The 72,089-nt window shown below is 42.8% G+C and overlaps 1 protein-coding gene across 1 annotated transcript; it reads right to left on the minus strand.

The window, feature by feature from the left end:
* Window positions 1-1,834: 1,834 nt before the first annotated feature.
* On the minus strand, window positions 1,835-31,876 carry LOC114642939 (complement factor B-like). The gene is made up of 6 exons (XM_051926037.1): window positions 31,728-31,876; window positions 31,253-31,329; window positions 7,715-7,815; window positions 4,891-5,026; window positions 2,653-2,702; window positions 1,835-2,137 (listed from the first exon to the last, which is right to left on the minus strand). The coding sequence occupies exons 3-6, from the start codon at window positions 7,751-7,753 to the stop codon at window positions 1,988-1,990; spliced, it is 375 nt and encodes a 124-aa protein (XP_051781997.1). The 5' UTR covers window positions 7,754-7,815; window positions 31,253-31,329; window positions 31,728-31,876; the 3' UTR covers window positions 1,835-1,987.
* Window positions 31,877-72,089: the final 40,213 nt, after the last annotated feature.

Consider the following 72,089-nt stretch of genomic DNA (forward strand, 5'->3'; position numbering starts at 1 on the left):
TCCACTCTTTGTGAATCTCCCCCCCATTTTTGAATGGGTTTTGTTTCACAATCCTCTCCAGGGTGCGGTTATCCCTATTGCTTGTCCACTTTTTTCTCCCACATCTTGTCCTTCCCTTCGCCTCTCTATTAATGTGCTTGGACACAGAGCTCTGTGAACAGCCAGCCTCCTTAGCAATGACCTTTTGTGTCTTGCCCTCCTTGTTCAAGGTGTCAATGGTCGTCTTTTGGATAACTGTCAAGTCAGCAGTCTTCCCCATGATTGTGTAGCCTACAGAACTCGACTGAGAGACCATTTAAAGGCTTTTGCAGGTGTTTGGAGTTAATTAGCTGATTAGAGTGTGGCACCAGGTGTCTTCAATGTTGAACCTTTTCACAATATTCTAATTTTCCGAGATACTGAATTTGGGACTTTCATTAGTTGTCAGTTATAATCATCAACATTAAAAGAAATAAACATTTGAAAAACATCAGTCTGTGTGTAATGAATGAATCTAATATAAAAGTTTCACTTTTTGAATGGAATTACTGAAATAAATCAGCTTTGTCATGATATTCTAATTTTATGACCAGCACCTGTATACCGATCCCTCTCCCACTTGGACAGAGGCAGTGGGGCTGTAAGAATTATGTTTCTAGACTTCTCTAGCGCCTTCAACACCATCCAACCTCTGCTCCTCAGGGACGAGCTGACAGAGATGGGATTAGATTCATACCTGGTGTCATGGATCGTGGACTATCTTAAAGACAGACCTCAGTATGTGCATCTTGGGAACTGCAGGTCTGACATTGAGGTCAGCAACACAGGAGAGCCACAAGGGACTGTACTTTCTCCGGTCCCGTTCAGCCTATATGCATCGGACTTACAATACAACTCAGAGTCCTGCCACGTGCAAAAGTTCACTGACGACACTGCTATCGTGGGCAGCATCAGGAGTGGGCAGGAAGGAGGAGTATAGGCACCTAATCAAGGACTTTGTTAAATGGTGCAAATCAAACCACCTACACCTGAACACCAGCAAAACCAAGGAGCTGGTGGTGGATTTTAGGAGGCCCAGACCCCTCATGGACCCTGTGATCATCAGAGGTGACTGTGTGCAGAGGGTGCAGACCTATAAATACCTGGGAGTGCAACTGGATGATAAATTAGACTGGACTGCCAATACTGATGCTCTGTGTAAGAAAGGACAGAGCCGACTATACTTCCTTAGAAGGCTGGCGTCCTTCAACATCTGCAATAAGATGCTGCAGATGTTCTATCAGACGGTTGTGGCGAGCGCCCTCTTCTACGCAGTAGTGTGCTGGGGAGGCAGCATAAAGAAGAAAGACGCCTCACGCCTGGACAAACTGATGAGGAAGGCAGGCTCTATTGTAGGCATAGAGCTGGACAGTTTGACATCTGTGGCAGAGCAAAGGGCGCTGAGCAGACTCCTGTCAATTATGGAGAATCCACTGCATCCACTGAACAGGATCATCTTCAGACAGAAGAGCAGCTTCAGAGACAGACTGCTGTCACCGTCCTGCTCACTGACACACTGAGGAGAACGTTCCTCCATCACACTATGCGACCTTTCAATTCCACCCCCTTGGGGGGGATGTAAACGTTAACATTATACAAAGTTATTGTCTGCTATACCTGCATTATTATCAATCTTTAATTTAATATTGTTATTATCAGTATGCTGCTGCTGGAGTATGGGAATCTATCTATCTATCTATCTATCTATCTATCTATCTATCTATCTATCTATCTATCTATCTATCTATCTATCTATCTATCTATCTATCTATCTATCTATCTATCTATCTATCTATCTATCTATCTATCTATCTATCTAATTCTAACATAAAACACACACTAAAATAAAGCACTCAACTTATATATTACAAGTCATATTTAGCAGAATACAAAAGCATAGTTCATTACATGCACTTATTTAGTTAACCATACAAAAATAGTATTACATTTACTAAGTTAAATGTTTAAATTATTTCTTTATGAATTTGAGGTGTGGAAGCTTCTTTTCTAAAAAGTCTTGAACTTTAAGAAGGTTGGTATGGTAGTCGCGTGAGTCTGGATCAGAATGTCTTCTCTTTGGTTGGCACAGATTCTTGTTACCCCAGCTTATCACTCCGACCTGGAAAAACAGAGAGCATGTACAATGAATTTAGCATCAATCATAAAAAGACAGCTGCTTTGCTATGATAATATATTTAAATTGCCTGTCAATATGATTTTTTCTATTCTTAAAAAATGAACCATTTAGAAAAGAGTGCATCCTAATAACTGGAATCTTGTTATCTTGTGTTCAATTTCAAGTCAGCAGCTCTCCTAAGCACCCATGAAATAGAAAGTCTGCTCTACTAAACAATCACGTTCTTTATAGTTCATTTTTGAAATCACTTCTTCTAATAGAGCAGTGACGCCTGTGCCAACAAAATCTCACACAAGGCAGGAACCAAACCTTGAAGGTGACCAACTCAGTGCAGAATAACAGTCACTGTCAACTTTTTCAATTTTTAGGGCTTTAAAAAAAACTAAGAAACATTTAAATAATAAGTCTCGCCAACTTTTTAATAAATCTTGCTTTTTTGCAAAACAGTCCATAAAATTTACATGAAAAGGATGTATTAATATTTGTTTGCCACTAACCTGAAAAGCTCTTCTTTCCCTTTTAATTACAAGGGAGCCCCCAGAATCTCCTGTTAAATAGAAATGAAGAGCAGAATTGGTAAATTGTCTCAAACTGAAATTTCTTCTCCACTTGATATCAAATGACTGGAGTGCATTCTTCAATGCCGCGGCCTCATGACTAAGACAAAGCTCTTTAAGCCTCAGTGTGGCCAGTTCAATATCCACCTCAGGCGTTTCACTTGACTTACTGGTGCTTTTACGTTAATATGGCATGAATGGCATTGTGTTTCAATGGGTGTTCACTATGGACAGTCGAGGTGATTTTAGGGGGAATTCTACGATGCAATACCTTTGGGGTATGAACAGGTCATTTCTGGGCTCTGCACTACGTGTGAGTTTCAAGATTCAAATCAAAATGCATTTATGTTTTGCTTTCCCTGCCAGGCTGGTATGAGAATCCCAAGGTGAAGAAGAGCAGTGGAGTGCACAGAGCAGCTGAAGAGCCCACCATGAAGAGACCATCTTTGGAGAATGCTTTAACAAACTTGTGTCGGCCATATGCAGTATTTATATCAGTTATACCCAGCAGCTAATTCTTTAAAGACAGAAAACCATACCAGGACAATTTTCAATTGTTAATCAGCTTATCAACATAACCGAACCTGCAAATGTTTAAATACGGAAGGAAAACTCAAGGGCTCTTATGACTTGAACTTTATTACCATGCAGACATAGTTGATAAGAATTTCTCTTGGTGTTACATCCATACAGTAACAAGGTACTTAGAGTTAAACAACACAATATTTAATATTTAACAACATTACAAGGTTATACACAGTAGGAGTGAAAAATATATTGCACAAGACTCAAATACATAAATGAATATGACAATACAGAATGGTACTGTCGCCCAATAATATATCAAGTAAGTCTTTATAAGGAAGGAGTTTAGACATCAGGAAGAGACAGAGAGGAATCAGAAACTGTCTAACCAGAGGGGCCGGTGACATTTCCTTGATGGTGACTGACAGAGATGGTGGCCAGGATGAGTGTCGTCTTTGCTTTTATTTCAGCACGTTTTCTGACCGGTGACATACACAGCACCTCAGTGAGTCCAGTCACAGGCCTACCATATTTCCTGCTGACCAAACGACACGCTGCAGTTTACGTTTCGAGTGAGCAGATGTGCTGCCATACCAGACTGTTAGGTTGAAAGTGACGATTGTATCAATGACAGCTCTATAAACTGTGCCACTCCCAATTGGGACAGGTTCAACTTTTTAAGTTGACGGAGAGGACTCTGCTGCGGCTGCTGAGCTTTTTGATAACAGAAGGTTTGTTTTTATCTCAGTTCAGACTGGGAGTAATTGAGGTGGCAATGTAGATGATTCCACCATTTCTACCTGAGGGTGTAGGAGGTGAGGAGTGTTGCCGTTTTTTTTCAAGGGGTTCAGGTTAAGATTGGCGAAGGTGCATCAAGTGGCCAGCAGATGCATATGAAGGAAGGCAGACACACAAATTCACACAGACAAATGGAGAATATGCAAACCGCACACCAATGGTGACCAAGGCAGGCCTTCTAACCAGTCTTAGAAGTGACAATTTTGACAATATATTGAGACGACAAAAGCAGAATTATCGTTTAATTACTTGAAATGTTTTATCAAGGCCACACAGTCTAAACGTTCTAATTACACAATTTATTTCAACGTATTTCATTTTCTGTTGTGTCTGATAAAGCACAGACACCAAGTAAGAGGGATGTGGTGCCAATTTATTTAGTTCATAACAGTAGTGCAAGTTTCATGGGGGTCCTGCTGCCCCTTCCACTTATCTAAAGAGATCATTTATGTGATTGTCAAGCACAGAGACAGTAAAAGATGTTCATAGCATAGCCTGAGGCCGACTTTATAAAGATATTCTGCACGGTATTATCCATTAGACAATCACATTTTACAGGCTGACATGGCCTTGTCTGGTGCCCACCGATAATCAAGTCATTTCAACTACCAATATTCATTTCAGTGTAGTTAGCGTACACACCTGGTAGGCAGGAGAAGAAAAGTCACGGCTGTGACAATAGAGTGACACACACACGCACCTCACCGTAAGGGTGGCATACGCATTTAATTGTCATCTGCTGGTGTAAAAATACATGAATGGCTGATCAGACATAAAGAGCAACTGTGACCCCTCAAAACTATGAGGGTCCATGATCCCTGTTGGCAAAGTGCAGAGTTAGTGGACCACCCTTACCTTTGCATGTGACCTCGTCGATTTGTGGGTCTGTGCCTCCTGTGCAGAGGAATCTGTCGGTCACCACCTCCTTCCAGTCGTTGACTTTTGTGTACAGAGGAGCCTTTAATGCGTCTTCATTACATTTCAGTAAAGGCTACAAAGATAAGTTAAAAGATCTGAAGAATTTAGAATGTCGATATCAGACATATGAGCTACATTAGTGATGGATGCTTTTGCAGCTGGCATTCTGGAAATTTTCCAGTTCAAGTGCATGTGTGCCGGGTATTCTCTCTCAGTGAAGCACATGTGTGCCTATCACTCCAGCTGTAACAGGCAGTACACCTTAGCAAAATAATGAAATAAAACTTCTGTATGGTGAAAGAATAAAACTGATTGTGTGTTCTTTTTTCATTTATTATATTGAGAAAAGGATGCTAAGGATAGAGCTGTCAAGCCTAAGGCCTAAGAGAAGGTTTATGGATATGGTGATTGAGAACATGCAGGTGATAGGTGTGACAGAGCAAGATGGAGAGGACAGGAAGATATGGAAGAAGATGATCCACTGTGGTGACCTCTAATGGCAGCAGCCGAAAGAAGATGAAGAAGAAGTAGCTAGAAAGTTTTTCTGTGGCTTACATGTTTCTTTAGCTAGTGTTTTTATCCAGACTGGTGTAATCTTAATACTCAGTTGAAATAATAGATGTGTTCCAGTAAAGTACAGAGATAACCTCCAAGATTGTCTAGTTGTCTACAGAACAGAGACAACAATTCACATCAGGCCGTCAACATTAATTGTCAATAAAGACGTCTGGCGATGACTTTCTGAGGTAAATCCAAGCTCCTGGCCTAGAGAGTTGTTGCGGAGAAAGACGAGCAAAGAAATGAAGTGCACAGCTTTTAAAATGGCTCAGTCTCATAACAATGTTTTGTTTCTTTTTACCTTCCTAAAAAAACATGGATACCTGTGTACAGGTGCTGGTCATAAAATTAGAATATCATGACAAAGTTGATTTATTTCAGTAATTCCATTCAAAAAGTGAAACTTGTATATTCGATTCATTCATTACACACAGACTGATGTATTTCAAATGTTTATTTCTTTTAATGTTGATGATTATAACTGACAACTAATGAAAGTCCCAAATTCAGTATCTCGGAAAATTAGAATATTGTGAAAAGGTTCAATATTGAAGACACCTGATGCCACACTCTAATCAGCTAATTAACTCAAAACACCTGCAAAAGCCTTTAAATGGTCTCTCAGTCGAGTTCTGTAGGCTACACAATCATGGGGAAGACTGCTGACTTGACAGTTGTCCAAAAGATGACCATTGACACCTTGCACAAGGAGGGCAAGACACAAAAGGTCATTGCTAAGGAGGCTGGCTGTTCACAGAGCTCTGTGTCCAAGCACATTAATAGAGAGGCGAAGGGAAGGACAAGATGTGGAAGAAAAAAGTGGACAAGCAATAGGGATAACCGCACCCTGGAGAGGATTGGGAAACAAAACCGATTGAAAAATGTGGGGGAGATTCACAAAGAGTGGACTGCAGCTGGAGTCAGTGCTTCAAGAACCACCAGGCACAGACGTATGCAAGACATGGGTTTCAGCTGTCAAGCCACTCTTGAACAAGAGACAGCGTCAGAAGTGTCTCGCCTGGGCTAAAGACAAAAAGGACTGGACTGCTGCTTTCTGATGAAAGTAAATTTTGCATTTCCTTTGGAAATCAAGGTCCCAGAGTCTGGAGGAAGAGAGGAGAGGCATAGAATCCACGTTGCGTGAGGTCCAGTGTAAAGTTTCCACAGTCAGTGATGGTTTGGGGTGCCATGTCATCTGCTGGTGTTGGTTCATTGTGTTTTCTGAGGTCCAAGGTCAACGCAGCCGTCTACTAGGAAGTTTTAGAGCACTTCATGCTTCCTGCTGCTGACGAACTTTATGGAGATGCAGATTTCATTTTCCAACAGGACCCGGCACCTGCACACAGTGCCAAAGCTACTAGTACCTGGTTTAAGGACCATGGTATCCCTGTTCTTGATTGGCCAGGAAACTCGCCTGACCTTATTTTCTATGGGGTATTGTGAAGAGGAAGATGCAATACGCCAGACCCAACAATTCAGAAGAGCTGAAGGCCACTATCAGAGCAACATAGGCTCTCATAACACCTGAGTAGTGCCACAGACTGATCGACTCCATGCCACGCCGCATTGCTGCAGTAATCCAGGCCAAAGGAGCCCCAACTAAATATTGAGTGCTGTACATGCTCATACTTTTCATGTTCATACCTTTCAGCTGGCCAACATTTCTAAAAATCCTTTTTTTGCATTGGTCTTAATTGATATTCTAATTTTCTGAGATCCTGAATTTGGGACTTTCATTAGTTGTCAGTTATAATCATCAACATTAAAAGAAATAAACATCTGAAATACATCAGTCTGTGTGTAATAAATGAATCTGATATACAAGTTTCACTTTTTGAATGGAATTACTGAAATCAATCAGCTTTGTCATGATATTCTAATTTTATGACCAGCACCTGTATGTGATCTCAAGACACAGATCAATACTCAGCAAACTCTCTGGCTTGAAAAGTGGACATATTTGGTCATTGTATTAAGCTTTTTTCAGAATGGGACCCTCCATGATACAATGCAAGATCAGGCTCTCTTTAAAAAAATATGAAAATTATAAAATGTGCTTCAAATTAGAATGCAATTTCATGTAGCAGGTTAACAGATGATTGTGAAGAAATAACTTTGGACATAAGAAACAGCAAAATTATCCTTTAAGCTGATGCTGTATGTTGTTAACGTGGTTCTATTTAAGAAATGAACGAGCGCATACCTGGTTCTTTAGTTTTATTTTAACATTCATGTTTTTCATTTGTGATTCTGTTCCTGTCACAAAAAATGCATTGACTACGTCGTTGGAGAAGAGATAATCTACTGTTAAGAGAAAAAAACAAAATAAAACAAATATATGTGTTATTAGTCACACAGAACATGCATTGGTAGAAAGTCTTCTTTACAAAATCATTCACATAATAAAGGAAAAATCTATCTTTTTTATTATTTTTAATTTAATCACTTTGTATTCTCAAAGCAACATTAGCCCACCGTTGGGTGACATTGTGACAGTGCTTCATATTTCTGGTTCACACGGGTCACTTTTAGTGTGGCGTCAGCGTCTTTTTCCATTGCATGTGTGAGAGTTTTATAACTTTCAACACACTAAAAACACAAATTCTGTTGTTATAGGATCTAAAGTGTCCCCGCATGAGTCAGTGTGGGGGTCCATCACTGTGCCAGGTGACAGATGAACTAGCTGATTACCCAGTGGCTTCGCTCACTGAGTGTAAGGGAAAAAAACTAAAATGTAGTATTTAGAAAATAAGTTTGTTAATTACCAAAGTTATTATTGAACAAATAAAGAGCATTCATAATAACATAAAATTATATAAATATTAATTATTAAGTAGTAAAACATTTTGATAAAAGAATTTGAAGAAGATATAAGAAGCGTATAAGTTATTAAAGAGTCAAACATTAACATTTAAGTAGTAAAGATACATTGAGTACTACTGCAGTGGTTTCGGGCAAACTACCTGCTTGACAACCTTGCACTATGTGCCTGTGATTTAAGAGAAAAATAATTCTGAGAAATGTGGATGCTGCCTTTCGGGTAGAAGGTCCAAACAATTCCCAAGTCCAATACTTAACATGAAGAGGTTGGTATATCTTTTTAGCTGTAAACCCTCCATCTTATTAAAAGGATTCATCACAAAAAGCAACCTTTTGGGTTTTAGTGACCCAACTTCATCTTAAGGGACAATTTACCAAGAGAGTCCCACTTCGATGGCGCCGATTACACTTATTTGCAATGATTTCCACTATCCCAGGAGCCGATGGGGCACTTGAAGTGTGACAAACAGTGCGAGAAGAGAGGACGCTGCCCAAAACTGCAAAGCTGTTGACCCGGAGGAAAAGCCCGACATTCCGCACCTCCCAGCGTCCACTTAGTTCTTACGACCCCTCGCCGCTGAAGGTGGTCTCGTCTTCACATTGTTTACAGCTCGGCGCAGTTAAAAAGTAGAAAGACGCAAAGCTGTTTTGTTCATCTCTTCTACTATCAAGTACTGCAAATTAAAAAAAAAGATACAATGTGGCCGTTTTCTCTGTCAGAATGCGCCTGGTGGCGGACGGCTCAGCGCTGGAGTCCAGAGAGGAGGGCTGGGAGAGGGCGACGCGGGGCGCACTTGTATGGGATAGATCGGCGTGTTTGTGTTTACCACTTTAACGTAATTTCCATATCGCGTGGTCATACGTCATTTCCGTTTCAAACGTGAAAAGAATTTTATATACACAGTGGAACCTCGGTTTGCAAGCATAATTTGTTCTGGAAATGTGCTCGTAGTCCAAAGCACTCGTATATCAAAGTGAATTTCCCCATAAGAAATAATGGAAACTCAGATGATTTGTTCCACAGCCCAAAACTATTCATATAAAAATGATTAATACAAAATATAAAGTAAAAATACATAAAACAAATTAACCTGCACTTTACCTTTGAAAAGAATCATGGCTGGTGTGAGTGAGTTTCTAAACTCTTGTGGGATTGCACCCAACAGGACGACACGCGGAAGAGCGTCCCAAAGCAATCGCAGTCTCCCAGCGCTGTAGCAGTTCTCCGTAAAAGCGAATCCGAAAAGATGCGTTAAGCACCTGCCGTCGATGGGTGATACAAGGAACAAGGAATATTATAAATGTGCAGGGCCCTGCCTGACTGCTGTGTCTGTATATAAATAACCGCACTGTTGCTGTTTCAAGCTGAATAAAGCTGATGTTGCTAAAGTCCTGAGACTCAGCTTCATGTTTTAGGGTGCAAGACGAGGACGCACACGTCACAGCACACACGCACGCACGCGCACACAGTCACAATGCTAATACTGTAGTAAACACTATACGCTTGTACGGATGTTGACTATATGAGTGAGGCACGCCGACTCAGACGGAGAATAGGAGACAATTACCCACAATCCCGCAGTGAGAGAGAGAAGAACCATCAGCTCAGTTGTGATCACATGACGATCAGCAGACAAAGCGTATACAGTACATACTACTCGTACTGGAAGACCTCGCTCGTTTATCAAGTGAAAATTTATTAAAAATTTTTGCTCATCTTGCAAAACACTCGTAAACCAAGTTACTCGCAAACCGAGGTTCCACTGTATAGATTGTTTGCACTTTTACGTCTGAATTATTTTTGTTGCATGACTGTTAGGCCTATGCCTTAACCTTAACTTAATAGGTCACTGAATCTGTTAAAAAGCTGAATCTGAAACAACGCTACAGTACAGCATTTATTTTTCCAAAGAAATCTTTTTTTTATTACCATATATGCTCATGTATAAGTCTGGTCTTGAAACCCAAAAAATCAATTATAAAATCAGACCCCGACTTATATGCCCGTTCAAAAATGCAACACTTATTTATTTTATATTTGTTTACATTTTCTTGCCTCCTTTCTCAGACGCATTGAATTTTGTTACAGCAGTGCAGTTACCAATTTCTTTTGCAACTTTCGCCAATGACATTTAATTTAAAACCAGCTTCATATTTTCTTCTGACCGAACGCTCCATCATAGATAAGGGATGCTCTTATGATAAAGGTGTATGAAGGTGTGAGATGCAAAAAACACAAATCAGTGCAAACGTTACTTCAGAATAGTTTGGGTATCACCATGTGGTCACGTAGGCACAATAGAGAGACAGAGAGAGGTTAGGAGCACACGCTGGTACAGCGCACTGCCACACCCACATAGAAAAGAAAGGCCGTGTGCTCCGTGGTTACTCTCTCAGGTGGGCGGGCATTAGCATATCATAATCTCTTGGACCAATAGCGTGAGTTTTCATTTGACTTATACGACCAACATTACAAAATACCAGAAATTATACTGTAAAAGCAAGTCCTGACTTATTCACAAGAGAACTTAAACGCGAGTAGGTACAGTATTATTCAGGGGGGCATCATTTTCCTTTAAAAGTTTCATTTAAAGTGCTTTGCCTCAAAAAACACTTTGTAATAGTTTTTATGAGTTCTTAGATTTTTGGAGTAAATGCCACGTTTTTTTGACAAATGCTTTTATGTTGCAATGACAGACTGGACATTTTTCTCTTCTTCTATGCACATGGTGAGACGGTTCTAGGTCAAATACAGATAATCAGAATATTAAAACTGAAAAAGGAAAAATTAAAGCAGAGACAGAATTTCAATCAGAACATTAAGAACTTGAAAATCAACCAAAATTGTAATTTGCATGAGGCTCAGACTGACAGTTACGTTTTACACATATCAGCTTTCAATTTAATTACTGTTGTCACTTATAATTTTCCTTTAAACAAATTGCTACAAGAATTTTTCCTGGAAATTGGGTGTTAATGAATAATCAGGTTAATAGCAAACAGCTATTTGTTAATCTTGTATTTCACTTGTAGTATTTGCCCTTCAGATATGTGTATATACTTTATTTATTTATTTATCTGTTTGTCCATTAATAGAACATCCAAAAGCAACCTCCTGGTTCAGTAGAGTATAATATACATGTCGATGGTATTTGATGTATTAATTATAGAGTGTAAGTAACCTGACATTTGTATTTAGATTGTAAGTGATTCTTTACTTTTTCTCTTGTCTTCTCAGAGTATGTCCTTTATCTAATAATGGAGCAGCTCTTTGATTTTACTGCTCTAAGTCTTTTATATAGTTCTTTATCTTAGGCCGACATAACAGTCATTAGAAAGTGGTGGTGCTTCTTCTGGAGAACTGCTCTAGTGGATGGTAACATTAGTTTATTTTTTAATATACGCTATTTTTCCTGTAATTGTGTGTGCTTAGCTCTTTCGGCATTCCATTAGGCCAGCCTTATAACATGTGCGTTTTCAGAATGATTTAGAACTGTTGGAACTTTGGAATGTGTACTATTGCTCACTGCTGATGGAACTGCTCCTTTTGGGACACTTGGACAATCTAAACAGCAACTTTAAACAAACTTGGAGTTGAATGAGGTCAAATATCCATCCATCCATCCATCCTCTTCCGCTTATCCGAGGTCGGGTCGCGGGGGTAGCAGCTTGAGCAGAGATGCCCAGACTTCCCTCTCCCCGGCCACTTCTTCTAGCTCTTCCGGGAGAATCCCGAGGCGTTCCCAGGCCAGCTGGGAGACATAGTCCCTCCAGCATGTCCTGGGTCTTCCCCGGGGCCTCCTCCCGGTTAGACGTGCCCAGAACACCTCACCAGGGAGGCGTCCAGGAGGCATCCTGATCAGATGCCCGAGCCACCTCATCTGACTCCTCTCGATGCGGAGGAGCAGCGGCTCTACTCTGAGCCCATCCCGGATGACTGAGCTTCTCACCGTATCTTTAAGGGAAAGCTCAGACACCCTACGGAGGAAACTCATTTCAGCCGCTTGTATTCGCGATCTCGTTCTTTCGGTCACTACCCATAGCTCATGACCATAGGTGAGGGTAGGAACATAGATCGATTGGTAAATTGAGAGCTTCGCCTTGCGGTTCAGCTCCTTTTTCACCACAACAGACCGATGCAGAGCCCACATTACTGCAGACACCGCACCGATCCGCCTGTCAATCTCACGCTCCATTCTTCCCTCACTCGTGAACAAGACCCCAAGATACTTGAATTCCTCCACTTGAGGCAGGATCTCGCTCCCAACCCTGAGAGGGCACTCCACCCTTTTCCGGCTGAGGACCATGGTCTCGGATTTGGAGGTGCTGATTCCCATCCCAGCCGCTTCACACTCAGCTGCGAACCGATCCAGAGAGAGCTGAAGATCACAGCCTGATGAAGCAAACAGGACAACATCATCTGCAAAAAGCAGTGACCCAATCCTGAGTCCACCAAACCGGACCCCCTCAACACCCTGGCTGAGCCTAGAAATTCTGTCCATAAAAGTTATGAACAGAATCTGTGAGAATGGGCAGCCCTGGCGGAGTCCAACTCTCACTGGAAACGGGTTCGACTTACTGCCGGCAATGCAGACCAAGCTCTGACACCGGTTGTACAGGGACCGAACAGCCCTTATCAGGGGGTCTGGTACCCCATACTCCCGGAGCACCCCCCACAGGATTCCCCGAGATGTCCCTGATGTCCATGCGATGTTGTAGAGACGTGTCAACCAAGACAGCCCTACAACATCCAGAGCCTTTAGGAACTCCGGGCGTATCTCATCCACCCCCGGGGCCCTGCCACCAAGGAGTTTTTTGACCACCTCGGTAACCTCAGTCCCAGAGATGGGGGAGCCCACCTCCGAGTCCCCAGGCTCTGCTTCCTCATTGGAAGGCATGTTATTGGGATTGAGGAGGTCTTCGAAGTACTCCCCCCACCGACCCACAACGTCCCGAGTCGAGGTCAGCAGCGCACCATCCCCACTATATACAGTGTTGACACTGCACTGCTTCCCCCTCCTGAGACGCCGGACGGTGGACCAGAATCTCCTCGAAGCCGGAGGTCAAATAATGTAACTTTAAATACAACGGTATGTATTTTGATGTGTACAGGCACAATTTCACTGTGTGCTCTAATTTGTCTTTTGTTTTGGTTAAATGAATGACATAACTAATATCTTAAGGTCTAAAAGTCAAAATCAGAAGAAATATGGCAGCATTGCACTCCACAACCGATACTGATACAGCAACACCAAGGTATTATTGTAAACCTATTTAAGCAATAAAATTTTATACTTTTGACTTTCAAAAAATCAACATGGTAGGAATGACTGGATTGTCATAACTTAAGCGTTTTCAAGGAACAATTGTCACCTGAGAAATGTCAGAATGGTTATTGTGTTTATTAGAATAAAAGGTACTTAACCCAGCCACAGGGGATGCACAAGCCAGTGTGTTTCTTTGTGCCGGTCCCAAGCCCGAATAAATGGGGAGTGTTACATCAGGAAGGGCATCCGGTGTAAAATTTTGCAAATCAATATTCGGACAACAATACAGATTTCCATACCAGATCAGTCGAGCCCCAGGTTAACAATGACCGCCACCAGTACTGTTAGCCAACAGGGTGCTGGTGGAAACTGGGCTACTGTTGGCTGAAAAAAGGATATGAAGAGTGGAGAGACGTGTCCGGAGGCAGGAGGAGAGGAGGAAAGTAAAGAGAGTGGAACTGAGGGTAGGAACTTTGAATGTTGGCAGTATGACTGGTAAGGGGAGAGAGTTAGCAGATATGATGGGGAGAAGGAAGGTTGATATATTGTGCGTGTAAGAGACTAAATGAAGGGGAGTAAGGCCAGGTGGATCGGTGGAGGATTCAAATGGTTCTGTCATGGTGTGGATGTGAGGAGAAACACAGTAGGGGTTATTCTAAAGGAACAGCATGTCAAGAGTGTTTTAGAGGTGAAAAGAGTGTCAGACAGAGTAATGATTATGAAGCTGGAAATTGGAGGTGTGATGATGAATGTTGTTAATGCGTATGCCCCACAATTTGGGTGTGCTATGGATGAGAAAGAAGATTTAATGGATTGAATTGGATGAAGTGATGAACAGTGTACCCAAGGGACAGAGAGTGATGATTGGAGTGGATCTCAATGGACATGTTGGTGAAGGGAACAGTGGAGACAAGGAGGTGATGGTTAGGTATGGTGTCAAGCAGAGGAATGAAGATGGTCAGAGGATATTGGATTTTGCCAAAAGGATAGACATGGCGGTGGTGTTTTTAACCAAATTGTTTAATGGATTCTTGGAAAGTGAGAGGATGCCTGAGGAGTGAAGAAGAAGTGTACTGGTGTCGATATTTAAGAATAAGGGGGATGTGCAGGACTGCAGTAACTACATGGGGATAAAATTGATGAGCCACAGCATGAAGTTATGGGAAAGAGTAGTGGAAGCTCAGTTAAGAAGTGATGTGATGATTAGTGAGCAGCAGGACGGTTTCATGCCAAGAAAGAGCACCACAGATGTGATGTTTGCTCTGAGGGTGTTGTTGCAGAAGTTTAGAGAAGGACAGAAGGAGTTGCATTGCATCTTTGTGGACCTGGAGAAAGTATATGACAGGGTGCCTCGAGAGGAGTTGTGGCTTTGTATGATGAAGTCGGGAGTGGCAGAGAAGTACGTAAGAGTGGTACAGGAAATGTACGAGGGAAGTGTGACAGTGGTGAGGTCTGTGGTAGGAGTGACGGAGGTGAGATTATATCAGGGATCGGCTCTGAACCCTTTCTTATTTGCAATGGTGATGGACAGTGTGGGGAAAAGCCCAGACACAGACAGGCGGACATGATGGTATTACCACACACATGTTTATCATCCACAATATTTACAATAATAGTGAGCACGTACCCAGTGTCTCAGCACCAACCACCCCTTAAGTCCTGGCCACACGCACAATGCCTTTTAGTCTCTGGTCCGCCTCCACTCCTCTCCTCTCCTCTCCTCCAAGCTTCGTCCTCTTCCACCCGACTCTCGCCCCTGACTGGAGGGAGGCGGCCCCCTTTATAGTCACCCGGATGTGCTCCAGGTGGTTCCCGGCAATCTTCCCATGACACGCCCCTGTGTGGCGGAAGTGCCGGCTGCCTTTCCGGAAGTACTCCGTGTGCCTCTTTTCTTCTTCCCCCCAGCACTTCCCAGTGTGGCGGAAGAACTGAGGTCCAACACTCCCAAGGCATTGGGGCGCTCCCTGGCGGTGACCACGGGCCCCTACAGGGTAGAGCTTCCAAGCTCTGTACCTGTGGCCCCCAATACAACCAGGGAGGACGCCCCCTTGTGTCCTGGAGGAGGCACAAGCCCTCCTCCACTCCTCCTGGGCGTCCCGGCCGGGCATTGACGCCCGCCGGGCGCCACAACAGGTTGACAGACGAGATTAGACAGGAGTCCCCGTGAACTATGATGTTTGCTGATGACATTGTGATCTGTAGCGATAGTAGGGAGCAGGTTGAGGAGACCCTGGAGAGGTGGAGATATGCTCTAGAGAGGAGAGGAATGAAGGTCAGTAGGAACAAGACAGAATACATGTGTGTGAATGAGAGGGAGGTCAGTGGAATGGTGAGGATGCAGGGAGTAGAGTTGGCAAAGGTGGAGGATTTTAAATACTTGGGATTAACAGTACAGAGTAATGGGGATTGTGGAAGAGAAGTGAAGAAGAGAGTGCCAGCAGGGTGGAGTGGGTGGTGAAGAGTGTCAGGATTGTGACAGACGGGTATCAGCAAGAGTGAAAGGGAAGGTCTACAGGACGGTAGTGAGACCAGCTATGTTATATGGGTTGGAGACGGTGGCACTGACCAGAAAGCAGGAGACAGAGCTGGAGGTGGCAGAGTTAAAGATGCTAAGATGTGCATTGAGTTTGACGAGGATGGATAGTATTAGAAATGAGGACATTAGAGGGTCAGCTCAAGTTGGACGGTTAGGAGACAAAGTCAGAGAGGTGAGATTGCGTTGGTTTGCAGAGGAGAGATGCTGGGTATATTGGGAGAAGGATGCTAAGGATAGAGCTGTCAGGCAAGAGAAGAAAAGAGAGGCCTAAGAGAAGGTTCATGGGTGTGGTGAGAGAGGACATTCAGGTGATGGGTGTAACAGAACAAGATGGAGAGGACAGGAAGATATGGAAGAAGATGATCCACTGTGGCAACCTGTACCGGGAGCAGCCAAAAGAAGAAGAAGAAGAAAAAGTAGCTAGAAAGCTTTTCTGTGCCTTACATGTTTCTTTAGCTAGTGTTTTTATCCACACTGGTGTAATCTTAATACTTAGTCGAAATAATAGATGTGTTCCAGTGAAGTACAGAGTGGTCATTTCTCCCAATGTGTCTACTTTTGTAAACAAAACAGAATAGTTTGCTTCAGATTTTGTGGCTTGCACAAGACAAACACTACATGCTGTGTGATAACTTCACGTATTATTTTTTTGTGCGTCTTCACAGTATAGCAGAGAGTGCCAGCTGTGTGGCTGCAGTAGGCCGCTGACTCAACTCCAGAGCAAGGGGCTCAGGATTTTGCAGTTGCAGAGACAAACAGGGCTTCTAGGTGGGCCTGATAATGAAGGAGAGTGGGGCAGATGATCACTTGCCGGTAACAACTAATAAACTTTCTTATTTTAATCCGTCTAGTAGCAGAGAGCTATGAGGACTTTAAAGTACCAAACTGTTGCATTTTAATTTCCAGCAGGCTGTCATACAGTTTGTAAAAATCTTTCATCAAAATGGCACGACAGTTATGAATTTTCTAAAGGTCAGCGGGTAATGTCCTATATAGAGGATGAAGGACTCATAGATGTCCTCTACAACTACCTGGATGGAGTGCTTTCAAGAGCTGTAGGCACGTTTGAAAGGATGGCCAGAGTCCGCATCATTCTGGATGTGCAAATAGCAGAGGTTCATTTTTCAACAGTAAATCTTTCATGAGTATATGACTTGACTGTATGGACAATGGCCTGTCTTGTCCTGAGTTTGTGATTGGCTCTTATTAAAGCTCTGGATCTAGTTGAGAGGATTCCCCTCATAGAAGCTGAGGACATGTTCATGGATGGCCCGCTAAATACACAGAGTGGCATGTCATAGTGAAACTAACAAGTTCTATCTTTTTCTTTTCCATACTATTATTCTGTTAAATAGAATACCTCTTAAAAGTAGACAATTCAGATAAGAATATAAACTAAATATATGTCAATGCTAGTACAGTATATACTAACATGTTTAAAGTGAAATTTTAAGTAAGCATTAGCACAACTCTTAAAGTATTGATAAAAGTTAAAGTCACAACGTCATCCAGAGGATGTATTTAATCTAAATGCTCCAAGGCCAGGAGTTGTGCTTTCTAATGACTCACACAGGGGTCTTTACGTCTGATATGATTAGAGATTTTACTTTTAGGCCTCAGTCTTGATTTGTGCGTGTGTGTGTGTGTGTGTGTCAAGAATTTGATCTTCTTGTGTCACAACAGATGGAAGCACAAGGACAGCACCTGTGAAACATTTGAACTTGGGACTCCACTTCTTCAATCCCCACTCCATCAACAGACCGATTTTCTTTTTTGTCTTATTTCTGAGTGTTAAAAAAAGTTTACAACCACGCATAATGCTGTTGTGTTTTTTCTTTAATTATTGGTGTAAACAATAGAGGACACTTTTTCTGTTATTGCCTAAGATCTTCTATTGAGTACAGACAGCCCCCGGGTTAGGTACGAGATGGGGACTGTAGGTTTGTTCTTAAGTTGAATTTGTATGTAAGTCGGAACAGGTCCGTTATTTTAATAAATGCTGTTGTTGACCGACTGTAACCAAGTGCTCTGGTAATGAATGATGGAGTTTCACCTCTCTCTGACCTTTTTATTATTTCTACTTTATTTTCCATGGTGATGGTTTTTCTCTTCTTTACTGTATCACCAGCACTTGCATCAGATTTGTGTTTCAGAGACATTGTCGAAGGGTGAAGACAAAAGATTAAGATGAGGTCTTCTGTAGAGCACTGTCCACGCTATCACAGCAGGAAGGTACATCTGGTGTACTGACGAGAGACAACTTCCTGCTACGTGCGTAACGGTACAAGCAGGCTTGCTATTGAGAATGAATGGGAGTAGTGATGGGCGGTTCACCACCCGCCCACCACACAGTCACCTCCACTACAGTATGCTGCCTGCAGCGTCCGCCCACCAAGAATGAACAGGGTGCGGCCAAAGGCGGGTAGTGAATCGCCCCCATTCAATAGGCAGCCACCCGAGGCACACTACAATGCTACCCCCCCGCCCTCAATGGCCTCCGTTCAGCCACAACTGGGTCACCGCTTGCAGCATCACCAGCCGCCCACCAAGGATGAATGGGGCAGCCATGTGTGGTGGGCGGGTAGTGAAATGCCACCCTCTGCTCCATCCAGCCTGCATCCAGTCAGGAGCAGTAGCTGCGACGGCGTGGTGGGCGGGCAGCGAACCACCCCATCAAGCCTCTGTCCTGCACACGAGCGATAGCTGTGGCCCCGGTGACTATGGACCACGGGTCACCACTTGCCACCGGGAGCCGCCCGAGGGACACTACACTGCGCGAGCAGCGAAATCGCCCCCCTCCAGCCTCCGTCCAGCCACCGCTTGCAGCATCTGCAGGCCAAAGATGATGGAGTGGCAGTTACTGAGGCACATGCATTGCAACTGCGGCCCCATTTGTAAGTCGTAGGTCGGATGCCGTAACTTGGGGACTACCTGTACTGTACATTTGAAATTGTTAGTGTATGTGTGTTTAGCCAGTTGATGTCATTTGCATATTTGCTTTATAAACTTTATAACTGCACTAGCCATGTGCGCCCAACTACATTGTGTTTGTTAAAGTTGTCTGTGAAGGGCTCCCTGTTTAAACGCCAGTCGTGAACTGGGCCCTTCGTCACACAGCATTATGATTTTTTTATAAGGGAAACAAAATTACAAAACAAAACCCTTGGACACTGATTCGATAGGAACGGCCTACTCGGAATCACTGTCCGAATAGTAATTATGTGGTGGTGGAGGAGCATTTCTGCATCTCTCCTTTCACAGTCCGTCTCGTTTTCACGACGCTGTCGTTTCCTCTCACGATCTCTTCTCAACCTTTCTCCAATCTTACAGGTTGCTTTGTGGCAATCCAAAGAGTAAGGAAGAACCAATGCTTCTTTCTTGAACTCCAAACGACGACTGATGGAAAATCACAGAAGTGTGTCCGACTTATATACTCTGACTGCCGACTCCAAGAAGTGGGTGAACATTCGATTTGGACAAAGTGCTGCCAACAACGGTCGACAGAAACACAAAAAACCACAGTCTCGACAACGAAGCATGTGTCAACGCCAGATCTAAACACAAAGAGTGCTATCGACAGTGTTTGTAAAGAAAAGTAACAACCAAGGCAGTGTCAGGAGAACATGAATTCGCGGACAAACAAAGATCAAGATCCAAATGAAGATTATATATAAAGATTGGACAATTGTATTGTTTTCTGTGTATTATAAACACACATGTTCATAACATTCCACTTTTCTTTAATTTATAAATATATACTGTATAACAGTGGATCCCAAACTTGGTCCTGAGGACCCCCTGTGGCTGCAGGTTTTTATCCCAGCCAAATTCACAATTACTGATAATAATTGATCTCATTTATTTAGGTGGTCTTTTTTCCCTTCTCTTATTCTGCCTTTAGAAGAGCCCAGCAGTTTGATTTTTACATTTATAAGATATGTAGAAATATTACCTCTCTTTTGTTGTTGTCCTGTTGTTTTGTTATTTTTTTGTGCAGTTTGCACCTTTCATCATAATTATAATTAAATCAAACGGAACTGACAGCCAGGTAAACAATACTCAATGATGAAAGGCTACAATTACTTAAGCGGCAGACCCACTAAGTAGTAGATAATAAATTAAACAATCAGAACACCAGGAAAAGCAGAATGAAAATTGTTAAAAATTAAAAAAAAAAACTATCCCCTTGTAAGTGCTTATTACATTTAAATAAAATTAACAAACTTAGTTTTGTTATTACTCCATTGACTCCAAAACACAGAAACTGGGAAATAACTTAACTGGGCTGGGAGTTCCGATTAAAAACAGAAGTGAACCACAGGGGGTCCCAGGACTGCGTTTGGGAAGCACTGCTGTATAACAAAGGGGTGGACGTGCCACTGTTTTAATGCTTCCAGTTGTGTAGTTTATTTATGGATCGTTGTGTTTATTAAGTTGATTTTCTTTGTGCATTTCTTGAATTCGGCTGACCCATTATTATATTAATTGCAAATATTGTGAATATTGGACATGGTTGCCCAATTTTTCCTCAATAATGATCAATAATGTCAGCGTTTGGTAGTCCCAATACTGAGTTTTTCTTGTCCTTTAAAATAGTGCTGACCCAATACGCTGACATATAGACAAACACAACTAGAAAGAAGAGATTTGAGCGGAGCCATCACTTGTAACGACTCAGTCTACAAACGGCAAGGACCACGCTGGATACCACAAGATTTAAAACGGTGTGTAAACTGACCATCCTCATCAAAGTTGTACTGTTCCCTTACAAAAATGTTATTGTTCTGGGGCAACATTTTCAACAAAAATTACTTGGGTAAAATGTTTTGTGTTGAAAATACAGTTTAAAAGTATGGATACAAGATTAAAGAAAAAGAATTGTGAAAGTCTAATTAATTGAGGGTCAGAACCTTTAAAACTCAACATTCTAAAACCATGATGAACAGATAGAACCTTCTAATTCTAAAGTTATTACAAGTACATTAAATGTACATGATATACTGTACATTTCATATAGTACACTGCAATGATGTTAACCACTTTTACAGCATAAACAAATGACAAATGAGAATAAAAAAATGTCTCACTAGAAATATTACCAGAATAAAAGTTCAAATTGAATTACATAAAAGTTAAGGAGTAGATAGGCCTCTATGTTGTATATAGCAAAATGTCCAATGCAGCAGGTTTAGATGGTTATGGAGAACAGCATCGGCCTTAGGGTCAGTTAGAGCGGACAAACACACTACAGGTGCTCTTAGTATTCTGTTTGTCTGAGCAGTCATATGTCCTCATGTCATGTTGATGTTTTAAGGTGCCATGATATATCCGGCATCTCTAACTTGATAACAGCGATGATGGTGATGCACATCAGTGCCTGGTATCTGATCAGACTCCTGGCAATAAGGATTCGCACAATCGTGGAGACCCGCTAGATAGGTGGACTCAGCTACAAAGAAACATCTCTCAAGTTTTGATCCCTAAATGTAATTTTTGCATAAGTAATATAATGTTTTGTAACAGACATTTATTTCATCGGTTTAAAGGGGCATTAAAAATTACTGAACTGATAAAGGTCCAATTAAGTCAAATAGTTGAATAGCTTGACTAACATGGGAAAAAACACAAAAACGTCAAAGTTAATTAATGCTGTTTTCAAGGCTGAATAGTAAATGTTCATTGAGCACTTACCATAGTAAATTATATCAAAAAGTAATTCATAACTGAAAGGTCTCTATTAGCATTATAAATACTATATATTGATAAGAGATAGATTACACTTTACTGCCCCTAAGTGGAAATTAAGATTTTTACAGACACTCCCAAAAATGAAAATATAGATAGATAGATAGATAGATAGATAGATAGATAGATAGATAGATAGATAGATAGATAGATAGATAGATAGATAGATAGATGAAAGGCACTATATAATAGATAGATAGATAGATAGATAGATAGATAGATAGATAGATAGATAGATAGATAGATAGATAGATAGATAGATAGATAGATAGATAGATAGATAGAGAGATAGATAGGTGAAAGGCACTGTATAGATAGATAGATCAATAGATAGTGTGATAGACGGCCAGGAACCCTGCCCTGCCGGGATGTCTGGAGGAAGGAGGAACCAGGAGAGCGGCACTTCTTTTCCCGGGGTGCCCGGCCGGTCCTTGATCCCTGGGGGACAACACTTCCAGGACAACAGGAAGTGCTGACAGATCAGGGATGGTTTATGCCCGGAGTACTTCCTGGTGCAAGGGCAGGACTAACGCCACACTGGGGAGTGCTGCCAGGAGTTCATCGCCAGGCACCTGGAGCACATCCAGGACAGGATAAAAGGGGCCACCTCACTCCAATCAGGGAGCCGGAGTCGGGTGAAAGAAGGCCGGAGCTTGCAAGACAGGAGTGGAGGCAGGCCAGAAGAAACAAGGACTATGACCTGTAAATATAATATTGCTGTAAATAAACGTGTGTATGGTGGACACTGTGTTGTCATGTCTGTCTATGGCCAGGCTAGCTTTTACGATAGATAGATAGATAGATAGATAGATAGATAGATAGATAGATAGATAGATAGATAGATAGATAGATAGATAGATAGATAGATAGATAGATAGATAGATAGATAGATAGATAGATCCCACTCACCCCAACACACTACAGTACAATCTTTGATATCAGAGACTATGCCGACAGGACACCCCCATTTTACTCCGGCCTTCAGCAATACACTTCTCCAAAAATTTAACACCATCACATAGACCATTCAAGGTGGCACGGTGGCAGTGGTAGTGCTGCTGTCTCGCAGTAAGGGGGCCTGGGTTTGCTTCCCGGGTCCTCCCTGCATGGAGTTTGCATGTTCTCCCCGTGTCTGGTGTGGATTTCCTCCCACAGCCCAAAGACATACCGGTTAGGTACATTGGTGATTCTAAATTGTGCTTGGTGTGTGGTTGTGTGTGTCCTGCGGTGGACTGGCGCCCTGCCCGGGATTTGTTCCTGCCTTGTGTGCTGGGATTGGCTCCAGCAGACCCCCGTGACCCTGTGTTAGGATATAGCAGGTTGGATAATGACTGATGACACAGACCATTCATTGGGTTGCCATTAGTTTTACATTTTTTTGCATTTTGCGTAGTCAGTGTGGATTCTATATGGAATTTGCAATGGTGACATTTGTTTTCACTTTCAAAATATAATAAAAAAGTTGAAAATCTTGTGCGTCTTCCTTTGATGACATTATTAGTTATTACCGTTACCACAATTTTATGTCTTTGTGTATCTGTTTCTATGGTATTTCTACCCAAGAATGACTAAGAATGCATGTCGCCTGACATTATCAATGCAACTAAAATAAAAGTCAGTAGTGTACACTCCTTGGTTATCGGAGGTTACAAAGTGACCCAGTGTTTAATTTAGTGGTATATACTGTGTTGACATTTTTGGTTTCTGATTTTGGGTTTACCAACAGATCAGTCTGACGTTTTGGTTACAAATGTAGCTTATTTACTTGATTCATGTCTCGTGTTCTGGTGCCTTATTTTTCTGTAATACCTCTGCTGTTCACATCAATGCAATAAAGTGACCAAATACATGATGCCTGCCGTTGGCTGGCGCCCTGCCCGGGGTTTGTCTCCTGCCTTGCATCCCGTGTTGGCTGGGATTGGCTCCAGCAGACCCCCGTGACCCTGTAGTTAGGATATAGTGGGTTGGATACTGGATGGATGGAATACATGATACAGTATGTCCAGGGGAAGTACCATAAATGAATTCTAACATAGGTGTCCCGACTTATAACAAACGGTTTGACAATCAAGACATCCATCCATCCATTTCCCAACCTGCTGAATCCGAACACAGGATCACAGGGGTCTGCTGGAGCCAATCCCAGCCAACACAGGGCACAAGGCAGGAACCAATCCCGGGCAGGGTGCCAACCCACCGCGGGACACACACAAACACACCCACACACCAAGCACACACTAGGGCCAATTTAGAATCACCAATCCACCTAATCTGCATGACTTTGGACTGTGGGAGGAAACCAGAGCACCCAGAGGAAACCCACGCAGACACGGGGAGAACATGCAAACTCCACGCAGGGAGGACCCGGGAAGCGAACCCAGGTCCCCAGGTCTCCGAACTGCGAGGCAGCAGTGCTACCCACTGCGCCACCGTGCCGCCCACAATCATGACACCATAAGCCATATTTGTTCTGTATTTTGGACATGACTAATTTTTCGTTGTCCTTGCGATGAACTGGTGCCCTGTCTGGGGGTTGTTACTGACTTGCATCCTATGCTAGCTGGGATAGACCCTGGCACCCCCAGTGACCCTGTTCAGCACTAAGCGGGATAGACTCACTTCTCTTACATATATTACATTATGTGGCAATTCTTGTTTGCGTTATTTAATTTATTTAACACAGATGTGTTGATGGATGTTGTTTGTACTCATCAGAGGATGGCAACATAAAATTCATAGCCCAAAAGTGGGGTCAGAGCCAGGAAGACCACCAAGAAGACAACCGAAGTCAATGAGTAAAACAAAGAGCAAAGTAAAAGAAGATGAAGAGTTCAAAAACCAAAAGCAATGCCTGATGTTAGGCTTATTTTGAAGAAGATATTAATATTAAGAAGTTGATTCTTTACCCAACCAGTGAATAATTCATAAAAGAAATGCAGCCGTATTTATACCCTAATTCTGCCAATGTCACAAAAATGACAATCATAGTGGCTTAATGCAAAACTAGCATTTTGTAAACAAAGAACAGAATTAAACAAAATATTAAAAAATAAACTTTATCAAAACAAATCAACAGAGAGTATAAACTCTCAAAATACAAACAAAACTTTTTAATGTTCCACGTTTCTCATTTCCTTGATAAATTCTTTGACCGCCCCCCTCCTTTAACCGCCACCTTATCGTGGTGGAGGGGTTTGCGTGTCCCAATGATCCTAGGAGCTCTGTTGTCCGGGGCTTTATGCCCCTGGTAGGGCCACCCAAGGCAAACTGGTCCTAGGTGAGGGATGAGACAAAGAGCGGTTCAACAAAACCTCCTATGATGGAAAACAATTTTGGACTGCGTTTTCCTTTGCCCATACGCGGATCACCGGGGCCCCACTCTGGAGCCAGGCCTGGAGGTGGGGCTCGATGGCGAGCACCTGGTGGCCGGGCCTACACCCATGGGGCTCACCGGGCACAGCCCGAAGAGGCAACGTGGGTCCCCCTTCCCATGGGCTCACCACGTATGGGAGGGGCCAAGGAGGTCGGGTGCAGTGTGAGTTGGGTGGTGGCAGAAGGCGGGGACCTTGGCGGTCCGATCCTCGGCTATAGAAGCTGGCTCTTGGGACGTGGAATGTCACCTCTCTGAAGGGGAAGGAGCCTGAGCTAGTGCGCGAAGTTGAGAGGTTCCGGCTAGATATAGTCGGACTCACCTCGACGCACAGCTTGGACTCTGGAACCAATTTCCTTGAGAGGGGCTGGACTCTCTACCACTCTGGAGTTGCCCCCGGTGAGAGGTGCCGAGCGGGTGTGGGTATACTTATTGCCCCCCCGACTTGGAGCCTGTACATTGGGGTTTACCCCAGTAGACGAGAGGGTAGCCTCCCTTCGCCTTCGGGTGGGGGGACGGGTCCTAACTGTTGTTTGTGCGTATGCACCGAACAGCAGTTCGAAGTACCCACCCTTTTTGGAGTCCCTGGAGGGGGTGCTAGAGGGCATACCTTCTGGGGACTCCCTCGTTCTGCTGGGAGACTTCAATGCTCACGTGGGCAATGACAGTGAGACCTGGAAGGGCGTGATTGGGAGGAATGGCCCCCCCGATCTGAACCTGAGTGGTGTTTTGTTATTGGACTTCTGTGCTTGTCACGGATTGTCCATAACGAACACCATGTTCAAGCATAGAGGTGTTCATATGTGCACTTGGCACCAGGACACCCTAGGCCTCAGTTCGATGATCGACTTTGTGGTCGTGTCGTCGGACTTGCGGCCACATGTCTTGGACACTCGGGTGAAGAGAGGGGCGGAGCTGTCAACTGATCACCACCTGGTGGTGAGTTGGCTTCGATGGTGGGGAAGGATGCCGGTCAGGCGTGGTAGGCCCAAACATGTTGTGAGGGTCTGCTGGGAACGTCTGGCAGAGCCCCCTGTCAGAAGTAGCTTCAACTCCCACCTCCGGCAGAACTTCGACCAGGGAGGTGGGGGACATTGAGTCCGAATGGGCCATGTTCCGTGCCTCTATTGTTGAGGCAGCTGACCGGAGCTGTGGCCGTAAGGTGGTCGGTGCCTGTCGTGGCGGCAATCCCCGAACCCGTTGGTGGACACCGGCGGTGAAGGATGCCATCAAGCTGAAGAAGGAGTCCTACAGGACCCTTTTGTCCTGTGGGACCCTGGAGGCAGCTAATAGGTACCGGCAGGCCAAGTGGAATGCGGCTTCGGTGGTTGCTGAGGCAAAAACTCGGGCGTGGGAGGAGTTTGGGGAGGCCATGGAGAACGACTTTCGGACGGCTTCGAGGAGATTCTGGTCCACCATCTGGCGTCTCAAGAAGGGGAAGCAGTGCAGTGTCAACACTATATATGGTGGGGATGGTGCACTGCTGACCTCGACTCGGGACGTTGTGGGTCGGTGGGGGGAATACTTCGAAGACCTCCTCAATCCCATTAACATGCCTTCCAATGAGGAAACAGAGCCTGGGGACTCAGAGGTGGGCTCCCCCATCTCAGGGACTGAGGTCACCGAGGTGGTCAAAAAACTCCTTGGTGGCAGGGCCCCGGGGGTGGATGAGATACGCCCGGAGTTCCTCAAGGCTCTGGATGTTGTAGGGCTGTCTTGGTTGACACGTCTGTGCAACATCGCATGGACATCAGGGACAGTGCCTTTGGATTGGCAGACCGGGGTGGTGGTCCCCCTCTTTAAGAAAGGGGACCGGAGGGTGTGTTCCAACTACAGAGGGATCACACTCCTCAGCCTCCCTGGAAAAGTCTATTCAGGGGTCCTGGAGAGGAGGGTCCGTCGGATAGTCGAGCCTCGGATTCAGGAGAAACAGTGTGGTTTTCGTCCTGGTCGCGGAACAGTGGACCAGCTCTATACTCTTAGCAGGGTCCTGGAGGGTGCATGGGAGTTTGCCCAACCAGTCTACATGTGTTTTGTGGACTTGGAAAAGGCATTCGACTGTGTCCCTCGGGGAATCCTGTGGGGGGTACTCCAAGAGTATGGGGTACCGGACCCCCTGATAAGGGCTGTTCAGTCCCTGTACGATCGGTGCCAGAGCTTGGTCCGCATTGGCGGCAGTAAGTCGAACCCGTTTCCAGTGAGAGTTGGACTCCGCCAGGGCTGCCCTTTGTCATCGATTCTGTTCATAACTTTTATGGACAGAATTTCTAGGCGCAGCCAGGGCGTTGAGGGGGTCCGGTTTGGTGGGCTCAGGATTGGGTCACTGCTTTTTGCAGATGATGTTTTCCTGTTTGCTTCATCAGGCCGTGATCTTCAGCTCTCTCTGGATCGGTTCGCAGCCGAGTGTGAAGCGGCTCGGATGAGAATCAGCACCTCCAAATCCGAGACCATGGTCCTCAGCCGGAAAAGGGTGGAGTGCCCTCTCAGGGTTGATAGCGAGATCCTGCCTCAAGTGGAGGAGTTCAAGTATCTCGGGGTCTTCTTCATGAGTGAGGGAAGAATGGAGCGTGAGATCGACAGGCGGATCGGTTCGGCTTCCGCAGTAATGCGGGCTCTGCATCGGTCTGTCGTGGTGAAAAAGGAGCTGAGCCGCAAGGCAAAGCTCTCAATTTACCAGTCGATCTATGTTCCTACCCTCACCTATGGTCATGAGCTATGGGTTGTGACCGAAAGAACGAGATCGCGAATACAAGCGGCTGAAATGAGTTTCCTCCGCAGGGTGTCTGAGCTTTCCCTTAAAGAGGGTGAGAAGCTCAGTCATCCGGGAGGGGCTCAGAGTAGAGCCGCTGCTCCTCCGCATCGAGAGGAGTCAGATGACGTGGCTTGGGCATCTGATCAGGATGACTCCTGGACGCCTCCCTGGTGAGGTGTTCCAGGCACGTCCAACCGGGAGGAGGCCCCGGGGAAGACCCAGGACACGCTGGAGGGACTATGTCTCTCGACTGGCCTGGGAATGCCTCGGGATTCTCCCGGAAGAGCTAGAAGAAGTGGCCGGGGAGAGGGAAGTCTGGGCATCTCTGCTCAAGCTGCTGCCCCCGCGACCCGACCTCGGATAAGCGGGAGACAATGGATGGATGGATGGATGGAATAAAGAACTTTCTTTTGAATTGAACAGTTCAATGAGAGGTTGATGGTTTTCCTCCCACTTACAGGGTGTTTTGGTGCATTTAAACATTTTGAACTTTTAAAAGCCGGAGCTCCATTTTGGGCCTGTGCAGGCCTTGAAGCCTGCCTTTTGGGTTTGGAGAAAGGCTTCCTGGGGTGAGGCCTGTTTCTGAGACTCCAACTATGACCTGTGTTATTTTAGAGGCCAGGGGTGGATTTTCCGTACGTCGCTTAAATCATCCGAGATCAGACGCCTCATCTTGGATGAGTTAATGCCGGTGAAACTCATCCGGGATAGGTCGGTTTTTCAAACTCAGCCATATAGTAGATTAGTCTAGCTGGATCTAATCATACGAGATGAATGCGTGTGCCCGCGCTGATTGAAAAGCCCATATATATTGAGTCTAGAAAACATGATCAGCAAGTCTTTGATAGGCTGCAACAAAATGACAAAAGAACGGGCGCATTTTTTTTTTCACACAAGCGGAGCAGGATCTTTCATTTGAAGGACATGAAGAATTTCAGTGTGCATTGTACTTACTGAAAGCAGCGTTTCATTTCCTGTGTGTCAGATTAATTATTATTTAATATGTCATAATTCCAGATCAAATGTGAGACAGACAGACAGACAGACAGACAGACAGACAGACAGACAGACAGATAGATAGATAGATAGATAGATAGATAGATAGATAGATAGATAGATAGATAGATAGATAGATAGATAGATAGATAGATAGATAGATACTTTATTAATCCCAAGGGGAAATTCACAGCACAAGGAGAACATGGGAACAGGTTCAAGTGAAGTACAAGAATATACTTCAAACTGGTAAATATTGGTATATAACTATTTAAAGAACTGTTGACATAAAGAATTATATATAATATAAAAAACATTAATTTTAAAGCTAATAAGAAGGCAGACAAGCAAAAAACAGGTGGAGGTCCACACGGTCCAGACCTAACCCCTGCAGAAGAGTTGGCTCTCCAGCAAAATGCCCATCGCCCTGTTTGAGGGCATTCCAGGGGGAAGCTCCTCCTCAGAACCAGTGGCAGGATGCAATGGTCACTTCATTTCAGGTAAAGGATGGTCATTGCATATTTGTCCTCCATGTGTTCCATAGGTATGTTCCATATAGCCCTCTTTTTTGTTGGGTCAGTTGCAGGGAATGTCATATCCCTACAACCTGTGTCTGACCAACGAGATATTGACGATGGTCAAATATTTGATGAAGACACAGTGTCTGATTATTCGTCAGGAGGAGAGGTACATTTTCTAAATAATGTTTGATCAAACTCCACTCTGATCAGTCCCATGTGCCCCAATCACATTTGGAAATCCCGGTAATGAGAATGTTAGGCTGATTGAGATTCTTTATGGAACTGTGGGTGTTTTTGCCTGTGTATTCCCTACCTGCAATGGCATGAGACGCCTCTTTTATTGTCTGCACACGCAGGTGTCCAGGAAACACTATGAAAACCCGAAGGAAATATTTCAGAGCCAAACTGCACTTTAGTTAGATTTTCCACATCGCCTACAATATATAAAAAAAGTGCTGCTTGTAAAAAACCTCAAAGCAATGCCTACTGTCTGTGTGGTTGTGAGAGCCCGACTTCGCCGAGTTTGACTTCGACTATAAGGTGCTAATAAATTTTTGAAGTACAATATTCCTCCTCGGCTAAAGCAGTATCTTTCGAAAAGAATTTCTGCCTGGAGCAATAAAGGACCTTGCCGATCGCGCAAACCCCTCTCTATATGAAATTCTCTTCTTATAATTTGCGTATCGTATTGGTCGCTCTTTCATGAACGGTGAAGCCATGACTGAATGAATTCCATGCACGGACACTGATCACGTGTGTAAACTAATCCTTGTTTACGTAGAACAAACCTGCTTCAGCAGGTCTGAGGATTAGGATGTGCTGCTAGCTAGCTAGCTAGCTAGCTAGATAGCTAGCTAGCTAGATAGCTAGATAGCTAGATAGCTAGATAGATAGATAGATAGATAGATAGATAGATAGATAGATAGATAGATAGATAGATAGATAGATAGATAGATAGATAGATAGATAGATAGATAGATAGATAGATACTTTATTAATCCCAATGGGAAATTCACAATGACAACATTTCCAGCAAGAGTTTCGAAAAACCGACAGATCAGGATCAGGCCAAATCGTCAACAATTACATCCAGCTAAGCGAGTAATCTACGTATGAAAAATACCCCCCAGGTCACCATTTTAGTCATTATTGTGCTACAGTCCCATTTGTGTGAACTGTTTTACTTTGGATGTTTACTAAAGCGTTTAAAAATGAAGATATTTTGTCTGTGGGATCATTTCAATGTGTCAAGTTATTGCTGAATCCCATGAAGCAAACTATAGGTGCAGAACTGTGGTAATTTTGAATAAACGCTGCTACAATTTTTCATCAGAGGAATTATGTTAGACTTTCTTCTGGTTATATGAAACTGGAGTATCTGCAAGAAGTGCTAATGACAGTGAAAGATCGAATGCCAGTGTTGGAAGTCACCCACAACTGAAAATTTGAAAATCTAATTACATATTTGACTCATAAATGACTAAACCAAGAACAGCATTACCCCCTTGCTTGCTTTCTCTCAGATCCTCACCCCAAGTCCTACTGAGTCTGAGAGAATCTGCTCACCATAGTTAGTCTTTGACATTATGAAGTGAAATTAATCGTGTTTTTGTTAATTATTTGCTCAATCATCCATCCATTTCTCCATCTTTTTACTAATCATATTAATTTAAAAATGTTTTTGTAATAATAGCAAAAATTAGACAAGAATATTCCAAATAAAAACTTGAATACTTTGATCTTTGCAGGTCGCTTCAGGTTTCAGTCGCAGTGCCCTCCTCGACGCATCAGTACAGGGAATGCAAATAGGACTGGAAAAAAACAATCACATTGTTTAGGAAAACATCATTCAAATTAAAGTTTAACGTCTTAAGACATTCAGGCACGCTGAGCCTCAATTGGTCTCTATAGGAATTTTAATCAATTACATTAAAATGAGTTACGATTAAATTAATTGGATTAAGTTTATTCACTTATCTACTTCTCTCCCACTCTCACTTTGCTTCTCTCCCCTACTTAACTAACTTGTCATTCATTCACATACAATTAACACAATCTCCACTGTTAAGTATACCATGTTTGTTCTAATAAATAAGGGAAAGAAAATATTAGTCTGTTGTCTTTGAATAATCTGAACTAAAGAACATAATAACTCAACTTGAATACGTTTTATAGTCTGTTGCAACACACCATTAAATATCTTGCTTACCGGGCTTTTGGTGAAATCTTTATTTTGTTGATAGCATCGTTCAGTTCAATAACAGCGATGTCGTAGTCATAAAACTCATCAATGCCACGATTTTTCTTTGAGTAAATGCTGAAATTCGGATGTAGATGGATTGCTTTCACCTTTTTGTCTACAGGGCAAAACAATAAAAAATTTGAAACAAGTGTCCAAGTCTTTCTTAATACAGGTCTTTTCTCTAATTGTTTATATTCATATGCTGATTTTAGAAAAATCACAAAAATGTTCACATTCTTTTCACAGATCTCTGTTAACATTGTATTAAATCTGACTGTTAGGTAATGTTTGGAAGCTACACGTAAGCATATGAAGGTCTGTCAAGTAGAGGACCAATTCATGGTATAATTTCCACTTAAAGGTGTAGAACTTCATGGGCATTGGAAGATCTCCCATTGATTGTGTGGTGCAAGTTGGAGATGTGCAGAGTTCTTTTCATTTCAAGAAAAAATATTTATATGGAATTTTTGAGACGTTATTGCTCTATGACTGCGGTGGGTTGCCACCCTGCCCGGGATTGGTTCCTGCCTTGTGCCCTGTGTTGGATGGAATTGGCTCCAGCAGACCCCCGTGACCCTGTGTTTGGATTCAGCGGGTTGGAAAATGGATGGATGGATGGATTGCTCTATGATACAGTGTATTTAATTGAATCTCGAGGCCCCTACAAAGCTTTTAAAGAAAAGCCTGCACAGATCTTTGAAGAACCTTTATGACAGTTTGTTGGTGTGGGAACATAATATTTAATTAAATGTAATGAACATTTTTGGAGGTGAATGCTTAACTTTAAGAAAGCGACTCCTTTGGCAGATGTGCTAAAGGTTACTCATTCAAATGGTGTGTCTTACTGTCTTTAAATCTCTGACATCTGCACAGCATGCCCTGGCCTGCGTTTCCTCCTGACCTTCACCTTGTTGATGCCGTGGATCTCAACATCTGCCCATACAACTTGTCAGGCCCTTCTGAAGATTCAGAGGTTCATGAGCTCCATGCACCAGAGGTGTCTAGCAGTGGTGCCCTTAAGAGGTGAAGGACTGCAAGACCACTGGTTTTTGATGTTCATGGCTGGTCTTGCTCTACTGCTTGTTTTGTTGAAGTACTGTTTTGTTTTCTTGTTATTCTCATTTATTAATTGTTATTTCAGGAATGAAGGTTGAAATTTCAGTTCAACAACAGTATTGTGCTCTTTTTTTCAATCAGTACGAATGTATTGTCACCTACATGCACATTGGGGACAACATAAAGGCTCTGAGGGTGGTAATCTCTTCCTCCCTCTGCAGAAAGGAAAATTGATGGCTTTACCACCCTTAACATCACTTCTGTTTGTGCCCACCTGGCCCTGCCTCTTCCTGTTGGAAGTCCCCATTACTAGAAGATCTACCAACTTGAGGGAGTCAATACTTGGAAACGTCTGTTCAAGACAAATCTCTTTGTCAATGCATTTGTAAAACCACATGTCCTTTCAGTTATCAGGATTTGCTTGCAGGTACCCCAACACTTCATGCTTGTCTGTGATTTTTCTTACAGAATGTACATTGCAGTTATGCGACAGTAAAATATATAGTATTACTATTTAAGACAATATTATAAGAGAACATTTTTTTAACAACATTCCACTGCATTTTTTTTTTTTGGCCATTACTTTCTGTGGTGCAAATTTAGGAGATTTTATGGTAGAATTATAAAACTAAAAAACTGCATTGATTTTTCATCATTAATACAAAATTTGTTAGGCATATCACCATAAGGTCATCAATTCTCAAAAGAGGTTATAACCATAACTATGATGACAGTTCTATGTTGAATGCTTATGTGGAAGCTTTGTCACTTTGTTTTGTCTGTTGACTTGTCACTTGTTTTTGTGTGTTGGCTTGTCACTTTGTTTTTTTGATTTGTCATCTTGAAGATCCCACAGAAAATGATTTTGTATCATGGAGAATGGAGGTTGGGAGTTTCCAAACTTTAATGAAAAGCTGAATGTTTTGTATGATCAGATATAAAATCTGCACATTGGCTACAGACATTTGAAAGCCCTCAAGCTACAGCACGGTGTAGCAGTGCGTCCTGAGCGTCTTCTCCCTCGTTTTCTTCACATCCCAGCAGAACCTGAAGCTGGCGAGTATCTGTTTTACTCCTTTTTCAACTCCAGATGGAGTCTGGGACCACCAACTGAAATGAGAGCCTCACTCTCCAGCACCCAGAGTAGTGACAGTGTTGTATTTGAGTAACTGTTTTGAGGCTCTCAGCTCTGTGTTAGCTGCCCGCTGAAGTGGTCATTTTGAGGGACAAAACCTTCTACAAAACCGGGACTGTGCTCTGTCCAGCTGGAAGGCCTGTCCTGCTTTCCTGGGGCACGTGTTCAGGACATTGTAAGTAAAATCTAACTGCCCTTGCAAACCATAAAGATGTCTGTTTTTCTCATGGGAACAGATGACATTCAATTGTCAAGTTTGGTTACTCCTCATTTCTCGAGAGGGGACCTGTGAGCCAGTTGCACAGATCGTCATCTCTGGACCACAACCTGTGCTCTGAAGATCAGACGAGGCCTTCAGTCAACTTTTTTTCCCCTCAACGCCTGCTTGAAGACTTTCTGCACTGAGCTCGCTCTCGCCTTCATCGACATTTTCGAATTGTTCTGGAATAGACAGCGTTTTTTTAAGACAAATGGGCTACAGCTCAGCAGGCGAGGCACTCAGGTCCTCTCAGACAGTATAACTAAGGTAATTAATGCGTTTTGACTATTTGAAATTAACCTCAACACTAATGTATGGTATGTTTCAATATCCAGCTGATGAATTTTGTAAAAGTATGTTATGTTATGCATCATGTAACTCAGTGGTTCTCAATCTGTGGGGCGGGAATAACAAAAAGGGGGGGCTCAAAGATGTGAAAAAAAAGAAAACAAGAATCAAAAATATGAAAAATGCATCTATTCAAACTACATTCTGATACTAGAAAAAGAAATACAGTGGAACCTCGGTTTGTGAGTAACTTGGTTTACGAGTGTTTTGCAAGACGAGCAAAAATTTGTAATAAATTTTGACTTGATAAACGAGCGAGGTCTTGCAGTACGAGTAGTATGTATACGCTTTGTCTGCTGAGTGTCGTGATCACAACTGAGCTGATGGTTCTTTTCTCTCTCTTGCTGCGGGATTGTGGGCAATCGTCTCCTATTCTCCGTCTGAGTCGGCGTACCTCACTCATATAGTCAACATCCATATGAGTGTATACTGTTTACTGCAGCATTAGAATTGTGACTGTGTGTGTGCGTGCGCGCATGTGTGTGTATGTGTGTGTGCATGCTCGTGTGTATGTGTGTGTGTGCTCGTCTGCGCGTGTGTATGTGTGTGTGCTCACTCGTGTGCGTGTGTGTGTGTGTGTGCTCGTGTGCGCGTGTGTATGTGTGTGTGCTCATGTGCGCGTGTGTGCTGTGACGTGCGAGTCCCCGTCTTACACCCTAAAACACGAAGCTGAGTCTCAGTACTTTAGCAACACCAACTTTATTCAGCTTGAAACAACAACAGCGCGGTTATTAATTGTAGCGGGATCTGCCGCTCTCCTACACACAGACACAGCAGTCAGGCAGGGCCCTGCGCATTTATAATGTCCCTTGTTCCTTGTATCACACATCGATGGCAGGCGCTTATCGCATGTCCGCGATCTTTTCGGATTCAGTTTTACGGCGAACTGCTACAGCGCTGGGAGACTGCGATTGCTTTGGGACGCTCTTCCGTGTGTCGTCCTGTTGGGTGCAATCCCACAAGAGTTTAGAAACTCACTCACACCAGCCATGATTCTTTAGCAGGTTAATTTGTTTTATGTATTTTTACTTTATATTTTGTATCAATCATTTTTATATGAATAGTTAGGGTTGTGGAACAAATCATCTGAGTTTCCATGATTTCTTATGGGGAACTTCACTTTGATATACGAGTGCTTTGGACTACGAGCATGTTTCCGGAACGAATTATGCTCGCAAACCGAGGTTCCAATGTATAGAGTTAGATAAATGTTGATAAAATTTAAGTAGGTATAATAAAATATGCATCTATGATATATCATTAATTAAAAAAGAACAAATTGGTATTAGTGGGCACCTTTCAAAAAAATGTTAGGGAGGGCGCGATTAAAACTGTTATGAAAACTCGCAAATACGTAAAGGTTGAGAAACGCTGATGTAACTAATAACAGACACATTAAAAAAGTAACATGGCAAGGGATTTACTGTCCACAGTTGAGTCACTGTCCCTGTCATTCATTATTTGGTGCAAATCTGTGACTTGTAAAGTTGCCTTATATAGTATCAGAATATCAAAATAACAAGCAAATCATTGTATGTAAATGATTGTATTAGTGACCAAAAACAGTTAGGAATAATAATAATCGAGACATTGATTTAAATTGCAATGATTTTCCCTAAGATTTATATAAAGATATGCTCTTGATTAAGCCAATATTAAATATACACAGACATATTAAAAGGAATAAGTACTCTGGTACAAATAACAGTAATTTAATTAAAATATGTACCAACAATTCAAATTCAATAAGCACTCTACTCCCAAGATAACTAATATGGCTTTGATGAGTAAGACGGTCTTCTTGATAAGGAAATGGACTTTTTTACATTTTGTAGGACTCGCCCTAATGCTAATTCAGTCCCACTTTTAGTTGAAACCAAACTAACTTTTTACAGTCTGTCCATGTTGGAAAAAAGGCGGTGGGGTGGGTGGTTAGGGTTAGGGTGACATTTTCTCAAACTTGGGTAATTGTACTGCTTTTGAAAATCTTGATTGCAATAATGTATTAAAGCTAACTTGCCAGCTCTATTAGTAGCAATATATCATCCACCAAAATATAATACCTCTCTTATGAGGAATTCCCAGATCTGTTATCTGTAACAATGACTGAATATGATGAGCTTTTAATACTTCCATCCATCCATTATGTAACCCACTATATCCTACCTACAGGGTCACGGGGGTCTGCTGGAGCCAATCCCAGCCAACACAGGGAGCAAGGCAGGAAACAAACCCCGGGCAGGGCACCAGCCACCGCAGGGCACACACACCAAGCACACACACTAGGGACAATTTAGGATCGCCAATACACCTAACCTGCATGTCTTTGGACTGTGGGAGGAAACCCACGCAGACATGGGGAGAACATGCAAACTCCACACAGGGAGGACCCGGGAAGCGAACCAGAGTCAATCCACGCAAGGCCCTAACCCTAACCCTGGCAACATACCTGGGGCCTCATGCATAACGCCGTGCGTAGAACTTACTCTATAACATGGCGTAAGCACAAAAGCAGGAATGTGCATACGCACAGAAAAATCCACATACAGGAATCTTCATCTTCATGCAGGAAACTTCCACGTTCTTCCGCTACATAAATCCCGATCAGCGTGAAAAGTAACACACGTGCACGCGCCTTCTGTCCCACCCCAACTCCTCCCAGAATTACGCCTCTTTGAATATGCAAATCAATATAAATAGTCCTTAAGCTCAGCCTTCTGTGAAAAGACAATGGGAAAAGCATGGGGGAAAATATAAGAATTTCAGCCAATACCAAATGGAGGCAAAGGAAAAACGTACTATTTGTTGGTATAAACAGTGGTATAATCAACAAAATGAAGTTGATCAAGTGACAGAGTGTCGGAGAAACTCAAAAGCTCAAGTTCACAAAGTCGCACAGTGTCCGAAATTAAAAAAGAAATCACATATCAAAGTCGCCGTGAAAAGGCGAGTCGTAGCCCACCGTCTGAGTGTCATATGCAAGCTTATTAGGGTACAGACAAAAAAAAATAGGCACACAGTAGGAAAAAAGCACGAAATGTCAACGTTAATCTCGAAATTTCCACTTTAATCACGTAGTTTATTTTGCCATTAAAGTAGAACATCATAAACTTCATCTTAAAATCGTTTATTTTACTAGTTTCTCAAATCCCATTGTAACTAAAGTAGCACATTAAATGCTTTGTTCTGTATTTGATCTTCTATGTGTGTTAATCACTATGTGCTTCTTAAACGGGCTTTCTCTTTCTCCGACAGGACACAGAATCCATTACATTTGTGATATTACAGCTCTCTGAATAATTAAAATACTGAGATGTATATGTGATATCTTTTACATGATGATAGGAGTTAAAGCATGTTATTAAACATGGGAACACGGTGGCGCAGTGCTTGTTCATATCTCACGCAAGAGGCTTGCTGCGCCATGCGCGACCTTCGATGAAATAATTTATTGCAGCAGTACTGTCTCTTCCAAACGTACTAACCTCCAATTCCTATCCCTACTTTTCTTTCTCCAAATACCCAATCGCCACACAGTCAGCTCTGTAATAGATGTGAAGCCATCTGTAAGCTTAGAACGCCGATTCTTCAAAACTTTTAAGGAACATTGAAATATCTTCATAGTACATGTTTAATTATTCTATTCGTCTATCCTTCCAGTGTCGCGTCAGCACAAGCAAGAATACAACGCAATGCAGGAACAGTCCATGAACTAGCTAGCACTGCGGCACCATGTCCTCACATGTTTAATTATTAACAATACAGATTATTTAAATGAAGTTACAATTTTATCTGTATACTATAGGCAACATATTTTGCTGCATTTCATCTTAAAAATGATCTCTTCATCATACGCGCTTTATAAAGTGGCGCAGGTTGTGCAATATTATAACTGTAGTGCAAGTTTACAGTGAGGTGATTATACTTATAAGTACAAACAGTTCTACAAGGAGCACTTGATGGACTGATTGAGTGCGTGTATAGTTCTTGGGATGAAACTTTTTCTAAACCGCGAAGTTCGTACAGGAAAGGCTCTGAAGCGTTTTGCCGTGGCTGAGTCAGCATCTGCTTCATGCTGTATAGCGATAATTCTTTTCCGATCAGTTTGCTGCCACAACAAAAAAAAGGTGTAGAAATGAAAAATTTGAGGTAAAAAAATTTTTGATTTATTTTAGATTCAGACCATCATTTTAAATCTCATAATAATTATGTCTTTCAATTAAGAAATACAGCACAAGTTCAGCTCTTTATATATTTAGAGGATACAGACAAGTTCATATGTGCCACTGTCTTTACTACAATTTGTTTCTAACAGGGCTGAGCTGCAAGCATCCTAATTAAAAGGAAGAAATCTGATAAAGTTTACAAAAGTATCAAAGAGTTGAATTTGAACCCTGCAGGGTCTGACGTGCATCTAGCATGTGTCTGAGTCTCATATCCTTCTGAGCTCCTGCTTAAAAGATGATGCTATAATTTATTATTAACTATGATAAATGCATTTTTGTTATTTTATATTACCCCTAAGAGAAAATGTTATATTTTATGGCATAACCAGTTTCCTCTATTTTGCTTAGTACTAAGTCTCCCATTTTTGTACCCTGCTGGATCATAAGAAATTAGGCCATTGTTCTTTTCTTTGGAAAACAGGATACTCCTGCAGAAAATCAGACATCTGGGAGTGGGGGGTTTTAGTTTTATACACAATTTATATAACATTTCTATTATTATTAAGTTATTAAGCAGTTCGCATACGTTTGCAATCTGAGATTTTTCTTCTTTTTTTGCATATAACAAAGACATATGCTTTACATTTGCCAATCCAACAGATTGCACATCACAAACATTAACACTGCTATCTTTTTTTACGTGTCTGCCGTTTCTATAGGAGGGTGACAATGAGTTAAATTCCAATGGATGTTTTTCAAATGTTGACGAGCAATAAGCAAAAGGAGTCACTGAAAACCACAGACAACAAAAACAGCAAACAAAAAAACAAAAACAGTACGAGGAAAGTTCGAAGAAAGAGATTTTTTTACAATGTTTCTGTTTGGAGATCGTTGTGCAAACGTGCACAACTGAGCTGCGACCACAGATCTAACTGCTCTGTGGATGATTCGTTCAAGCATTTCAAGGTCACTTCGTTGTAATGAAAGCATCTGCTGAATGTACTTCATAGTAACGTGACTTCTATAGACTCGTGTCATATGGGGAAACTGTCGGGACCGTAACAATACTTTGTTGTAATACTCTGTCACCTCGGTCTCTCTCCTCTCTCTGTGCCGCTGCAAAGCCCCGCCCACCAAGTGTTCTGAAAAGTCTGAGTGAGTCTCCGTTGCCGGCAGTTCTCTCGCGGCCCGGCTGTCAGACAGCTGCGGCCCGGTAGTGGGTCACGGACCGGGGGTTGGGGACCCCTGACCTAGAGGACACTTTCTTCTTTGCAAAACACTTGCTAATATGATAACTTTTTTGCCTCTTGCAAGATTTAGATAAAGACTAACGACTGCCGCTTTCTCCTGATTGTGTTTTATCGCTTAAATCAGGACATTCCAGTCTCTCAGGAGCGGTGGGATGAGCTGGCAGTGGGGACTGAAGAGGAGAACGAGCAGCAAGCAGGATTGGTGTCAGACATTTTAAGAACCCCCGGACCCAAGCCGGAGGAGGACATTTTAAAGGACAGAGCTTTTTTAATGGTGTGGTGGGCGGCCGGGTCCCATGCCCGGTCGGGACGCCCCTTCTACATCTGTTCCAGGGAAGCATCCATGGGCGTCTCACTACCTCCCCCAGGACGCTTGGTGGCAGCATCCCTAGCTGGCGACGGTGCCTCAGTTTCCTGCAGGGTTCCATGGGAGATGGAGTTCTCCACAACCCCGTGGGGATCTGGGATGGCCGCCAAGGGGTGCTGCATGGATCCAGGAGACTTTATGGACACCTCTACAGCCCCGCCCAGAAGTGCAATTAGACACAGGTGATCAGGCACCTGGAGCACACACGGGTGGGCTATAAAAAGGGTCAGCATCCATCACTCAGGAGCCAGAATCGGGAGGAAGAGGACGAGGTTGCCTGAGAGAAGTGGTGGTGCCACTGGAAGGATTGCTGTGTTGGTATTGAGTGTTATACCTGTGGGGTTCACGGGGAAGACGTGCCCCACAGGGGAAGAGTGTTTGGGTGTGTTTAAGTGCTTGGGACTGTGTATTGCCTGTGGAGTTCATGGGGAAGACGTGCCCCACAGGTAAAGGAAAATAAAAAATCTTTGAATTTTTACACGTGCCTCAGTGTAAATCTGTGCCGGGTCGGGCACCTATATAGCGCCTTATTCACAATGGACATTTATTTATTGATTGTTTTTATTGTCATTTTAAAGTTCTTATTCTTTTATGTCCTGTTTTTACAAGGGGGGCTTGGGTTGGTTTTAGTCTGGGATTGTTTTAGTGCTTTTATTGTTTAGTGATCTAGTGTAGTTGTAGAGTGGCCAAACTGTGGACCTGGGCCGCCAGTTGCACAGGGTTGGCAGTGGCATGGAGCCTTCCTGTGCAGCTGGAGGCTTATGGGGGGTGGAATGTGATATAGCGGGTCCACAGCTCATATCAAAAGGCCACTTTTTAAATAAATAATCGCCGCACTCGCGGCTTAGCGCAGGGGCGTGGTGGTGTTTGGCTGAAGTGGTTCTTGGGGTGATTTGTGATGCAGGAGGTCCTTGCTTAAGTGCACAGGTGAGGAGTCGTCTGCATCCGTAATTGTTCCCGGGAGCTGTCTGATTGCCACAGGTGAACCACATCCCCATCATAAATAGAAGCGCGAGGCGGGTAGAGGGGAGAGAAAGTAGAAGGAAAAAGAAATGAAGGTTGCAGGAAACAGCGAGGAGAGAGGGCTGGTGTGAGCGAGCGAGCGCTCGTAGGCAGCTGGAGAGTGAGCCCTACCAGGGTGTTTGGCCAACACCTGGGGCAGTTGGCAGTGGTCGCTCCCGCTGAGCAGTTTGTGAAGAGCGGGAGTGACCAGCAGAAGGGCGGCTCACCACAGAAGACAGCGGGAGTCGGGAGACTTGGAAGGAGAAGCCCCAACGTCAGCATCCTGGCCATTGGGTGAAAGCCAAGTCTCGGTCTGGAGAGAGTGTAACCAAAGCCAGGGATCGGGAAGCCTCCAGACCAGATGAGCGGAGAGAGAAGGTCAGCTGCTGGTAGGGCGACTCTCCTGTTACGGGACCCAGATGGGAGAAGCAGGGGAGCCGCCAGGTAAAAGAAGACACCGGGCTTTGTGTTTTTAATGGACTGCTTCCAGCATTGTTTTAACCTCGTTTTAAGGAATTTATTTATTGTTTTAACCTCCACTTCACAACTGTTTTATTGGGATTATTTATTTGAAGACTCTTGTGATAGATACACTGCACTTATTTAATTTGGACTCTGTTTTGTTGTTTGTTGTTTATAATAAAAGCACTTTGCACTTTTACACCATCCCCTTGCTCCATTGTTATGCCTCAGTGCCAAGCTCATTGGTAACATTACCGACGATGTCGGGTTCAAGAGCTCTCTGAAGCTGCATGGGAGCGTGGAGCGAACCCGCATCGTCACAGGTCCATTCAAATTTTCTTCCACACTTTACACTGGCTGACATAATCGATTTTAAAACTCTGATGCTTGTTTCTAAAGTGTTTCCATGATTATTGTTTATTTGTTTCTTCACTTCCCACTATTTGTAAAGCACCTTGAATTATAAATTGTATTGGAAGGTGCTATATAACCAAATGTTACTGCTAACTAGTTTATTTTTTGAGGATTTCCTTTTTTACATTCTTTTTTTGGACTGCAGATTTGTAGATTCCCTGTACCATTTGGTGTGACACTTGTAAATTCTTAGTCACTTGGTCTGCTGTTGGGTTTTGATTTCAGAGCTACAGTATGGCAGAGAAAAAGAAGATTTTGTAAATCATGCTGGTACTTTATGTCAGCTTCACAGTAACTTAGTGAAGGACCAGTGCCACGTGAGTGACATTTTAAATGGTCACACAAACATGGAAAATATGTGTAAACAGTTCTTGGTGATATACAGTGCTGGATTAACCATATAAGCAAAGTAAGCACATGCTTAGGACATCATGGGTAAAGGGGCACCACAAAAATGTTTCATGGCCGAATTTATCATATAAATTATTAAATTAATTAAATTCATAGCCGGGCGGCACGGTGGCGCAGTGGTAGCGCTGCTGCCTCGCAGTCTGCATGTTCTCCCCGTGTCTGTGTGGGTTTCCTCCGGGCGCTCCGGTTTCCTCCCACAGTCCAAAGACATGCAGGTTAGGTGGATTGGCGATTCTAAATTGGCCCGTGGGTGTGTTTGTGTGTGTCCTGCGGTGGGTTGGCACCCTGCCCGGGATTGGTTCCTGCCTTGTGCCCAGTGTTGACTGGGATTGCCTCCAGCAGACCCCCGTGACCCTATGCTCGGATTCAGCGGGTTGGAAAATGGATGGATGGACAACATGTTTTTATATTTTTAAATAATAGTTAATAGTTGACTAAAAATGATTATCACGTAATTGTTGTGTTTCGTGAATTATCTGTTATTCAACTTAAAATAAATTTCTAGTGCGTAGAAAGCATTATTTTCTGTTTTAAGCAAAAACAAAAAATCGTCCCAGTTTGAGGAAAAAATATTCTGGTAAGTCTATTTAATTCTATTCTTGGATATTTTAAAATTCATTTACATTATGTAAAAGTGAAAATCATACAGCTGATTACTATTGGATAAAATTGTTTATAACTTTTTTACTAATAATGATTTATTAACAAAATTTTCACAAAATATTCTTCAAATCTTGTACTAAGAATATGTGTAAATAGATTTTCCTAAATTAACACAAAAGCCATAAATAACTTAAATAATCAAAATGGTAAATCTATGGTTTTTATTAATTTCATAAATTTCTCAGCAGTTTCATTTACAGTGCATCCGGAAAGTATTCCCAGCGCTTCATCACTTTCTCCACATTTTGTTATGTTACAGCCTTATTCCAAAATGGATTAAATTCATTTTTTTCCTCAGAATTCTACACACAATACCCCATAATGACAACGTGAAAAAAGTTTACTTGAGGTTTTTGCAAATTTATTAAAAACTAGACAAAGAGACCGTTTCGACAACGTAAAATGAAACGGGCATGAGTGGAATAGTAATAAATATAAGCACCACAAACCTGATATAGGTGTATTGAATGAATGTGTAATTGAATCAGAACGCATAATTAGGCCTTGAACTGTAGTCAAAATCGCCTTTCAGGCCTCTAGAACTTTAATCAAAGTCGCCTTTCTCTTTGAATTTCAGCTGAGCAGAAAACGACTGCGCATTCGGCTTCAGACGTGAGTGAGTGAGTGAGTGAGTGAGTGAGTGAGTGAGTGAGTGAGTGAGTGAGTGAGTGAGTGAGTGAGTGAGTGAGTGAGTGAGTGAGTGAGTGAGTGAGTGAGGAGGCTGGTGAATTATGTTTTAAGATAAAAAAATTGAGAAATCCCATGTCCATAAGTATTCACAGTCTTTGCCGTGAAGCTCGAAATTGAGCTCAGTTTCATCCTGTTTCCCCTGATCACCCTTGAGATGTTTCTGCAGCTTCATTGGAGTCCACCTGTGGTAAATTCAGTTGACTGGACATGATTTGGAAAGGCACATACCTGTCTATAGAAGGTCCCACAGTTGACAGTTCATGTCAGAGCACAAACCAAGCATGAAGTCAAAGAAATTGTCTGTAGACCTCCGAGACAGGATTGTCTCGAGGCACAAATCTGGGGAAGGTAACAGAAAAATTTCTGCTGCTTTGAAGGTCCCAATGAGCACAGTGGCCTCCATCATCCGTAAGTGGAAGAAGTTTGAAAACCACCAGGACTCTTCCTAGAGCTGGCCGGCCATCTAAACTGAGCGATCGGGGGAGAAGGGCCTTAGTCAGGGAGGTGACCAAGAACCCGATGGTCACTCTGTCAGAGCTGCAGAGGTCCTCTGTGGAGAGAGGAGAACCTTCCAGAAGGACAACCATCTCTGCAGCAATCCACCAATCAGGCCTGTATGGTAGAGTGGCCAGATGGAAGCCACTCTTTAGTAAAAGGCACATGGCAGCCCGCCTGGAGTTTGCCAAAAGGCACCTGAAGGACTCTCAGACCACGAGAAAGAAAATTCTCTGGTCTGATGAGACAAAGATTGAACTCTTTGGTGTGAATGCCAGGCGTCACGTTTGGAGGAAACCAGGCACCGCTCATCACCAGGCCAATACCATCCCTACAGTGAAGCATGGTGGTGGCAGCATCATGCTGTGGGGACTGGGAGACTAGTCAGGATAAAGGGAAAGATGACTGCAGCAATGTACAGAGACATCCTGGATGAAAACCTGCTCCAGAGCGCTCTTGACCTCAGACTGGGGCGACGGTTCATCTTTCAGCAGGACAACGACCCTAAGCACACAGCCAAGATATCAAAGGAGTGGCTTCAGGACAACTCTGTGAATGTTCTTGAGTGGCCCAGCCAGAGCCCAGACTTGAATCCGATTGAACATCTCTGAAGAGATCTTAAAATGGCTGTGCACCGACGCTTCCCATCCAACCTGATGGAGCTTGAGAGGTGCTGCAAAGAGGAATGGGCGACACTGGCCAAGGATAGGTGTGCCAAGCTTGTGGTATCATATTCAACAAGACTTGAGGCTGGAATTGCTGCCAAAGGGGCATCGACAAAGTATTGAGCAAAGGCTGTGAATACTTATGTACATGGGATTTCTCAGTTTGTTTATTTTTAATAAATTTGCAAAAACCTCAAGTAAACTTTTTTCACGTTGTCATTATGGGGTGTTGTGTGTAGAATTCTGAGGAAAAAAATGAATTTAATCCATTTTGGAATAAGGCTGTAACATAACAAAATGTGGGAAAAGTGATGAAGCGCTGGGAATACTTTCAGGATGCACTGTAAATGTGCGCCATAAGTTCAGTGCCACAGAAAATGTGAAAACAAGATTCAGTCATGCAGAACTTTATAAAATAATTTTAGAAGACAATATTGAGTGTGCTTTTCCAAATGTACACATTGCCTTTCGTATATTTTTAACACTAATGGTCACAAACTGCTCAGCTGAGCGCTCATTTTCTCGGTTGAAATACAGTATATTACAGAAGAACTATACATCAAGGCAGGCTGGATGCCTTATCTCTATTATGTACAGAAGCAGATGTGTTACGTAAGATTGATTGTGAACATCTAATCAAAGAGTTTGCAAGGAAAAAAGTAGGAGAAAATTATTAAGATAAAAATAAAATGAAGCATACAAAAATAAATATTATTTTCCTTCTTACTAATTTTGAATTTTCGATAATAAAATAAAATTTTATTTTCTAGTTTGTTATTGTTTTAATATTTTGAATTACTAGTGTAAGGGGGCACCAAAATGACTTAGTGCTTAGGACATCTAAGGGTCTTAATCTGGCCCTGGTGATATACAGTACCTGCGTTACTCCAGTCTCACAGCCTCTACAATGGTATATATATACAGTATGCCATTTATACTTTACAGATTTACACGCTATATGTGTCGTCTTACTTACCTGTAGGATTTTCAGCGTCCTTGTCGTTGATTAGCACCTTAACGTTGCTTTGATCATCGTCTGTTGTGAAGCAGTGTGCAGCAGTCACAACATGCAGATCTCCAACAATGGACCCCATACATGTTTGCACTCCCCATGGATGCTGTGAAAGTTGTAACATTTAAAAGTCAATTAAAGATGGAATCATCATTCTGTTTTCTGCACGACTTGTTCAGGGGCCTCATGGGCTTTATCTGATTTCTAATTTTTTTCCCTATTCCCCAATAGCATTTCAGCTTTTTTAAATACCTGACATGACTTTTTAATGTAAACGAAGAGTCATTGTCACTATTTAGTTATCAAAGAACTGAACCTGCTGACATGCTAACCTTGCTGTCTTGGACACGTCTCTATTTAGGTTTGGTTCTGTCTTCAGGCTCAAGGGAGATGGAGTTACCAGTTTCTTATGCTTGCTAGGCATTTATTTCAGGTAAGAACTCTGAGCCCACGTACTTAAAATCACACCAACCGTCCGTCTACCTGTTTCCATGTACAGTTTATAAACTGTAAGCACGAGTGAAGTGAGGTGCACAGTAAGTCAGTTGTGACGACTAAACTGGCCACCTTAACTTATTCTTCTCTGCCTTCAAAACTTCTTATTCAGTCTGAACTGAAATGTGGGTTCTATTCTTCTCCACATCGTCAGTCCTTTAGTATGATTCAATGTTTATATCCATCCATCATTTATCCAACCCGCTATATCCTAACTACAGGGTCATGGGGGTCTGCTGGAGCCAATCCCAGCCAACACAGGGTGCAAGGCAGGAACACATCCTGGGCAGGGCGCCAGCCCACCACACACACACCAGTGATAATTTAGGATGGCCAATGCACCTAACCTGCATGTCTTTGGACTGTGGGAGGAAACCTATGCAGACACGGGGAGAACATGCGAACCCGGGTCTCCTAACTGCGAGGCAGCAGCGCTACCCACTGCGCCACTGTGCCGCCCTCACTGTTCATATGTCACCAGGCAAACTTTTCAGAAACTGGAAATATGTTCTCAACCTCTGTGCAAAACAACAGATGAAGAACTTTCATGTACTCCAAAAAAAAAAAATATCACATAATGCCTTAACTGTTGTTTATCTTACTAATGAAACAACTTGAGCTTCTTAACTGTAAGTCTGAAGTGCTATGGGACTGTGCCAACTGAGCAGACTCCATATATTTATAAGAAGGTGGAAATCTGTGACAGTAAAATGAACTTTGTACTTACGGTTATTTGGACGGCCACATGCCAAGGATAGTGTTCTTGCTCCCTGTACCCTCCTGGCTTCAGTGGTTTTTGATCTTCCTTGTAAAGACCACATAATGCCACACTGTCCGATTCATCTGATTTAGAAAGAAAATGTATTAACAAAGTAATAATAGCCTCACATCTGAAAGACAACAGCGTTCTGTTTTAGGTCTTCGACAGAGACGACAAAGTCCTTGTGAACTGGGTGGACATTTGACCGTAATCACATAGTGTGTATTGTTTAGCACGTAAATGTCTTGTTTAGGTTTCTGCTGTACAATTACAAAAATGTCATTGAGCATGGGAAAGGCACTGTATCAATAAAATGTATTATTATTACTATTATTATTACTATTATTATAGTGTATACAGGTGTCTAGCTCAGATCCTGGAGGACTACAGCAGCTGCACATTTTTATTCCAATCCCTTTGTTCATTACCAGTCAGTTACTGCACCTAACAGAGTTTAGGCCTTTTATCTCGCCCCCTGCTCGTTTTGCTTGATCACACCCCCGACCACCTGTGCTAAGCGCCAACCACTTCAAGTCTCTGCCGTTCACAGGGGGGATGAACGCACACCCCAAGGAGACGCAATCGCTCCTCCGACACCCCAAACGGTGATACAATGGGAAACAGATCGTTTTTTATTTATCTCCTCTTTGCTCGATCAGCTGCTGGATTGCTGCTGCTGCCGTGCCGTGTGATCTGCATTTTGCGCTGGACACTTCTGTCATATCACCTCTGTCCATATATTTGATCTCTTTTTGCTTTTACCTTTGCATCAATATCACATTGAATTTTGGAATCACATTGTGACAAAACAACGTATAATTCCCCTTGAGTGAATATCGTTTCTTTCTCTCTACAAGAAATGTGTCTGACATAACCACGCAGGACTCTTTGCATAAGCTCTTGTCTCGCGGGGTGTCCGGCCTCGGGCGTGGTTACATCGCTGGGCACGAAGATATGAGGGGCCAAACAGGCCAAAAATCATATATTTTTGTACGTAAAGTATTGGTTTACGCATGAACATTATTGGTTTATGGATGATTACTATCGGTTTGCGTACATACTTAATTGGTTTGCGTGCGAACAATACTGGTTTCATTCATATGAACCATATTGGTTCGTGTCCGTATATTATCGGTTTGTGCGTGAACTATATCCGTTTGTATATGCATAGCACTGGTTTGCATATGAACTATATTGAATTGAACTTTATTACTGGTTCACGTGCGTTTGCTATCGGTTTGTGAGGGAATTGCATTGGTTTGCGTGCGTATGCAATCGGTTTGCGTATCAACTATATTGGTTTGTGTTCGTATACTACTGGTTTGCTTACGTATAGCACTGGTTTTTCATATGCACTATACTGGTTTCATGTGGGTAATATATCGGTTTCGCATATGAACGCTATTGGTTTTGTGTATGCACTACATTGAGTCCTTGTCAGTCTTCTACCGGTTTTATGTGTGCGTACTATGTCGGCTTTGTGAAAGTAACATGCTGGATTTATATGTGCACTATATCGGTTTTGCGTATGAAAAATACTGGTTTGCGAACGCACACTATCGGAATGTTGTGTATGAACTATATCGGTTCTGCGTGCGAACTATATTGGTTGTTCACGTGATCTTCAGCGGAAATGGGCGGGGCAATAAACAGGAACTCAGGGGCCGGTAGTGTCATGGAGCATGTAGAGAAGCTGACAGGAGACGGATCTGGGCTTACTTTAAACAGCGGCGTATTTTTTTCCACACGATAGGTTTGGGAAAGGACTTGGTGGTAATTATTACTATTTAATAGAATCTGCCATTGAGTGTGTAATGAACACAAAGCTGAAGTTAAGTACGTATTTGGACATCTTTTTATTCGCTTCCAGCTACATGCTCGCTTGCAACCCGCGACTGTACTTTTTCACACAGCTTTTGCAAACTAGTTACTTATTCTAAAGGCAAAATATTCTACATTTACGACTGACGCCTTTATCCAGTATAACATTTAGTTACTACTGGTTACATTTCTGATGCCCAGCGATCCCGCACCGTGCCGCCTAGACAGGTGAAGTGACATGCTCATGGTCACACAGTGTCACTATCAGGACTTGAACCGACAAATGTAGGGTTTAGAGGACAAAGCCCTAACCACAATGCCCCAATGCCTGCACATCTGCAACGTGTATATTATTTGACATGATATGATCGTGTCCATTCTTTGAAAAGCTAAATGTTCCATATTTAGGACCAGTATATGTGAGTTACATCATATTGGGCCACCTTACCTTTCAGTTTTGTGACAAGGCATATGCTTTTTTTAAGATGCAGCCGATTTTTGCCCTGCCAGGTACGAGTACCTGCGTATTTCCACTCCAATATCTGATAAATAGATAGATAGATAAATAGGATTTACTGTGCTATCATGGGCACTGTAAAGTGTTAAATCACGTTCAGCCACTTTAATTTTCACAGTTTTGTGACAAGACAGATTCCTTTGTTAAATTAAAGTTGTGTTTAACATTTTTGACCTGTGCAGAACCAAAATGTGGAATATTTATTTTTTCAAATAATCGATCAGTTTGTAATGATTCTGATTAATGTACATGCTGTAGAATATTTTGCCATGCTGTTAGAATAAGAAGCTGGTGTGCAAAAGCTGTATGAATAAGTAGCTGACTGCAAGCACATACTGGATGTAGCTAGGATTGAATAAAAAGCCAGCAGAATGTGCACCTCACGTCAGCCCCGTGAATATTTCAGAAATACGAGAAAATACTGTTAAAAATAATAACCACCAAGCCCTTTCAGAAACAAACAGTGACATGCAAAAGTATTCAATCACTTTAAAAGTCATCCTAATTTTCTGTATGACAAAAGATTTTTCCACGTTTATTTATTCATTCTTTTTAATGTGAACTCTTGTGCTGTAACAATACATTTCCAAAGTCTAAATAAACCATTTTCTGTAGATATTTAACTGAAGAAGAAAAACTCCAAAGTTGATGTTTGCATGAAGTGTTCAAGCCCAACACATTCATACTTTGTCAAGAACCCTTTTGCTGCCGTAACAGCCTTCGTTCTTTTGTAAGTAGGCCCCAGTTCTGCACACTGCTCAGGAGTGATTCTGCCCCTTTCTTCTTGGCAGGATTTCTAGAGACCCTCTATGTCGGTGAGATGGCACCTCTGAACAGCAGTTTTCAAACAGTGCCACAGATTCTCAACAGAGTTAAGCTTAGGGCTTTGACTTGGCCACTTCAAAACATTCACCTTTCTGTTTTTGAGCTATTAAAGTGTCACATTGTCCTAATGCTTAAGGTCATTATCATGTTGAAAGATGAAGCTTCTCCTGAGCTTTCATAGCAGACTGGAACAAGTTCTCTTGCAAAATTGTGCAGTATATGTGTCCATCCATTGTCCCTTCAACTCTGACAAGATTCTCAGACCCAGCACATGAAAAACATCCCAATAGCATGAGACTGCCACCACCATATTCCACTGTAGGAATGTTGTTTCTTGAGGCCGGGGCAATGTTAGTGTTACACTTCACATACCTCTTACGTCTGTCCAAAAACTTCTATTTTGGTCTCATATGACCATAAAACCTTCTCCCACATTTTAACTGGGTCTTTTTAATGCTTTGTGGCAAACACCTTGTGTTATCAGTAAGGATTAGCCCTTTTCACAAAATTTGCATTGACGGATAAATCGACATCCTGTTAGTTTGCCAGCAATGGTGGCACATATTTTTTTTTTGTTCTTTATTTCACCTTATACAATTTCTTCTTAATTTTCGCATACCCCTTGGGGTCAGCCATTGTACAGCGCCCCTGGAGCAATTACAGGTTAAGGGTCTAGCTCAAGGGCCCAGTAGAGTAGGATCTCTTTTGGCAGTGACGGGGATTCGAACTGGCAACCTTTTGTATACCAGTACAGATCCTTAGCCTCAAAGTATTGCACTTCCCTGTTTCCATTTTTAATTATTGATTTTTGAAATGTCAGAAATCTCACTGAAAAGCATCAACACTGGACCAAGATGGTAAATCTTCAGTGGAGGAATTCTTTATACTAACACGAGTCTCTTAACTGTCTTATGCCAGAATGCTAACAGTTTCAGGTAACCTGTCTCTTTATATTGAACATCAGTTTGTTTCATTTCGACAGATGTCACAATATTGCAGTACAGAATAAACAAGGCTAACTTACAGTAGTTATAATCCTTTATATAACTATATTTGATCTCTGTTTTCCTTTGTTACCATTTATTACTGCATTGTGTTCAAAGTGTTTTCATGGTTGTTGTATGCGAGTCATTACATTTCTGGCATGAAACACACAGCCACACAGCATTTAAATGTATATTGTTACAAAGAAATGATCTAATAACTTGGCAGCTATGTGAAGTTGTGCACTGACCAGGAGCTGTGCCACGTCCTCGCCATGCACCATCAAGAAGACTCCTGCTGTGCTGTTTTCGATCAGACAGACTCTGACACGTTAACTGCGAGGTAAGCATTTGCCCTTTCAAAAGCCGATTCTCGTGTCAGTACAACAGAAGCGTTGTCCCACATAAAGAGGCACAGCATCAGTCTAATGGCAGTGCGTAATCTTCACGTACTCATCAGATTTAAAGTCCTGGCTACAAACGTAACTGTTACAATTGTAGCCCAGGTAGAAATTTGTAATAATAAGTGATTGATGTAAATAAGTTACTGATGTAAAAACGTGAAATGTTTGTGTTTTAAACTGTTAATTTTAGAGTAGTAGTTATTGTGGTAAAAAAAACGGAAGTGTGTGGAAGAACGGGCTGTAGGAGAGAACGGAGAGAGAAAAGAGCATGACGCCAAGGTGGTGTAGCGAAAAGTTTGGGAGGCAAATTGCAAATTATCAGCAAGATAATTTACAGGAGTATGAACTGCTGATATAGACTGAGAATTTCAATTAGATGTTCGCAGTGTCTGTCCGGCGAAGAACCACTCATTAATTCAGCGAGGGGAAGTAGCAGCATGAACCGACAGACTCAGCTCAACGTGCTTCTTATGGACGATCGCATATTTGGAAACAGAGACGCTTTAGGATTTGCCCAGCAGCGAAAGAGACAGAGACAGAGTGGTTAGGAGGATTTGTTGGACTGATACCACAATTGTAAAGTAAGGTACCACTTTCATTTTATTTGTTGCTCCTGGTGGAGTGAATCGACCGCTAAGTTTTTGGTCTCAACGCTCACAAGCACCGAATCAGGCCTTGTTTTAATACAAGTTTGACAAGACTGAATGTGTTTTTATTTTATTATAACGGTGTAATATGATTTATGATTATTTGTTTGGGTAAAAGAGAATTCCTGAATTTTTCCAGTTCTATTAATTGTGCTTTGTTGGTTTAAAATTAAACGGGGAGTTTATCATTTTTTTATAACCCAGGTTCTTGGTGTTTTATTATATTTTTATGTGTAGCATACACTATTGGTTTGGAAACAAATGTTAATGGGTAGCTACCTTTATTTATTTGTTATTACCTGACCAGTGTATTGCTATACTTAAGTAATAAGGTTTTATTTGTAGTGACTCAAAATATTAAAGTAATTAGCGTTACAGTAAATTAGGCATCGGAGTAAAGAACTCAGGGCCCCTTTCTACATACAGTTAGAGTAGACGGGCTACACAATGACACATAAAAACTGTGTTCTTCTTTCTCTTGTGATTCTTGGGATCTCTTATCTTTACTAGTTTGTCACCTGTGAGAAAGCTTATGAAACTCAGCGGAGGATTTTCATGTTTAGAATTTGAACACAGAGTAATATTACAGAAGCACTGGCTGGGATTGGCTCCAGCAGACCCCCGTGACCCTGTGTTAGGATATAGCGGGTTGGAAAATGACTGACTGACTGACTGACTGACTGACTGACTGACTGACTGACTGACTGACTGACTTCGTAATTCTGCCATTGTTTAGGCAAACCAGAAGAGAGTTCACCCAATGAGGACTCCACCGGAAGAAAAAATATGGAATTGTGAACAATGACAGAATTGTTTAAAAATTGTGATCAGCAACACAGGAGCGCCGCAGGGGTCTGTACTTTCTCCGGTCCTGTTCAGCCTATATACATCGGACTTCCAATATAACTCGGAGTCCTGCCACATGCAAAAGTTTGCTGATGACACTGCAATGGTGGGCTGCATCAGGAGTGGGCAGGAGGAGGAGTATAGGAACTTAATCAAGGACTTTGCTAAATGGTGCGACTCAAACCACTTACACCTGAACACCAGCAAAACCAAGGAGCTGGTGGTGGATTTTAGGAGGACCAGGCCCTTCATGGACCCCGTGATCATGAGAGGTGAATGTATGCAGATGGTGCAGACCTATAAATACCTGGGAGTGCAACTGGATGATAAATTGGACTGGACTGCCAATACTGATACTCTGTGCAAGAGAAGACAGAGCCGACTATACTTCCTTAGAAGGCTGGCGTCCTTCAACATCTGCAATAAGATGCTGCAGATGTTCTATCAGACGGTTGTGGCGAGCGCCCTCTTCTACGCAGTGGTGTGCTGGGGAAGCAGCATAAAGAAGAGGGACGCCTCATGCCTGGACAAACTGGTGAGGAAGGCAGGCTCTATTGTAGGCACAGACCTGGACAGTTTGACATCCGTGGCAGAGCGACGGGCGCTGAGCAGAATCCTGTCAATCATGGAGAATCCACTGCATCCACTGAACAGGATCATCTCCAGACAGAAGAGCAGCTTCAGCGACAGACTGCTGTCACCGTCCTGCTCCACTGACAGACTGACGAGATCGTTCCTCCCCCACAATATGCGACTCTTCAATTCCACCCGTGGGGGTAAACGTTAACATTATACAAAGTTATTGTCTGTCTGTGTACCTGCATTGTTATCACTCTTTAATTTAATATTTTCTTTATCAGTATGCTGCTGCTGGAATATGGGAATTTCCCCTTGGGATTAATAAAGTATCTATCTATCTATCTATCTATCTATCTATCTATCTATCTATCTATCTATCTATCTATCTATCTATCTATCTATCTATCTATCTGTCTGTCTGTCTGTCTGTCTGTCTGTCTGTCTGTCTGTCTGTCTGTCTGTCTGTCTGTCTCTCTGTCTGTCTGTCTGTCTGTCTGTCTAAGAAATGCATACATTTATCTGCATCCCCAGACCTAATTTTTTAAAACATGTTTGCCTTTTTATCTATGCTGTATATATGTAAATTGTTTTGAAAGTACTTAAATCTTGAAATCCTGGTACAGAAAAGTATACTGCTCAAAAAATGTAAAGGCACACTTTGAAAACACATCAGATCTCAATCCTGCTGGCTATCTCTACTGATACGGACTGATATGGTGATGTGTGGACGTGGAAGTGTCTCTCTGAGAACATCACGTCTTGTCTCCTTCCAACCTTCCAAGATTTTTTTTGTAACAGAGAGATAGGAATCTCGTCACCTTACATTATCTGTGAAACTAAATCATGTCAACTAAACACCCTCCCAAACCTGTAATATCACATGGAGTTTTAATATGTAAATGAGTACAGTTAGGTTAACTTCTAATAACGGATAAAACTATAAAAGAGGCTACAAAACTGATTCACTCAATCTCAGTACATTACTAATGTGATGCTTCATTGGTGCCTTTTAGAAAAGCCAACTATCAATAAAATAATCCTGACAGAAACAGGGGAAACACCACATGGACAGTGGACCAGACTGGGCCAGAACCACTGGACCACCATACTGGCCACTGAACCAATAAAATTAAATTGGTATTCATGTATGTGGGTACATAAGAGATGTCTAATATTTCTAAATACACACTGTCACACACGTGTGTATGGGAGGCAGCTAAAGGCTCCGAATAGTGGCAATTCCATGTCTGACCAGGGGGTGGCGAGGTGCACTGACTTTCTCTCTCAATCCTCTGCAGAAGATTCACAGGAAATTCCGCAGGGTTACGGCGCCCCAATGATGTCACTTCCAGTCCCGGCACCCATGATGACGTCACTTCCTATCCAGACATTGAGAGCCGCCATCTTTGCCACATGTCATCGGTTATGTTTTGGACATTGAACCTAACACAACTCCTCCAAAAATTAACCCCTTTGCAGCCAGGGCATAATACACAGGTGGCTGCCCCAAACCTTTTTTATGTCTCCTGTTCATTCTGGTGGCAGCACACATTTGACTATTTCTTCCTCAGAATCCAGTCTGGTTTGAAAGGACACAATCACTTTAGGAAAAATAAATATGGTGACGTGAACGTACAGAACTAGCCCTTTGTCTTTTTGACATAGTGGTCATTGACAATTCACAGGGTGTTTCAACATGCTCTCCAGAAACAGCACCGTGAGCACCCATCACATTGACCTCAACAGAAACAAATTAACATTTCTTTCATTTGTCCATTTTCTGTTTCAGTTTCCCAAATTACAATTTCGGGTTGATGAACAGAGAATGGCCGAGTGGCAGAGGGACTGCTCTTGCTTGATGAGAGTGACCTTATCACCTTGCATTCACTCAGACATCCATCTTTAAATTACATGGCAGACAACTTCTTTTTAAAATAATCACATCTGTCTGTCTGTATGTCTGTCTGCTTTTTACGAGAGAACTACTTAACAGATTTAGATCGGGTTTTTTCCTGTAATTTTCTTGAACATTCCGGTTGATTTTGCAACTTGTCTCATTGTGCTAAGAATCATAGTTTGCTTGCGGGAGCGATATATATGCGCTAATCCGAGACAGAGGCTGTGGGCCAAGGGGAGGGGGAAGCGTGACGTCAGGAGTAGGGAGCCGGGCAGAGCCCTCTTCACTGTCCTGTTTCACTGCTATGCGGGCAGAGCCACGGGGGACAGTTAGTAAGTACATAAAACAAATGAATTCTGAACTCCTACGCAGAAAGATTTTATAGTAAATTAGGTGTTAACTTCAGAAACCAGGACTGTACTAGACAGAGTTAATATATAGTCAACACCATCTGTTTGCACATCACGTACAGAAAGGTGTGATGGTGGATGTGCAGTAGCAGGCAGGCTCAGCGCCGGTCCATTCCCCAGATTCCTGACAAACTCTGACCTCAGGTCCAATCCAAATCATTGGTGTTGCACACTCACATGTCACCTCATCATCCATGTCAAAGCCATCCCCAGTCCTTCTGCTGAAGGCAGGAACCCCAGGGTCTGTGCCAACATCTTCATCATCTATATTCTTTTAGAAAATATTTTATAAGGCCTAACTTTGCAAAACTGACCTACCATATGTATGAAATTTATTTTAAAGAGTATTAAATTATATATTGTCTTAAACTTTGGTTTTAAATGAGAGCACTTGCTACAACACGGAAAAATGTCACGTGGCAAGCAGCTGGAGGTGGTACCCAGCCGGGACGCCCGTAAGGACCGGAGGAGGGATTACGCCTCCTCCAGACCATGAGGGGGTGACCACCCTGGTGGTTATGGGGACCACGGGAAAGGAGCTTGGAAGCTCAACCCTACAGGGGCCCGTGGTGACTGCCAGGGGGCACCCCGATGCCTGAGGAGTCATAGGCCTCACCACTTCCGCCACACCCGGAAATGTTGGGGGGAAGAAGACCAGGGACACCCGGAGTGCTTCTGGGAGCACAGCCGGCACTTCCGCCACACCGAGGAGTGCCGGCAAGCGCTCATTGGGAGGCACCTGAAGCACGTCCAGGGTGGGTATAAGAGTGGGCCGCCTCCCTCCATTCGATGGCTGGAGTCCGGAGGAAGAAGACAAGAGCTCAGGAGGAGAGGAGTGGAGGCAGACCTGAGGAAGGCAGTGTGAAGGAAGGCCTGGACTTTGGGGGTGAAAGTGGGTTGTGTGCTGTGTCACTTCGAAAACGTATAATATGTATATGTATGAGGGCGGAGTGGTGGCTCTGAGGCTAAGGATCTGTGCTGGTGTCCCAAAGGTTGCCGGTTCGAATCCCTGTCATTGCCAAAAGAGATGCTACTCTGCAAGGCCCTTAACCAGTACAATGGCTGACCCTGCGCTCTGACCCCAAGGGGTATGCGAGAAAAACCAAGTCATTTCCTTTGGGATTAATAAAGTATAATAATAAAAATAAAAAACGTGTGGTGGTGCTTGAACCTTCTGTGTCCAGGCCATATTCCACAGTCATTATAAAGCTATTGTGTACAACTGGATTACAGATGTGAAATCAAATTTAATTAGCTGCACACTGCGTGTGTGTGGGCAGGCATACAGTGACATGAATATTGCCTCTTTACAGATCAATAAAACATCACTAAATATTACTAACTTTTACTCAGAGGTTTCTGCAGATTTAGGTTGCATTAGAGAATAATGTCTTTTAACCTTTATTTAATGCTTTAAAACAATCCAATTTCAAGTGTTACTTGCAGTTTTGGTCACAGACTGGTGTGGTCCCATTCCACTTTCTATTAGGCTGGCATGTCCTGCTGGCTGCACCACAGAGCTCAAATCCGCCATAGCACTGATACGTGGTGGTGTCTCGTACAGATGGCTCCAGTGACCCCTGCTGGGACCCTGAGGGGTCGGGACATCTAATTTCTAAAGGAAAACATTAAGGATTTAGTTGATGCTAAATTAGTACTGTACCATAATATATCAAATGATAAACAGAAGATGAACTGATGCTCAGGCCAAGCTATAACTATTTCACAATTATACAGTATATACATATATAATAACTGTTCAAAAATATTAAAGGTCAACTTTATAATCCGAGTGTAGCATCAAGTCAATGACACTTGTGGGCTATTGATCTGCTCAGTGAAGTTGTTCATCAGTTTCAGCTTCTTTGGTGCACTAGAGGGGCAACAATGAGAGGACCCCCAAAACAGGAATGAATGGTTTAACAGGTGGAGGGAGGCCACTGACATTTTCCCACCTCTTCTGTTTTGTCACTCGTTTTACATTTGGCTACGGTCAGTGTCACTACTGGTAGCATAAGGCCATACCTGGACCCTTCAGAGTTTGGTGGCACAGGTAGAATGGCACATCAATACCACGTGGCATTGCCAGAAGGTTTGCTGTTGTCTCCCAGCACAGTCTCAAGGGCATGGAGGAGATTCCAGGAGACAGACAGGCAGTTCCTCTAGGAGAGCTGGTCAGTGCCCCTCGTAGAAGGTCCTTAACCCATCAGCAGGACCCACCGGAGGAACAGGAGGAGCACTGGCAGAGCCTACATAATGACCACCAGCAGGCAGGCAGGCCGGCCATTGGTGTGAATGTCTCTGACCTTTCAAACAATCAGAAACAGACATAATGAGGGTGGCCTGAGGGCCCAATTGTCCTCTAGTGGGCACCATGGAGCTCGATTGGCAATTGCCATAGAATACCAGAATTGGCAGGTCCACCACTGGCGCCTTGTGCTTTTCACAGATGAGAGCAGATTGACCCTGAGCACATGTGACAGATGTGAAAGGGTCTGGAGAAGCCGTGGAGAACATTATGCTGCCTGTAACATCATTCAGCATGACTGGTTTGGTGGTGGGTCAGTGATGGTATATCTGGGGAGGCATATCCATGGAGGGACATACAGACCTCAACAGGCTAGACAACGGCACCGCAGGACTGCCATTAGGTATCACAATGAAATTCATTGACTTATTGTCAGACCCTATGCTGGTTCCTCCTGGTGCACCACAATGCCCGGCCTCATTTGGGGAGAGGATGAAGGAATTGATACCATTGACTGCCAAACGCTCACTCACTTGACCTCAATCTAACACCTCTGGGTGGGACATTATGTTTCAGTCCATCTGACACCTCAGACTGTCCAGGAGCACAATGGTGCCCTGGTCCAGATCTGGGAGGAGATCCCCCAGGACACCATCTGTTGTCTCATTAGGACGTTGTCAGGCATTGGGCATACAAACTACTGAGGACGATTTGGAGTTGCTGCAATGACATTTCTGACCAAATGGACTCGCCACATTATATTTTTTCACTTTGATTTTTGGAGTGTCCCTCTGTCGGTTGATCCTTTTCATTTCCATCCTTTCGTTCCTCACACATCACCATATCAGCCCATATCAGTAGAGACAGCCAGCAGGATTGAGATCTGATGTGTTTTCAAGGTGCTCCTTTAATTTTTTTGAGCAGTTTACTTTTCTGTACCAGGATTTCAAGAATTAAGTACTTTCAAAACAATTTAAATATATACAGCATAGATAAAAAGGCACAAATGTTTTACAAAATTAGGTCTGGGGATGCAGTTAAATGTAGGCATTTGTTTCTAAAACAATTCTGTCACTTTTCACAATTCCATATTTTTTTTTTCCGGTGGAGTCCTCGTTGGGTGAACTCTCTTCTGGTTTGCACACACACACACACACACACATATATAGATATATATATATATATATATATATATATATATATATATATATATATATATATATATATATATATGTGTGTGTGTGTGTGTGTGCCCTGCACTGGGCCAGCGCCCTGTTTGTTCCCTGCCTTGCGCCTTGTGTTGGCTGGGATTGGCTCCAGCAGACCCCCGTGACCCTGTAGTTAGGATATAGCGGGTTGGATAATGGATGGATGGATGAAGTAAATATATATAAATTTACTAAATCCAAAAAATAACGTGCAATTAACACAATGGATTTTTTTAATGTAACGGCATGGCTCCTACTTACAACAGTAACCTCAACAACCAGAATCTGAACGCTCCGTGCAAACAGAAGTCAGCGGCGCCACCGGCACTCCACCCGGGTTTAATACACGCGCGCTTTATTGTAATTCATCACGAGAATGACGTTGAGCTTAGTATTGCAGATGTTCAGGGAGCTGTAATATCATGAAATTGATGTATTGTGTGTCCGGCGGTCGCTGCCTGCCTGCTGCGCTCTTCTGCATTAACAGCTGGCTCGGGGAACACTTAACACAAAGCATTTAATGTGCGACATTAGTTATGACGGGGTTTGAATAAATCGAGTAAATTATTAGACATTGATTTAACTTTAATGACTAAACAAACTACGGGATTAAAGTCCACTTTTCTTTCTTTGCTGAGTCAGTATTTTTTTTTTCTTCTCCATGGCCCTAAAACGCTCCCCGTCCTTCTTAGCAAGTATATGTGATTTAATGTGTTTTTGCGGTGGGTAAGATCGAGGTGTGTCTTGAGATGTTTGGGGTTAAAAAAAGTGTGCCACCCCAGAAACAAGGCTGGAAAACCGTTGCTCCTGGCACGCTAAAAAGTTCTCTGAAGAAGCTGCCTGGCTTAGAAATTGACTAGGGGGCTCCGCACCCTGCTCGCTTCGCTCGCCAACCCCTGGTGTTGGGAATGACAAAGAGCGTGATGTATGAATGAGATATAGAATAGTGTGACGGTGTAGATGATGCAAATAGAAAGCAAACAATAAAGTGTGTGGCACAGTGTAAAGGTTTATTTGAACATTTCTTTGTACACGCCGTTTAAGTGTAAAAGGTAATTCCAGCTCAGAACTTGTAAGGTCAATGAAGATGGTCATTATCGTGATCAGAGTCAAGTTTGTCAGAGCTTAGAAAGAGTTGTGTCTCTCCAGGAAGTAATGGAATGACTTGGGTATTTATGTTTTCCACATTAATATTTTTTGGACATAATATAGTGCGTTGTGTTAAAAGGGGCATTTGGTCTAATGAGATTGCTGTTCCAAATCTCTCTGTAACTAAGTCGTCGCAGATAAAGGCTTGAGGAATTGTAATAATATGTGGGTGAAGTCCATCTGTATTGGTGAGTGTACCATCTCCCAGTTGTAATAAGCAATTGTCATGATCTGGTTCTGGACATCGTATCTTTTTTACTAACTGTATCTTTTGAAAGCAATGCCAATTGTCTGCGTATATCAAGGTGCACTGAACAATAGCTGAGCGCATGGCATGTGTAAGAATAGCTAAGCACTGTCTAAAATCTCCTCCTAATAAAAGTACCTTTCCTCCAAATCGAATATTATTATTCATAAACGTTTGTAGAAGTTTATGAATGGTGTTGAGTAAGTGACTTCATGCCATTGAACATTCATCAATAAACATTGTTTCAAGACGGATGTCACGTGCAGTGCCACCGTTAATGTTCATAGTGGATACCGATTTGTAGGATCTAATGTAGTTGATAAAGATTTCACTTTCAGGTACATCGTCAGTTATAAGCTTCTGTAGATATTCAGTATATGAATGTAAAGAAGGCAGTCTAATTTGACCCTTTTGACAACAACGTGTAAATGTATAACTTGTATTGCCAGTTGTTTCTTCAGGGAAGTGAACTGAATGACAATGATTGCAAATGACATTCATTAATCCGAATGAATTTTACTGGTGTATGTTTTCCTTGTGCCGTTTGAGAGGCGCGTTGTTGCATGTGTAGTATTTGGGACGTGTTGTTTTGGAGCTGTAATCGATTTGCCTGTGCTGTGTGAGACGCCCGTTGTAGCCTTCCTTGCCATTAACGTATGTCTGAGACGGGAGGTGTTTCGTTTTGAATCCGTGCCTGTTGCGATGCAGCACTTTGATTGATAGTTTGCGTCATGTGGATCTAGGATGTAGATTTGTGCATATTTGCGTTGTTGATTTGTTTCAGGGTGCACTGTTCCAATGCGATGCAGTATTTGTGCACATATGCGAAAGCAGTATGGGCCATTGCCTTTTGGTGGCCTGATATTTACTAAAAGTAAATGAACTATTGTAGGATCTAACGCAGTTCATAAAGTTTTCACTTTTAGGTACATCGTTAGTTAGAAGCTTCAGTTGAGCTTTGCGTTTTTGGAGTCGAGACATTTTTTCTTCTAGAAATATGGATAAGTAATAAGGAGTATTGCACTTACTGTTAATATGGAGCCTTTTCTGCGGTTGAACGGTTAATAGTGCCTTATTGTAATGAGATCCACCTATGCTGCATAGCCGTCTATTTTGTTGTTTCTTTCGTGTTCGTGTGTTTGTTCCTGTTATCCTTTCCTTTTCGTTTTGTACCCGTGACCGTGTATTCATGACTTGTTTCTTTCTCAGCATGCGAAATATGGATAAGTAATAAGGAGGATCGCAGTCACTGTTAATATGTTTCCTTTTCTGCAGTTGAACGGTTAATAGTGCTTTATTGTAAGGAGATCCACCAATGCTGACACCTATGCTGTCTAGTGTGAAGGTGTTGACGTTCACTTTAGAATATGTGGCTTTGGGTGTCACTTCTTATGGATGTGTGTGTGTGTGGGGGGGGGGGGGGTGAGGATTGTTGTCGCGCGAGCGTTTTCTTTCTTTTTGTGTTCCTGTGTCTTGTTGAATCCCCTGTTTGTGTGTGTCCCGTCCCTTGCTTGTAGGGTCTGTGGGGTGGTTTTGTGTTCTTTTTTTTGTGTTCCATGGGCTTGTTGAATCCCCCTCTTGGTGTGTGTCCCGTCCGGTGCCTGTAGGGGGGGGGGGGGGGGTGCCTTGCTGTTGTGCGCGGGCCTCTTTTTTTTTTTTTTTTTTTTGGGTCTAGTTTCGTGTGCAATGTGTTTCGTGCTTTGCTTGCGTTTGAATACTTTTTTATGTGCCTTTTCCTTTTTTCGGTGCTCTTTGCGCCTCATTTCTCCATTTTTCCTGTGCTCACTCCTTTTTTCTGTGGTCTTGTCCGCCTCTCGCGGCCCCTCATCCGCCTCTCTCGCCCTCTTTTGTCCGCCTTTCTCGGCTCCTCAGCCGACTCTCGCGGACTCTTTTTGCGCCTGCGCAGTACGTCTTTTTGCAGCTACGGCCCATTGCCGGATGTGCCTGCGTCCATCATCCGGTTTAGCATTCTCGGTTAGTAATATGGATACCATGCATGTCTTGGGCGTTACGCCATTATGTTACTTTCCATACTTTTCTGTAGTATTGCTCCAGGACTGCTATGAACATCCCCCTCTAATCCCCCCCCCCCCCCCCTTCCCTTCCACTTCTCTGTACCTGTGAATAAATCAAGGAAATGAACATCAGCACCACGTTAGGCACCATGTAATTTGAAACTTGGAAATAAAAAATGTGTTTCTCAAATTTTTTTTAAGATAATACATAAATACGATACAGGATGTGTATTTAATTCTTTATGTTCACACTTAACATTTTTGTATTATTGTTTCGTAAATTGTGCTTGATATGTGTGTGTGCCCTGTGGTGGGCTGGCACCCTGCCCAGGGATTTGTTCCTGCCTTGCACCCTGTGTTGGCTGGGATTGGCTCCAGCAGACCCCCGTGACTCTGTGTTAGGATATAGCGGGTTGAATAATGGATGGATGGCTGGATGGATGTTTCCTAATAAAAAAAAAAAATACATGAAAATTCCGCTCTGACCAAAGCACTGCCAGACGCGATCGCCTCGTGGCAAAACTTAACGCGTTCTTTAATATATATAATTTTCGATCTATAGCAAAAATGTACGTGTAATAGAAACAACATTATTTACTAAAGCACACTTTACTGCAATGGAAAACACTGAACTCCCGGAGCATCTTAAATGAATGGTGGGAGGACCCTTACCTGATTGAACATATGAAGCAAGAATGAAAAAGCCAATGCTAAATAGTGCAGTTGCCATTCCTAAGTGTTGGTTGCTATGCCTGTTCACTTTAAACGGTAACTCGGTCGATGCGCCCTTAAGACCGTTACTTTTTTAAGCTTGTCAAGCTTGGGTCACAGAGTTGCACGACAGACAGGACGGCGAGTCCAATGACTGCTGAGAGGGCAGGGACAGCCTCAAGACTTGACTCAAAATGCGACACTTCTGCACACAAAAGCACGCTGGCAGCGACGTGACGATCGTCCTGCTTTAGGTCGCTTCTTTCTTTCAGGTTAAAAGACTACAAAGCCTTCTTCTCCGTCCAGCAGCTTCAGCGACTCGGAGGCAACGGGACTCGTAAAGAGAGAGAGAGAAGACCGGAGAGCGCAACAACGCAAATGAGGGCTCGGCTCTAAACGTTCTAAGAATCGTGAGGCAAGCACGTTAGGCTTTAAGCTGATCTCGCGCAGGGCACAATAGCCTTGTGTTTGTTTCTAATGGAAATCCTGGTTAACAGAGTCCGCTGCTGCCACTGACTGCGGTTGATCAGCGCTGTGTTCGCCCTGCCACGAATGACTTCCAGATAATTCGGCCAGTTTAGGACCTTTTTTCCCTATCATTTCATCCATTATCCAACTCGCTATATCCTAACTACAGGGTTCTGCTGGAGCCAATCCCAGCCAACACAGGGCGCAAGGCAGGAAACAAACCCCGGGCAGGGTGCCAGCCCACCGCAGGGCGCGCACACACACACACACACACAACGGACAGTTTAGAATCGCCAATACACCTAACCTGGTGCTTTGCGAGGTCACCGCGACATCCCCGGAGCTGTAACAGCCAACATTGACTGGGAATGCCCCCTATATAATGCTGATCATTTGCATTAGAGACTATGTGGAACAGATAAGTTAACAATGCAGGCTCTCATCGTTTTATTTTTATGAAACATATACGGCATAAATAACATCTCTGCTTGTCGCCAGATTTGTAGGTTCTTCGAGTTCCACGTCTGTAAAAGCGTGCATAGTTAGTCACGTGCAGATAAAAAACAAGGGGGCAGGAGACTCAATGAAATAATAATAATAATAATAATAATAATAATAATAATAATAATAATAATAATAACAAAAAGTTTATTAAAATTTACAAGACGTTTCAATATTTTAATAGAATAAAAAGTGCAAAGCATCAGCACAGATAGTTTGGAGCGCCTTCAGCGCGACTGCCTCAGCATTTTGAATTTTCTGCATTTAAAGAACCGACGTGTCTTCTCTGACTTTTGACAACGATTTCGGTATTTTCCATTTGTTTTGACAAAATATATGATTGCGAGTCCGCCTGAGTTCTTTCTTATTTGATCTTGCAGAGGCGTGGTGGTGCAGCTCAGGGTACTTTTTTTGGCCACAATAATGGGTCCAGTATAGTCGGCAGACGTTTCTCTAGCCCTGTGGGACACTTTAATGATGATTGTGTAGTTGTAATCCAGTCAAATCTAGTCCGATTAGTTCAACGGTATCTCCGAAGTCGAGGCGAAGCAGACACCACGGAGTTCGCTCATCACTCGATCGTCACAAGCTAAACGGACACATCTATGGGAGGAGCTCAAATTAGCATCGACTGCGGTGCCATTGGATGAGCGGGGCCTCGTTCGCTTTGCCTGACTCCGCCCACACCAGCAGCATCATAAACTCAGAAACTGGACAGCTGACAACATTTGCGTCTTCATCATTAGCACCGCGTCATGAGTTCTGTTTTCGGACTTTCACTGTTTTTAAACGAGTGTCTATGCAGTTATTTTGAAAGCAAATGACAATCAAGCGAGAAGAATTAACCAGCATTCACAAATATGTTGTTATCACTGTGCATATATGTGAAGGGCAAATACTGCAAGTGCATTACAAGATTAACAAATAGCTGTATGCTATGTACATGATTATTCATTAACATCCAATTTCCAAGAGATATTCTTGTATCAAATTCGCTGAAAGGAAAAATATAAATGACAACAGTAATTAAATTGCAAGCTAATCTGTGCACAACATAACTGTCAGTCTGAGCCACGTATCTATTTACAATCTGGTTTGATTTTCAAGTTCGTAATGTTCTGATTGCAATTCTGTCGTTGCTTCTACTTTTCCTTTTTCAGTTTTAATATTCCGATTATTTGTATACTGTATAACTTAGAACTGTCTCACCACGTGCGCAGAAAAAGAGAAAACTGTCAGTCCATGTTTGCAACATTTGTCTAAAAAACACGTGGAGCTTACTTGAAAAATCAAAGCACTCTTAAAAACCATTACAAAGTGTTAAGAAGTGTTTTTAAGGCATGGCACTTAAAATGAAACTTTTAAAGGAAAATGATGCTCCCATGAATAATAATAAATACAAGATTTCTTGCTTGTTTTTCAGGCTTGTTTCAGATTCAGCTTTTTAATGAATGTAGTGACCTATTAAGGTAAAGCTCAAGGCATAACAGTCATGCAACAAAAATAATTCAGACGTAAAAGCGCAAACAATTCATCTATATCTCTCTATTATAGAAAAAAATCTTGGAAGGAGACAGGACGTGATTTTCTTGGAGAGACATCCCACGAGATGAGTCGATGCCCGGGGTCGGAAACAAAGGACAAAGAGTAGAAGACGGAGTAGAACGTCGTAAAGAATTTAAAAATGTTGGCGTGGTACACAAGCAGAGCAGGTCAGAGATAATGGAAGTACAAAAATTCCAAAGTCTCAAAAAAAGGATAGGAAAGGTCACATTAGCGAAAACAAACGGAAATTATTACTCAGTGAAATAACGGAACAACGCTAAAAGATTGAGTATATTGTTCGGAATGAAACTTTAAGTTGGAGACTCGTCGAATTCGTGTTGCCAGCAAGAATTAAAAGATGCCAGAAACGCTGGCGCAGTATTAGTACTGTGAGACGGAGACTTTTAACGTGAGATTATTTCAAGTCACACCCTACTTACAAGTATTTTCAAACAAGACCACCGTCATCTAACCTCTCAGTCGTGTGAATTCTTTTGGCAGACACACTTCCTGCGCTCTCAGCTCTTATACATTTTATCAGGACAATAATGTTATACGTTCTAGATGGCACGTCAATGACTAAGCAAGGAAGAAAGAGCATGGACAAACATTCGAGAAAGTCATTTAATTTACGAGAGAGAAAGAAACGATATTGACTCACGGGCAGTTATACGTTGCATCGTCACAATGAAAGTCCAAACATAGAATCAAAATTCAATGCAATCTTGAAGAAAGGTTGATTCCAAATATTGTTTTTACTGAAGTTTTACAGTAAAAGTCAAAATAATGCATCTGTAACAATTCTCATGTAAATAACAATCTCTTTAAATTGTATATCCGGTTCACCAAACTCGGGGGTGGGCGAGCAAAGTGAGTAGGGGGCGGAGCCTCCTATATTATCCATCCATCCATTTTCCAACCCGCTGAATCCGAACACAGGGTCACGGGGGTCTGCTGGAGCCAATCTCAGCCAACACAGGGCAGGAACCAATCCTGGGCAGGGTGCCAACCCACCGCAGGACACACACAAACACACCAAGCACACACTAGGGACAATTTAGAATTTGGACTATGGGAGGAAACCGGAGCGCCCGGAGGAAACCCACGCACATGATGAACAGGGAGAACATGCAAACTCCACACAGGGAGGACCCAGGAAGCGAACCCGGGTCTCCTAACTGCGAGGCAGCAGCACCACCCCTCCTATATTATGATTTTCTTTATTATTTTTATTCATTTGGTTTGTGTAACAATGCCAGTCTGTCATCTGGCACAGCAATGGACACTCACACTGACTCATGCCGGGGACACTTAAGATCAGCATTTCTCCTTTAACCTTTAAGCATTTGTTTTTTTGAAACCCTAATAAAATTTATTCCTATATTTTTTGCTGCCGACACACTGCTACAAGTTTAAAATTATCCTATGAATAGCGAAATTATGCCATATATGCCCCCCCCCCAGTTTGAGAACTGCTGCTTTAGATCCAATAACAACAGAATTTGTGTTTTCAGTGTGTTGAAAGTCATACAACTCTCACACATGCAAAGGGAGAAGACGCCGACACCACACTAAAAGTGACCCGTGTGAACCAGAAGTATGAAGCACCGTCACAATGTCACCCAACGGTGGGCTAATGTTGCTTTGAGAATACAAAGTGCTTAAATAAAAAAAAGAATTTAAAAAAGATAAATTTTCCTTTATTATGTGAATGATTTTGTAAAGAAGACTTTGTACCAAGGCATATTCTGTGTGACTAATAACGCATATATTTGTTTTATTTTGATTTTGTCTCATAACAGTAGATTATCTCTTCTCCAAGGACGTAGTCAATGCATTTTATATGACAGGAACAGAATCACAAATGAAAAAGCATGAATGTTAAAATAAAACAAAAGAACCAGGTATGCGCTCGTTCATTTCTTAAACAGAACCACGTTAACGACATACAGCATCAGTTTAAAGGATAATTTTGTTATTTCTCAAGTCCAAAGTTATTTCTTCACAATCATCTGTTAACTTGCTACATGAAACTGCATTCTAATTCGAAGCATATTTTATTATTTTTATTTTTTTAAAGAGAGCCTGATCTTGCATTATATAATGGAGCTTATGGGTAACCAGGGTACCCATTCTGAAAAAAAAAAAGCATAAAAAAATGACCAAATATGTCCACTTTTCAGTCCAGCATGAGAGTTTACTGAGTATTGATCTGTGTCTTGAGATTAACCCAGCCACAGGGGATGCACAAACCAGTGAGTCTCTTCGTACCCGGATAAATGGGAAGGGTTACGTCAGGATAAGTGTATGCACGGAGTAGAGCTGGCGAAGGTGGATGAGTTTAAATACTTGGGATCAACAGTACAGAAGAATGGGGATTGTGGAAGAGAGGTGAAGAAGAGAGTGCAGTAACTCAATAACTCAATAACTCCTACCCTATTTCTCCTCTCATCCACACCACGATAGAACAATTTGAATCCTCCAGCGATCCACTTGGCTTTACTCCCCTTCCATTTAGTCTCTTGTACGCACAATACATCAACCTTCCTTCTCTCCGTCATATCGGCTAACTCTCTCCCCTTACCAGTCATACTGCCAACATTCAAAGTTCATACCCTCAGTTCCACTCTCTTTACCTTCCTCCTCTCCTCCTGCCTACAGACACGTCTCCCCCTCTTCTTCTTCTTCTCCTTCGGCCAACAGTAGCCCAATTTCCGCCAGCTCCCCGTTGGCTAACAGTACTGGTGGCGGCCGTTGTTAACCCGGAGCTCGACCGATCCGGTATGGAAATTTGTATTGTTGTCCGCATATTGATTTGGCAAAATTTTACACCGGATGCCCTTCCTGACGTAACCCTCCCCGTTTATCCGGGCTTGGAACCGACATGAAGAAACACACTGGTTTGTGCATCCTCTGTGGCTGGGTTACAATAATATACAATTACATTCACTTACAAAATATTTATCATGCGCACAGAAAAATGGAGAGTTAAATGAGCGGGAAATTGAATGAAGTGAACAATTTCAGTAATATTTAATTTGAAACCAAACACACTGGCTCAAATGAAGTGAACAAGCTGCATAGATAGACAGACTGATCAAATGGTGGCTTTAATGCCTCTGTCCACATTGACCTACACAGGTCTAGGTGTGTGTTTGTGTCTGTGCGTGTGCCTTTTTGCCTGCATACATGTATATTTTGTGATTGTATGGGTTTTGAGCAAAAACAAACCTGTGGGAGGTATTCCTTTTTTTAATTGAATTATCTGTTAGAAGCCAGACTGAAAACTAAGTAATTGCTTCGGGGCTTTAGGGTTCTGTGACGTCGCCTAGTGGCCAGAATTGGTGTAGTCTGCAGGATTTCCTGTCCATTTGCTTAGCAGGGACATGCACATTGCACATATTGCAGTGACCACAATCTAGATACAAGCTCGACTTAATACAATTGTTATATGGCTGTTACACTCATTGGATGAGGAAAAATCTTCTTGAAAGAGGTGGAAGTCCCTGCTGGTCTGAGGGAATGTCCACCTTAGGTAATCAAACCATGCAATTACTGGCAGTGAAGTGTTAATGCTCATCCAGCCACGTCTCACAATTCTGCCGTCCTTAAATTCCCTAAAGAGTGTCATGGAAATACTGAAGGCAACCACCAAAGTAACGTTGGAAGCAGTAACTGTCTACTTGCTAAGGCTGGGGATAGAAGTCCTGGCAAAAAGTGATGTGGCACTACAGTTAAGAAAATCCTGTGCAGTAAACCATAAGGGAACACAGTGTGACGGTGCCCCTGATGTATGAACTGAGTAGCACGAGCTTCAATAGTGGTACAAGTTGAGAGGTCACTCAAAACTGGGGAGATGACAACCCAGATTATAGAGAGAGATCAGAATGGAGATATGAAATGAAAGCACTAAACTCAGGGTTCAAGTGTCACTAACTCCCACAAACTAAGCCATGTCATCTGAGGGTCTTTTAGCACCTGATTTGGTTCAACTCAGACAGTAAAGAACATCTCTTTAATTCATAGTGGATCTCAGACTGTTGATGTTCCACAGAAATAAGAGAGAGGCTGCTGAAAAGGGGCTTGCCTGCATGAAGATGGTAGTGACCAACCCCAACAAATGAAGGGGGTCACTTGTCCAGAGGCCTCTTTAATCAATGGCAACCAAGAGAGGAGTTGAGGACAAAAGGGACAGACAAGACATATACAGACTGAGGAGACTGGACGGTTTCCAACACTTTGAAAAGAATCAGAAATGTTTTGAATGCCTGGAGACAGGGCATTTGTGTCCCCTGCCATTATGGGTGAGATAATGGGAACAACATCCTGTTACTAGAAGTCTGTCTGCATGAGGTGAGAAAGGACACAGAGAAGCACGTGCCAATAAAGACTCCTTCCAAAATAGATCAGTTGAAACTTACCAACCTTCATCATGTGTTTAACTGTCTGACATGCCTTTGCCACTGGCTGCTCTGCCTTCAGGGACTTGGCTTGGATGGGGGGCAATGTCATAGATGGACAGGAATCTCATTGAAGGTGGACCCTTTTCCCTTTTCACAAGGAATGGTTTCAGTCAATGTGACAGAAGACCCTGCAGGACTGTAATCGAAGCAGGGATGGTTGGCAGCTCGTTACCCTGTGGGGGCATCCTGGACAGCATGGTTAGCATTCCTTTATTCCAGTTGAGTGGCCAGGGTGAGTGAAAGGCACGACAGGCTGCCTCCTGTGCTTATGTCACTTCACAGTGCACTGGGGGGCAGCATCTCTTCTGACAAGTCATCATTTGGATGACCACAGGGCACCATGGGAGTTGTGGAACTGTGCAGTTGACATGTTGGGTTTGTGGTGATTGGTGCCATTGCTGCAAGGGGAAGGTATTAGGAGGTGAGCTCAATTTAAACAAATGATATATCTCAAAAACCGCTTGCACACAAATCAAATATGCCTGGTCTGTGACGATGCGGGTTCGCTCCATGCTCCCATCAGACTTCTGGGAGCTCTTGAACCCTACACCGTCGGTAATGTACACCATCCAACCTCTGCTCCTTAGGGACAAGCTGACAGAGATAGGAGTAGATTCATACCTGGTGTCATGGATCGTGGACTATCTTAAAGACAGACCTCAGTATGTGCGTCTCGGGAACTGCAGGTCTGACATTGTGGTCAGCAACACAGGAGCGCTACAGGGGACTGTACTTTCTCCGGTCCTGTTCAGCCTATATACATCGGACTTCCAATACAACTCGGAGTCCAGCCACATGCAAAAGTTCGTTGATGACACTGCTATCGTGGGCTGCATCAGGAGTGGGCAGGAAGGAGGAGTATAGGGACCTAATCAATGACTTTGTTAAATGGTGCGACTCAAACCACCTACACCTGAACACCAGCAAAACCAAGGAGCTGGTGGTGGATTTTAGGAGGCCCAGACCCCTCATGGACCCCGTGATCATCAGAGGTGACTGTGTGCAGATGGTGTAGACCTATAAATACCTGGGAGTGCAGCTGGATGATAAATTGGACTGGACTGGCAATACTGATGCTCTGTGTAAGAAAGGACAGAGCCGGCTATACTTCCTTAGAAGGCTGGCGTCCTTCAACATCTGCAATAAGATGCTGCAGATGTTCTATCAGACGGTTGTGGCGAGCGCCCTCTTCTAC

The sequence above is a fragment of the Erpetoichthys calabaricus genome, chromosome 4 (genome assembly GCF_900747795.2).
Source record: "Erpetoichthys calabaricus chromosome 4, fErpCal1.3, whole genome shotgun sequence".
Taxonomy (NCBI): domain Eukaryota; kingdom Metazoa; phylum Chordata; class Cladistia; order Polypteriformes; family Polypteridae; genus Erpetoichthys; species Erpetoichthys calabaricus.

Bases quoted from the DNA above. Each gene is read 5' to 3' on its own strand.
- LOC114642939 (XM_051926037.1), bottom strand. From the start codon at position 7,753: ATGAAAAACATGAATGTTAAAATAAAACTAAAGAACCAG. The intron at 5,027-7,714 runs GTATGCGCTCGT...TTATCTTTGTAG, and splicing joins AAATAAAACTAAAGAACCAG to CCTTTACTGAAATGTAATGA. The intron at 2,138-2,652 runs GTTAGTGGCAAA...CTGTTTTTCCAG, and splicing joins GGGAAAGAAGAGCTTTTCAG to GTCGGAGTGATAAGCTGGGG.